Source organism: Oncorhynchus masou, unplaced genomic scaffold (genome assembly GCF_036934945.1).
Source record: "Oncorhynchus masou masou isolate Uvic2021 unplaced genomic scaffold, UVic_Omas_1.1 unplaced_scaffold_823, whole genome shotgun sequence".
In the NCBI taxonomy this organism is placed as follows: domain Eukaryota; kingdom Metazoa; phylum Chordata; class Actinopteri; order Salmoniformes; family Salmonidae; genus Oncorhynchus; species Oncorhynchus masou.
The window spans coordinates 208,625-277,850 of record NW_027014708.1 but is presented as its reverse complement, the minus strand read 5'-3'; the positions used below and the strand labels follow the sequence as shown (position 1 = coordinate 277,850).

Below are 69,226 nucleotides of genomic sequence, written 5' to 3'. Positions count from 1 at the left end.
AAAGAGAAAGTAAGGAGTGGAGAAAGAGAGTAAGGAGTGGAGAAAGAGTGGAGAGAAAGACAGAGAGAGTAAGGAGTGGAGAAAGACAGAGTAAGGAGTGGAGAAAGAGAGAGTAATGAGTGGAGAAAGAGAGAGTAAGGGGTGGAGAAAGAGGGTGCAGCTGTCTGCTGGCTCTTTACCTCTCTGTACTTAATGCCCTTCTCTAGTTAATGTGTCACCAAGTGAGCATGGGGAAAGGTGTGTGTGTGTGTGTGTGTGTGTGTGTGTGTGTGTGTGTGTGTGTGTGTGTGTGTGTGTGTGTGTGTGTGTGTGTGTGTGTGTGTGTGTGTGTGTGTGTGTGTGTAAATAATGAATGAATCAAATGATTGATGGACCCGTCTATCTGTTTCTTCACCATTCTGTCTCTCTGTCTCTTAGTCCATGAAGTCCCTGTCCTCCTCCCTTCCTTGTATAATAAAAAACGAATGAAAACTCCTACAATGAAAAAAAAAAAAAACCTCCTTCATTAAAATGTCACTCCACAATGACCCAACAATCGACAACTCATACTACTAATTTAAAATGCACATTGTGAGACACTGTAGACATACACAGTAGGGTAAAAACAAAATCATCTGGACAGTACGGGTATCGAACCCACGACCTTCGCGTTATTAGCACGACGCTCTAACCAACTGAGCTAACCGGCCTTAGAAAATGCTCATTCTACAGATAAAGGTGGAAATAACTACACCGTACTAAATAAGAGGTCAAGACATTCCATAACAAATCCATCACCTATTGAGAAATAAACATGGAGAAGAGCCCCCTCAGCAAGCTGCTCCCGGAGCTCTGTTCACAAACACACCCCACAGGGCTCCAGGACAGAAACACAATTATGTGTGTGGATGAAGCACTTCATTTGGCATTGGGAAAAACACGAGATGAACTGCTTCAAACAAAGACCCGCGAAAGCTAAAGAACACTCCGTAATGTTCACAACCACATAAACTTTGAACTCGTGAAAAGTGAGAGATGCGGTCAAGAAACACTGGCACATGTTGTTATCATCGGAAAGACAGAAAGAGAGAGTAAGGAATGGAGAAAGAGAGAGTAAGGAGTGGAGAAAGAGAGAGTAAGGAGTGGAGAAAGACAGAGAGAGAGTAAGGAGTGGAGAAAGGCAGAAAGAGAGAGTAAGGAGTGGAGAAAGAGAGAGTAAGGAGTGGAGAAAGAGAAAGTAAGGAGTGGAGAAAGAGAAGAGAGAGAGAGAGTGGAGAAAGACAAGGAGTGGAGAAAGACAGAGAGAGAGAGTAAGGAGTGGAGAAAGACAGAGTAAGGAGTGGAGAAAGAGAGAGTAATGTGGAGAAAGAGAGTAAGGGGGGAGAAAGAGGGTGCAGCTGTCTGCTGGCTCTTTACCTCTCTGTACTTAATGCCCTTCTCTAGTTAATGTGTCACCAAGTGAGCATGGGGAAAGGTGTGTGTGTGTGTGTGTGTGTGTGTGTGTGTGTGTGTGTGTGTGTGTGTGTGTGTGTGTGTGTGTGTGTGTGTGTGTGTGTGTGTGTGTGTGTGTGTGTGTGTGTGTGTGTAAATAATGAATGAATCAAATGATTGATGGACCCGTCTATCTGTTTCTTCACCATTCTGTCTCTCTGTCTCTTAGTCCATGAAGTCCCTGTCCTCCTCCCTTCCTTGTATAATAAAAAACGAATGAAAACTCCTACAATGAAAAAAAAACCCTCCTACATTAAAATGTCACTCCACAATGACCCAACAATCGACAACTCATACTACTAATTTAAAATGCACATTGTAAACCCCAATCAATAGAGTTGTGAGACACTGTAGACATACACAGTAGGGTAAAAACAAAATCATCTGGCCAGTACGGGTATCGAACCCACGACCTTCGCGTTATTAGCACGACGCTCTAACCAACTGAGCTAACCGGCCTTAGAAAATGCTCATTCTACAGATAAAGGTGGAAATAACTACACCGTACTAAATAAGAGGTCAAGACATTCCATAACAAATCCATCACCTATTGAGAAATAAACATGGAGAAGAGCCCCCTCAGCAAGCTGCTCCCGGAGCTCTGTTCACAAACACACCCCACAGGGCTCCAGGACAGAAACACAATTATGTGTGTGGATGAAGCACTTCATTTGGCATTGGGAAAAACACGAGATGAACTGCTTCAAACAAAGACCCGCGAAAGCTAAAGAACACTCCGTAATGTTCACAACCACATAAACTTTGAACTCGTGAAAAGTGAGAGATGCGGTCAAGAAACACTGGCACATGTTATCATCGGAAAGACAGAAAGAGAGAGTAAGGAATGGAGAAAGAGAGAGTAAGGAGTGGAGAAAGAGAGAGTAAGGAGTGGAGAAAGACAGAGAGAGAGTAAGGAGTGGAGAAAGGCAGAAAGAGAGAGTAAGGAGTGGAGAAAGAGAGAGTAAGGAGTGGAGAAAGAGAAAGTAAGGAGTGGAGAAAGAAGAGAGAAGAGTGGAGAGGAGTGGAGAAAGAGAGAGAGAAGAGAGTGGAGAGAAGACAGAGTAAGGAGTGGAGAAAGGAGAGAGAAAGAGAGAGTAATGTGGAGAAAGAGAGAGTAAGGGGTGGAGAAAGAGGGTGCAGCTGTCTGCTGGCTCTTTACCTCTCTGTACTTAATGCCCTTCTCTAGTTAATGTGTCACCAAGTGAGCATGGGGAAAGGTGTGTGTGTGTGTGTGTGTGTGTGTGTGTGTGTGTGTGTGTGTGTGTGTGTGTGTGTGTGTGTGTGTGTGTGTGTGTGTGTGTGTGTGTGTGTGTGTGTGTGTGTGTGTGTGTGTGTAAATAATGAATGAATCAAATGATTGATGGACCCGTCTATCTGTTTCTTCACCATTCTGTCTCTCTGTCTCTTAGTCCATGAAGTCCCTGTCCTCCTCCCTTCCTTGTATAATAAAAAACGAATGAAAATTCCTACAATGAAAAAAAAACCCTCCTACATTAAAATGTCACTCCACAATGACCCAACAATCGACAACTCATACTACTAATTTAAAATGCACATTGTAAACCCCAATCAATAGAGTTGTGAGACACTGTAGACATACACAGTAGGGTAAAAACAAAATCATCTGGCCAGTACGGGTATCGAACCCACGACCTTCGCGTTATTAGCACGACGCTCTAACCAACTGAGCTAACCGGCCTTAGAAAATGCTCATTCTACAGATAAAGGTGGAAATAACTACACCGTACTAAATAAGAGGTCAAGACATTCCATAACAAATCCATCACCTATTGAGAAATAAACATGGAGAAGAGCCCCTCAGCAAGCTGCTCCCGGAGCTCTGTTCACAAACACACCCCACAGGGCTCCAGGACAGAAACACAATTATGTGTGTGGATGAAGCACTTCATTTGGCATTGGGAAAAACACGAGATGAACTGCTTCAAACAAAGACCCGCGAAAGCTAAAGAACACTCCGTAATGTTCACAACCACATAAACTTTGAACTCGTGAAAAGTGAGAGATGCGGTCAAGAAACACTGGCACATGTTATCATCGGAAAGACAGAAAGAGAGAGTAAGGAGTGGAGAAAGAGAGAGTAAGGAGTGGAGAAAGAGAGAGTAAGGGGTGGAGAAAGACAGAGAGAGAGTAAGGAGTGGACAAAGGCAGAAAGAGAGAGTAAGGAGTGGAGAAAGGCAGAAAGAGAGAGTAAGGAGTGGAGAAAGAGAAAGTAAGGAGTGGAGAAAGACAGAGAGAGAGAGTAAGGAGTGGAGAAAGACAGAGAGAGAGAGTAAGGAGTGGAGAAAGACAGAGTAAGGAGTGGAGAAAGAGAGTAATGAGTGGGAGAAAGAGAGAGTAAGGGGTGGAGAAAGAGGGTGCAGCTGTCTGCTGGCTCTTTACCTCTCTGTACTTAATGCCCTTCTCTAGTTAATGTGTCACCAAGTGAGCATGGGGAAAGGTGTGTGTGTGTGTGTGTGTGTGTGTGTGTGTGTGTGTGTGTGTGTGTGTGTGTGTGTGTGTGTGTGTGTGTGTGTGTGTGTGTGTGTGTGTGTGTGTAATAATGAATGAATCAAATGATTGATGGACCCGTCTATCTGTTTCTTCACCATTCTGTCTCTCTGTCTCTTAGTCCATGAAGTCCCTGTCCTCCTCCCTTCCTTGTATAATAAAAAACGAATGAAAATTCCTACAATGAAAAAAAAACCCTCCTACATTAAAATGTCACTCCACAATGACCCAACAATCGACAACTCATACTACTAATTTAAAATGCACATTGTAAACCCCAATCAATAGAGTTGTGAGACACTGTAGACATACACAGTAGGGTAAAAACAAAATCATCTGGCCAGTACGGGTATCGAACCCACGACCTTCGCGTTATTAGCACGACGCTCTAACCAACTGAGCTAACCGGCCTTAGAAAATGCTCATTCTACAGATAAAGGTGGAAATAACTACACCGTACTAAATAAGAGGTCAAGACATTCCATAACAAATCCATCACCTATTGAGAAATAAACATGGAGAAGAGCCCCCTCAGCAAGCTGCTCCCGGAGCTCTGTTCACAAACACACCCCACAGGGCTCCAGGACAGAAACACAATTATGTGTGTGGATGAAGCACTTCATTTGGCATTGGGAAAAACACGAGATGAACTGCTTCAAACAAAGACCCGCGAAAGCTAAAGAACACTCCGTAATGTTCACAACCACATAAACTTTGAACTCGTGAAAAGTGAGAGATGCGGTCAAGAAACACTGGCACATGTTATCATCGGAAAGACAGAAAGAGAGAGTAAGGAATGGAGAAAGAGAGAGTAAGGAGTGGAGAAAGAGAGAGTAAGGAGTGGAGAAAGACAGAGAGAGAGTAAGGAGTGGAGAAAGGCAGAAAGAGAGAGTAAGGAGTGGAGAAAGAGAGAGTAAGGAGTGGAGAAAGAGAAAGTAAGGAGAGAGTGGAGAAAGACAGAGAGAAGGAGTGGAGAAAGACAGAAGAGAGTGGAGAAAGACAGAGTAGAGAGAGTAAGGAGTGGAGAAAGACAGAGTAAGGAGTGGAGAAAGAGAGAGTAATGGAGTGGAGAAAGAGAGAGTAAGGGGTGGAGAAAGAGGGTGCAGCTGTCTGCTGGCTCTTTACCTCTCTGTACTTAATGCCCTTCTCTAGTTAATGTGTCACCAAGTGAGCATGGGGAAAGGTGTGTGTGTGTGTGTGTGTGTGTGTGTGTGTGTGTGTGTGTGTGTGTGTGTGTGTGTGTGTGTGTGTGTGTGTGTGTGTGTGTGTGTGTGTGTGTGTGTGTGTGTGTGTGTGTGTGTGTAAATAATGAATGAATCAAATGATTGATGGACCCGTCTATCTGTTTCTTCACCATTCTGTCTCTCTGTCTCTTAGTCCATGAAGTCCCTGTCCTCCTCCCTTCCTTGTATAATAAAAAACGAATGAAAATTCCTACAATGAAAAAAAAACCCTCCTACATTAAAATGTCACTCCACAATGACCCAACAATCGACAACTCATACTACTAATTTAAAATGCACATTGTAAACCCCAATCAATAGAGTTGTGAGACACTGTAGACATACACAGTAGGGTAAAAACAAAATCATCTGGCCAGTACGGGTATCGAACCCACGACCTTCGCGTTATTAGCACGACGCTCTAACCAACTGAGCTAACCGGCCTTAGAAAATGCTCATTCTACAGATAAAGGTGGAAATAACTACACCGTACTAAATAAGAGGTCAAGACATTCCATAACAAATCCATCACCTATTGAGAAATAAACATGGAGAAGAGCCCCCTCAGCAAGCTGCTCCCGGAGCTCTGTTCACAAACACACCCCACAGGGCTCCAGGACAGAAACACAATTATGTGTGTGGATGAAGCACTTCATTTGGCATTGGGAAAAACACGAGATGAACTGCTTCAAACAAAGACCCGCGAAAGCTAAAGAACACTCCGTAATGTTCACAACCACATAAACTTTGAACTCGTGAAAAGTGAGAGATGCGGTCAAGAAACACTGGCACATGTTATCATCGGAAAGACAGAAAGAGAGAGTAAGGAATGGAGAAAGAGAGAGTAAGGAGTGGAGAAAGAGAGAGTAAGGAGTGGAGAAAGACAGAGAGAGAGTAAGGAGTGGAGAAAGGCAGAAAGAGAGAGTAAGGAGTGGAGAAAGAGAGAGTAAGGAGTGGAGAAAGAGAAAGTAAGGAGTGGAGAAAGACAGAGAGAGAGAGTAAGGAGTGGAGAAAGACAGAGAGAGAGTAAGGAGTGGAGAAAGACAGAGTAAGGAGTGGAGAAAGAGAGAGAGTTGTGGAGAAAGAGAGAGTAAGGGGTGGAGAAAGAGGGTGCAGCTGTCTGCTGGCTCTTTACCTCTCTGTACTTAATGCCCTTCTCTAGTTAATGTGTCACCAAGTGAGCATGGGGAAAGGTGTGTGTGTGTGTGTGTGTGTGTGTGTGTGTGTGTGTGTGTGTGTGTGTGTGTGTGTGTGTGTGTGTGTGTGTGTGTGTGTGTGTGTGTGTGTGTGTGTGTGTGTGTGTGTGTGTGTAAATAATGAATGAATCAAATGATTGATGGACCCGTCTATCTGTTTCTTCACCATTCTGTCTCTCTGTCTCTTAGTCCATGAAGTCCCTGTCCTCCTCCCTTCCTTGTATAATAAAAAACGAATGAAAACTCCTACAATGAAAAAAAAAACCCTCCTACATTAAAATGTCACTCCACAATGACCCAACAATCGACAACTCATACTACTAATTTAAAATGCACATTGTAAACCCCAATCAATAGAGTTGTGAGACACTGTAGACATACACAGTAGGGTAAAAACAAAATCATCTGGCCAGTACGGGTATCGAACCCACGACCTTCGCGTTATTAGCACGACGCTCTAACCAACTGAGCTAACCGGCCTTAGAAAATGCTCATTCTACAGATAAAGGTGGAAATAACTACACCGTACTAAATAAGAGGTCAAGACATTCCATAACAAATCCATCACCTATTGAGAAATAAACATGGAGAAGAGCCCCCTCAGCAAGCTGCTCCCGGAGCTCTGTTCACAAACACACCCCACAGGGCTCCAGGACAGAAACACAATTATGTGTGTGGATGAAGCACTTCATTTGGCATTGGGAAAAACACGAGATGAACTGCTTCAAACAAAGACCCGCGAAAGCTAAAGAACACTCCGTAATGTTCACAACCACATAAACTTTGAACTCGTGAAAAGTGAGAGATGCGGTCAAGAAACACTGGCACATGTTATCATCGGAAAGACAGAAAGAGAGAGTAAGGAATGGAGAAAGAGAGAGTAAGGAGTGGAGAAAGAGAGAGTAAGGAGTGGAGAAAGACAGAGAGAGAGTAAGGAGTGGAGAAAGAGAGAGAGTAAGGAGTGGAGAAAGAGAGAGTAAGGAGTGGAGAAAGAGAGAGTAAGGAGTGGAGAAAGACAGAGAGAGAGAGAGAGTAAGGAGTGGAGAAAGACAGAGTAAGGAGTGGAGAAAGAGAGAGTAGAAAGACAGAGTGGAGAAAGAGAGAAGTAGAGGGGTGGAGAAAGAGGGTGCAGCTGTCTGCTGGCTCTTTACCTCTCTGTACTTAATGCCCTTCTCTAGTTAATGTGTCACCAAGTGAGCATGGGGAAAGGTGTGTGTGTGTGTGTGTGTGTGTGTGTGTGTGTGTGTGTGTGTGTGTGTGTGTGTGTGTGTGTGTGTGTGTGTGTGTGTGTGTGTGTGTGTGTGTGTGTGTGTGTGTGTGTGTGTGTGTGTGTGTGTAAATAATGAATGAATCAAATGATTGATGGACCCGTCTATCTGTTTCTTCACCATTCTGTCTCTCTGTCTCTTAGTCCATGAAGTCCCTGTCCTCCTCCCTTCCTTGTATAATAAAAAACGAATGAAAATTCCTACAATGAAAAAAAAACCCTCCTACATTAAAATGTCACTCCACAATGACCCAACAATCGACAACTCATACTACTAATTTAAAATGCACATTGTAAACCCCAATCAATAGAGTTGTGAGACACTGTAGACATACACAGTAGGGTAAAAACAAAATCATCTGGCCAGTACGGGTATCGAACCCACGACCTTCGCGTTATTAGCACGACGCTCTAACCAACTGAGCTAACCGGCCTTAGAAAATGCTCATTCTACAGATAAAGGTGGAAATAACTACACCGTACTAAATAAGAGGTCAAGACATTCCATAACAAATCCATCACCTATTGAGAAATAAACATGGAGAAGAGCCCCCTCAGCAAGCTGCTCCCGGAGCTCTGTTCACAAACACACCCCACAGGGCTCCAGGACAGAAACACAATTATGTGTGTGGATGAAGCACTTCATTTGGCATTGGGAAAAACACGAGATGAACTGCTTCAAACAAAGACCCGCGAAAGCTAAAGAACACTCCGTAATGTTCACAACCACATAAACTTTGAACTCGTGAAAAGTGAGAGATGCGGTCAAGAAACACTGGCACATGTTATCATCGGAAAGACAGAAAGAGAGAGTAAGGAATGGAGAAAGAGAGAGTAAGGAGTGGAGAAAGAGAGAGTAAGGAGTGGAGAAAGACAGAGAGAGAGTAAGGAGTGGAGAAAGGCAGAAAGAGAGAGTAAGGAGTGGAGAAAGAGAGAGTAAGGAGTGGAGAAAGAGAAAGTAAGGAGTGGAGAAAGACAGAGAGAGAGAGAGAGGAGTGGAGAAAGACAGAGAGAGAGAGAGTAAGGAGTGGAGAAAAGAGAAAGAGAGAGTAAGGAGTGGAGAAAGAGAGAGTAAGGAGTGGAAAAAGAGAGAGTAAAGGGGTGGAGAAAGAGGGTGCAGCTGTCTGCTGGCTCTTTACCTCTCTGTACTTAATGCCCTTCTCTAGTTAATGTGTCACCAAGTGAGCATGGGGAAAGGTGTGTGTGTGTGTGTGTGTGTGTGTGTGTGTGTGTGTGTGTGTGTGTGTGTGTGTGTGTGTGTGTGTGTGTGTGTGTGTGTGTGTGTGTGTGTGTGTGTGTGTGTGTGTGTGTGTGTGTGTGTGTGTGTGTGTGTGTGTGTGTAAATAATGAATGAATCAAATGATTGATGGACCCGTCTATCTGTTTCTTCACCATTCTGTCTCTCTGTCTCTTAGTCCATGAAGTCCCTGTCCTCCTCCCTTCCTTGTATAATAAAAAACGAATGAAAATTCCTACAATGAAAAAAAAACCTCCTACATTAAAATGTCACTCCACAATGACCCAACAATCGACAACTCATACTACTAATTTAAAATGCACATTGTAAACCCCAATCAATAGAGTTGTGAGACACTGTAGACATACACAGTAGGGTAAAAACAAAATCATCTGGCCAGTACGGGTATCGAACCCACGACCTTCGCGTTATTAGCACGACGCTCTAACCAACTGAGCTAACCGGCCTTAGAAAATGCTCATTCTACAGATAAAGGTGGAAATAACTACACCGTACTAAATAAGAGGTCAAGACATTCCATAACAAATCCATCACCTATTGAGAAATAAACATGGAGAAGAGCCCCCTCAGCAAGCTGCTCCCGGAGCTCTGTTCACAAACACACCCCACAGGGCTCCAGGACAGAAACACAATTATGTGTGTGGATGAAGCACTTCATTTGGCATTGGGAAAAACACGAGATGAACTGCTTCAAACAAAGACCCGCGAAAGCTAAAGAACACTCCGTAATGTTCACAACCACATAAACTTTGAACTCGTGAAAAGTGAGAGATGCGGTCAAGAAACACTGGCACATGTTATCATCGGAAAGACAGAAAGAGAGAGTAAGGAATGGAGAAAGAGAGAGTAAGGAGTGGAGAAAGAGAGAGTAAGGAGTGGAGAAAGACAGAGAGAGAGTAAGGAGTGGAGAAAGGCAGAAAGAGAGAGTAAGGAGTGGAGAAAGAGAGAGTAAGGAGTGGAGAAAGAGAAAGTAAGGAGTGGAGAAAGACAGAGAGAGAGAGTAAGGAGTGGAGAAAGACAGAGAGAGAGAGTAAGGAGTGGAGAAAGACAGAGTAAGGAGTGGAGAAAGAGAGAGTAATTGTGGAGAAAGAGAGAGTAAGGGGTGGAGAAAGAGGGTGCAGCTGTCTGCTGGCTCTTTACCTCTCTGTACTTAATGCCCTTCTCTAGTTAATGTGTCACCAAGTGAGCATGGGGAAAGGTGTGTGTGTGTGTGTGTGTGTGTGTGTGTGTGTGTGTGTGTGTGTGTGTGTGTGTGTGTGTGTGTGTGTGTGTGTGTGTGTGTGTGTGTGTGTGTGTGTGTGTGTGTGTGTGTGTGTGTGTGTGTGTGTGTAAATAATGAATGAATCAAATGATTGATGGACCCGTCTATCTGTTTCTTCACCATTCTGTCTCTCTGTCTCTTAGTCCATGAAGTCCCTGTCCTCCTCCCTTCCTTGTATAATAAAAAACGAATGAAAACTCCTACAATGAAAAAAAAACCCTCCTACATTAAAATGTCACTCCACAATGACCCAACAATCGACAACTCATACTACTAATTTAAAATGCACATTGTAAACCCCAATCAATAGAGTTGTGAGACACTGTAGACATACACAGTAGGGTAAAAACAAAATCATCTGGCCAGTACGGGTATCGAACCCACGACCTTCGCGTTATTAGCACGACGCTCTAACCAACTGAGCTAACCGGCCTTAGAAAATGCTCATTCTACAGATAAAGGTGGAAATAACTACACCGTACTAAATAAGAGGTCAAGACATTCCATAACAAATCCATCACCTATTGAGAAATAAACATGGAGAAGAGCCCCCTCAGCAAGCTGCTCCCGGAGCTCTGTTCACAAACACACCCCACAGGGCTCCAGGACAGAAACACAATTATGTGTGTGGATGAAGCACTTCATTTGGCATTGGGAAAAACACGAGATGAACTGCTTCAAACAAAGACCCGCGAAAGCTAAAGAACACTCCGTAATGTTCACAACGACATAAACTTTGAACTCGTGAAAAGTGAGAGATGCGGTCAAGAAACACTGGCACATGTTATCATCGGAAAGACAGAAAGAGAGAGTAAGGAATGGAGAAAGAGAGAGTAAGGAGTGGAGAAAGAGAGAGTAAGGAGTGGAGAAAGACAGAAAGAGAGAGTAAGGAGTGGAGAAAGGCAGAAAGAGAGAGTAAGGAGTGGAGAAAGAGAGAGTAAGGAGTGGAGAAAGAGAAAGTAAGGAGTGGAGAAAGACAGAGAGAGAGAGAGTAAGGAGTGGAGAAAGACAGAGTAAGGAGTGGAGAAAGACAGAGTAAGGAGTGGAGAAAGAGAGAGTAATGAGTGGAGAAAGAGAGAGAGTAAGGGGTGGAGAAAGAGGGTGCAGCTGTCTGCTGGCTCTTTACCTCTCTGTACTTAATGCCCTTCTCTAGTTAATGTGTCACCGAGTGAGCATGGGGAAAGGTGGTGTGTGTGTGTGTGTGTGTGTGTGTGTGTGTGTGTGTGTGTGTGTGTGTGTGTGTGTGTGTGTGTGTGTGTGTGTGTGTGTGTGTGTGTGTGTGTGTGTGTGTGTAAATAATGAATGAATCAAATGATTGATGGACCCGTCTATCTGTTTCTTCACCATTCTGTCTCTCTGTCTCTTAGTCCATGAAGTCCCTGTCCTCCTCCCTTCCTTGTATAATAAAAAACGAATGAAAACTCCTACAATGAAAAAAAAAAAAAAACCTCCTACATTAAAATGTCACTCCACAATGACCCAACAATCGACAACTCATACTACTAATTTAAAATGCACATTGTAAACCCCAATCAATAGAGTTGTGAGACACTGTAGACATACACAGTAGGGTAAAAACAAAATCATCTGGCCAGTACGGGTATCGAACCCACGACCTTCGCGTTATTAGCACGACGCTCTAACCAACTGAGCTAACCGGCCTTAGAAAATGCTCATTCTACAGATAAAGGTGGAAATAACTACACCGTACTAAATAAGAGGTCAAGACATTCCATAACAAATCCATCACCTATTGAGAAATAAACATGGAGAAGAGCCCCCTCAGCAAGCTGCTCCCGGAGCTCTGTTCACAAACACACCCCACAGGGCTCCAGGACAGAAACACAATTATGTGTGTGGATGAAGCACTTCATTTGGCATTGGGAAAAACACGAGATGAACTGCTTCAAACAAAGACCCGCGAAAGCTAAAGAACACTCCGTAATGTTCACAACGACATAAACTTTGAACTCGTGAAAAGTGAGAGATGCGGTCAAGAAACACTGGCACATGTTATCATCGGAAAGACAGAAAGAGAGAGTAAGGAATGGAGAAAGAGAGAGTAAGGAGTGGAGAAAGAGAGAGTAAGGAGTGGAGAAAGACAGAGAGAGAGTAAGGAGTGGAGAAAGGCAGAAAGAGAGAGTAAGGAGTGGAGAAAGAGAGAGTAAGGAGTGGAGAAAGAGAAAGTAAGGAGTGGAGAAAGACAGAGAGAGAGAGTAAGGAGTGGAGAAAGACAGAGTAAGGAGTGGAGAAAGAGAGAGTAAGGAGTGGAGAAAGAGAGAGTAAGGGGTGGAGAAAGAGGGTGCAGCTGTCTGCTGGCTCTTTACCTCTCTGTACTTAATGCCCTTCTCTAGTTAATGTGTCACCAAGTGAGCATGGGGAAAGGTGTGTGTGTGTGTGTGTGTGTGTGTGTGTGTGTGTGTGTGTGTGTGTGTGTGTGTGTGTGTGTGTGTGTGTGTGTGTGTGTGTGTGTGTGTGTGTGTGTGTGTGTGTGTGTGTGTGTGTGTGTGTGTGTAAATAATGAATGAATCAAATGATTGATGGACCCGTCTATCTGTTTCTTCACCATTCTGTCTCTCTGTCTCTTAGTCCATGAAGTCCCTGTCCTCCTCCCTTCCTTGTATAATAAAAAACGAATGAAAACTCCTACAATGAAAAAAAAAAAACCCTCCTACATTAAAATGTCACTCCACAATGACCCAACAATCGACAACTCATACTACTAATTTAAAATGCACATTGTAAACCCCAATCAATAGAGTTGTGAGACACTGTAGACATACACAGTAGGGTAAAAACAAAATCATCTGGCCAGTACGGGTATCGAACCCACGACCTTCGCGTTATTAGCACGACGCTCTAACCAACTGAGCTAACCGGCCTTAGAAAATGCTCATTCTACAGATAAAGGTGGAAATAACTACACCGTACTAAATAAGAGGTCAAGACATTCCATAACAAATCCATCACCTATTGAGAAATAAACATGGAGAAGAGCCCCCTCAGCAAGCTGCTCCCGGAGCTCTGTTCACAAACACACCCCACAGGGCTCCAGGACAGAAACACAATTATGTGTGTGGATGAAGCACTTCATTTGGCATTGGGAAAAACACGAGATGAACTGCTTCAAACAAAGACCCGCGAAAGCTAAAGAACACTCCGTAATGTTCACAACGACATAAACTTTGAACTCGTGAAAAGTGAGAGATGCGGTCAAGAAACACTGGCACATGTTATCATCGGAAAGACAGAAAGAGAGAGTAAGGAATGGAGAAAGAGAGAGTAAGGAGTGGAGAAAGACAGAGAGAGAGTAAGGAGTGGAGAAAGGCAGAAAGAGAGAGTAAGGAGTGGAGAAAGGCAGAAAGAGAGGAGTAAGGAGTGGAGAAAGAGAGAGTAAGGAGTGGAGAAAGAGAAAGTAAGGAGTGGAGAAAGACAGAGAGAAAGAGAGAGTAAGGAGTGGAGAAAGACAGAGTAAGGAGAGAAAGAGAGAGTAAGGAGTGGAGAAAGAGAGAAAGAGTGGGAGAAAGAGAGAGTAGGGGGTGGAGAAAGAGGGTGCAGCTGTCTGCTGGCTCTTTACCTCTCTGTACTTAATGCCCTTCTCTAGTTAATGTGTCACCAAGTGAGCATGGGGAAAGGTGTGTGTGTGTGTGTGTGTGTGTGTGTGTGTGTGTGTGTGTGTGTGTGTGTGTGTGTGTGTGTGTGTGTGTGTGTGTGTGTGTGTGTGTGTGTGTGTGTGTGTGTGTGTGTGTGTGTGTGTGTGTAAATAATGAATGAATCAAATGATTGATGGACCCGTCTATCTGTTTCTTCACCATTCTGTCTCTCTGTCTCTTAGTCCATGAAGTCCCTGTCCTCCTCCCTTCCTTGTATAATAAAAAACGAATGAAAACTCCTACAATGAAAAAAAAACCCTCCTACATTAAAATGTCACTCCACAATGACCCAACAATCGACAACTCATACTACTAATTTAAAATGCACATTGTAAACCCCAATCAATAGAGTTGTGAGACACTGTAGACATACACAGTAGGGTAAAAACAAAATCATCTGGCCAGTACGGGTATCGAACCCACGACCTTCGCGTTATTAGCACGACGCTCTAACCAACTGAGCTAACCGGCCTTAGAAAATGCTCATTCTACAGATAAAGGTGGAAATAACTACACCGTACTAAATAAGAGGTCAAGACATTCCATAACAAATCCATCACCTATTGAGAAATAAACATGGAGAAGAGCCCCTCAGCAAGCTGCTCCCGGAGCTCTGTTCACAAACACACCCCACAGGGCTCCAGGACAGAAACACAATTATGTGTGTGGATGAAGCACTTCATTTGGCATTGGGAAAAACACGAGATGAACTGCTTCAAACAAAGACCCGCGAAAGCTAAAGAACACTCCGTAATGTTCACAACCACATAAACTTTGAACTCGTGAAAAGTGAGAGATGCGGTCAAGAAACACTGGCACATGTTATCATCGGAAAGACAGAAAGAGAGAAGTGGAGAAAGAGAGAGTAAGAAAGAGAATGGAGAAAGAGAGAGTAAAAGGAGTGGAGAAAGAGAGAGTAAGGAGTGGAGAAAGAGAGAAGAGAAAGAGAAAGGAGTGGAGAAAGGAGAAAGAGAGAGTAAGGAGTGGAGAAAGAGAGAGTAAGGAGTGGAGAAAGAGAGAGAGTAAGGAGTGGAGAAAGACAGAGAGAGAGAGAGTAAGGAGTGGAGAAAGACAGAGTAAGTAAGTGGAGAAAGAGAGAGAATGAGTGGAGAAAGAGAGAGTAAGGGGTGGAGAAAGAGGGTGCAGCTGTCTGCTGGCTCTTTACCTCTCTGTACTTAATGCCCTTCTCTAGTTAATGTGTCACCAAGTGAGCATGGGGAAAGGTGTGTGTGTGTGTGTGTGTGTGTGTGTGTGTGTGTGTGTGTGTGTGTGTGTGTGTGTGTGTGTGTGTGTGTGTGTGTGTGTGTGTGTGTGTGTGTGTGTGTGTGTAAATAATGAATGAATCAAATGATTGATGGACCCGTCTATCTGTTTCTTCACCATTCTGTCTCTCTGTCTCTTAGTCCATGAAGTCCCTGTCCTCCTCCCTTCCTTGTATAATAAAAAACGAATGAAAACTCCTACAATGAAAAAAACCCCTCCTACATTAAAATGTCACTCCACAATGACCCAACAATCGACAACTCATACTACTAATTTAAAATGCACATTGTAAACCCCAATCAATAGAGTTGTGAGACACTGTAGACATACACAGTAGGGTAAAAACAAAATCATCTGGCCAGTACGGGTATCGAACCCACGACCTTCGCGTTATTAGCACGACGCTCTAACCAACTGAGCTAACCGGCCTTAGAAAATGCTCATTCTACAGATAAAGGTGGAAATAACTACACCGTACTAAATAAGAGGTCAAGACATTCCATAACAAATCCATCACCTATTGAGAAATAAACATGGAGAAGAGCCCCTCAGCAAGCTGCTCCCGGAGCTCTGTTCACAAACACACCCCACAGGGCTCCAGGACAGAAACACAATTATGTGTGTGGATGAAGCACTTCATTTGGCATTGGGAAAAACACGAGATGAACTGCTTCAAACAAAGACCCGCGAAAGCTAAAGAACACTCCGTAATGTTCACAACCACATAAACTTTGAACTCGTGAAAAGTGAGAGATGCGGTCAAGAAACACTGGCACATGTTATCATCGGAAAGACAGAAAGAGAGAGTAAGGAATGGAGAAAGAGAGAGTAAGGAGTGGAGAAAGAGAGAGTAAGGAGTGGAGAAAGACAGAGAGAGAGTAAGGAGTGGAGAAAGGCAGAAAGAGAGAGTAAGGAGTGGAGAAAGAGAGAGTAAGGAGTGGAGAAAGACAGAGAGTAAGGAGTGGAGAAAGACAGAGAGTGGAGAAAGAGAGAGAGAGTAAGGAGTGGAGAAAGACAGAGAGTAAGGAGTAAGGAGTGGAGAAAGACAGAGTAAGGAGTGGAGAAAGAGAGAGTAATGAGTGGAGAAAGAGAGAGTAAGGGGTGGAGAAAGAGGGTGCAGCTGTCTGCTGGCTCTTTACCTCTCTGTACTTAATGCCCTTCTCTAGTTAATGTGTCACCAAGTGAGCATGGGGAAAGGTGTGTGTGTGTGTGTGTGTGTGTGTGTGTGTGTGTGTGTGTGTGTGTGTGTGTGTGTGTGTGTGTGTGTGTGTGTGTGTGTGTGTGTGTGTAAAATAATGAATGAATCAAATGATTGATGGACCCGTCTATCTGTTTCTTCACCATTCTGTCTCTCTGTCTCTTAGTCCATGAAGTCCCTGTCCTCCTCCCTTCCTTGTATAATAAAAAACGAATGAAAACTCCTACAATGAAAAAAAAAAAAACCCTCCTACATTAAAATGTCACTCCACAATGACCCAACAATCGACAACTCATACTACTAATTTAAAATGCACATTGTAAACCCCAATCAATAGAGTTGTGAGACACTGTAGACATACACAGTAGGGTAAAAACAAAATCATCTGGCCAGTACGGGTATCGAACCCACGACCTTCGCGTTATTAGCACGACGCTCTAACCAACTGAGCTAACCGGCCTTAGAAAATGCTCATTCTACAGATAAAGGTGGAAATAACTACACCGTACTAAATAAGAGGTCAAGACATTCCATAACAAATCCATCACCTATTGAGAAATAAACATGGAGAAGAGCCCCCTCAGCAAGCTGCTCCCGGAGCTCTGTTCACAAACACACCCCACAGGGCTCCAGGACAGAAACACAATTATGTGTGTGGATGAAGCACTTCATTTGGCATTGGGAAAAACACGAGATGAACTGCTTCAAACAAAGACCCGCGAAAGCTAAAGAACACTCCGTAATGTTCACAACCACATAAACTTTGAACTCGTGAAAAGTGAGAGATGCGGTCAAGAAACACTGGCACATGTTATCATCGGAAAGACAGAAAGAGAGAGTAAGGAGTGGAGAAAGAGAGAGTAAGGAGTGGAGAAAGAGAAAGAGAGAGTAAGGAGTGGAGAAAGACAGAGAGAGAGAGTAAGGAGTGGAGAAAGACAGAAGAGAGAGAGTAAGGAGTGGAGAAAGAGTAAGGAGTGGAGAACGAGAGAGTAAGGAGTGGAGAAAGACAGAAAGAGAGAGTAAGGAGTGGAGAAAGACAGAGAGAGAGAGTAAGGAGTGGAGAAAGACAGAGTAAGGAGTGGAGAAAGATAAAGAGAGAGTAAGGAGTGGAGAAAGACAGACAGAAAGAGAGAGTAAGGAGTGGAGAAAGACAGAGAGAGTAAGGAGTGGAGAAAGACAGAAAGAGAGAGTAAGGAGTGGAGAAAGAGAGAGTAATGAGTGGAGAAAGAGAGAGTAAGGGGTGGAGAAAGAGGGTGCAGCTGTCTGCTGGCTCTTTACCTCTCTGTACTTAATGCCCTTCTCTAGTTAATGTGTCACCAAGTGAGCATGGGGAAAGGTGTGTGTGTGTGTGTGTGTGTGTGTGTGTGTGTGTGTGTGTGTGTGTGTGTGTGTGTGTGTGTGTGTGTGTGTGTGTGTGTGTGTGTGTGTGTGTGTGTGTGTGTGTGTAAATAATGAATGAATCAAATGATTGATGGACCCGTCTATCTGTTTCTTCACCATTCTGTCTCTCTGTCTCTTAGTCCATGAAGTCCCTGTCCTCCTCCCTTCCTTGTATAATAAAAAACGAATGAAAACTCCTACAATGAAAAAAAACCCTTCTACATTAAAATGTCACTCCACAATGATCCAACAATCGACAACTCATACTACTAATTTAAAATGCACATTGTAAACCCCAATCAATAGAGTTATGAGACACTGTAGACATACACAGTAAAGTAAAAACAAAATCTCCTGGCCAGTACGGGTATCGAACCCGCGACCTTCCCGTTATTAGCACGACGCTCTAACCAACTGAGCTAACCAGCCTTAGATAATGCTAAATCTACGGATAAAGGTGGAAATAACTACACCGTACTAAATAAGAGCTCAAGACGTTCCATAACAAATCCATCACCTATTGAGAAATAAACATGGAGAAGAGCCCCCTCAGCAAGCTGCTCCCGGAGCTCTGTTCACAAACACACCCCACAGGGCTCCAGGACAGAAACACAATTATGTGTGTGGATGAAGCACTTCATTTGGCATTGGGAAAAACACGAGATGAACTGCTGCAAACCAAGACCCGCTAAAGCTAAAGAACACTCCGTAATGTTCACAACGACATAAACTTTGAACTCGCGAAAAATGGGAGTTGCGGTCAAAGTGGCACATTATAACATCGGACCCATTTTTGCCGGCGGAATTTACAAGTCCACCACTTATTGTGTGTAGAAGAGGTCGCAATTTACGCGATAAATTAGTCCATGCCAACTGCCAACCACAAAAGAAAACCAGCCAGGCTCTTTTACGCCCTCTTCCAAATGGTAGCTATAAATGCAGAGGATGCACACAGTGCAACAACATGATGAAGTGTGAATATCTCTGCCACCCACACACAGGAAAACGATCCCAAATAAATGACATGATTACGTGTTCCACCACCCATGTTATCTACATTATCAAATGTCCATGATTACTCAAATGTCCATGATTACTCTCGTACGATGTACCCAATGATTAGGTAGGTGGGTCTATGTGTCCTCATCGTGGTTTTACAGATGTGTTTAATGCGTCTTATTTACACATTTTATTTCAATATTGATGAAATGTATGTTGTATTTGGTTGCAGGTATTAGTATTTCCTTCACCTCCGACCCCTGTCGATGCGTGGAACGGATGTGGGCGGGGCAAGGTCTACAGAACGGTGCTAATTAAAATAAATAAATACGATACGTAAAAGCTTATTCAAGATCAGTGATACAGAAGTTCCAGGGAAAAGGAAGGATAGTATGTGTAATATTTACTGTAAAGTTTAATTGTTTATTTCCCTTTTGTATATTATCTACTTAATTTGCTTTGGCAATGTTAACATATGTTTCCCATGCCAATAAAGCCCCTTGAATTGAATTGAAATTGAATTGAGAGAGAGACAGAAAGAAAGAGAGAGAAAGAAACAGTGAAAGACAGAAAGAGAGAGTAAGGAGTGGAGAAAGAGAGAGTAAGGAGTGGAGAAAGAGAGAGTAAGGAGTGGAGAAAGAGAGAGTAAGGAGTGGAGAAAGAGAGAGTAAAGAGTGGAGAAAGAGAGAGTAAAGAGTGGAGAAAGAGAGAGTAAGGAGTGGAGAAAGACAGAAAGAGAGAGTAAGGAGTGGAGAAAGAGAGAGTAATGAGTCGAGAAAGAGAGAGTAAGGATTGGAGAAAGAGAGAGTAAGGAGTGGAGAAAGAGAGAGTAAGGAGTGGAGAAAGAGAGAGTAAGGAGTGGAGAAAGACAGAGAGAGAGTAAGGAGTGGAGAAAGACAGAAAGAGAGAGTAAGGAGTGGAGAAAGACAGAAAGAGAGTAAGGAGTGGAGAAAGACAGCGAGAGAGTAAGGAGTGGAGAAAGAGGGTGCAGCTGTCTGCTGGCTCTTTACCTCTCTGTACTTAGTGCCCTTCTCCAGTTAATGTGTGACCAAGTGAGCATTAGGAAAGGTAGGTGTGTGTGTGTGTATGGACATGTTTAACTATAATTGTGGAGACCAGAAGTCCCCACAAAAATAGTAAACATGCATTTGGCCAACTGGGGACATTTTGTTAGTCCCCACGAGGTCAAATGCTATTTAGGGAAAATAGGATTTTGAATGGAGTCCCCACAAGTTTAGCTGATTTAGACTGTGTGTGTGTGTGTGTGTTTATGTCACTTGAGTGTATTGTGTTTCTTTTCAACCAACAAATAACCCTCCCTGAACTTTGAAACATTTATGAGCCAATCAGCAACTGCTTCCCAGGACAAAACTAGTGTCACCTGGCACCTGTCCAGTAACCAAGGTTATCTGGGCAGGTAACCGTGACAACATAAATAATTCAGAAGGAGAGGGAGCCAGCCGAGAGGGCGGGGCGCTGAGAGAGAGAGAGAGGCGGGGGTGACGGAACAGGTGTCCGAGAGGGCGGGGCGCTGAGAGAGAGAGGGGCGGGGGTGAAGGAGAGGCAACAGAGTGACACAGACGAAGGAAGCAGGTTGAGAAAACATATGTCTAAAAAGAGGGACTGTGAGAAAAGAGTCAAAACGATAAGGAGAGAAAGAAAGCAGGAGTGAAAAGCAGCCCGACGGGGAGAATGGAACGGTGAGGCCAGAGACCAGCGAGAAAAAGAAACTACAAGGGTGAATCAGGGAAAACTCCGGTCCGGTCATGGAAGCAGAGCTGGAAGAAGAGGACGGGAGTTTCACTAACATCTCCCTCGCCGATGACAGACCTTCAGGTAAGACAAACTCACCTTTAATTACAAAGCTAGTAGCTCTGTCCATTCACCGACACACCAGTAGGGGAGAGGGGGGTAAGTTGAGCCACCCTTGTTTCTAGGAAACCACACACACACAGAGACAGACACACACACACAGAGACAGACAGACAGACAGACAGACAGACAGACAGACAGACAGACAGACAGACAGACAGACAGACAGACAGACAGACAGACAGACAGACAGACAGACAGACAGACAGACAGAGATGTTCAGTACTTTATAAGCAGTACAGAGGTGAGGTTTTTCTTGTGAAGCAGGATTCAGGTTCTGGGTGGCCTTTTATCTGTATACAGGTCAGCTATAAACACAGACAGAGACACAAACACAAAGCTACAGAACACTGAGGTACTACAAGCTACAAAACACAGAGGTACTATAAGGTACAGAACATAGAGGTACTATAAGGTACAGAACATAGAGGTACTATAAGTTACAGAACACAGAGGTACTATAAGGTACAGAACATAGAGGTACTATAAGGTACAGAACAGAGGTACTATAAGGTACAGAACATAGAGGTACTATAAGGTACAGAACACAAGGTACTATAAGTTACAGAACACTGAGGTACTATAAGCTACAGAACATAGAGGTACTATAAGGTACAGAACACAGAGGTAATATAAGCTACAGAACACAAGGTACTATAAGGTACAGAACATAGAGGTACTATAAGGTACAGAACACAGAGGTACTATAAGCTACAGAACATCGAGGTACTATAAGGTACAGAACATAGAGGTACTATAAGGTACAGAACATCGAGGTACTATAAGGTACAGAACACAGAGGTACTATAAGGTACAGAACACTGAGGTACTATAAGGTACAGAACATCGAGGTACTATAAGGTACAGAACACAGAGGTACTATAAGCTACAGAACATAGAGGTACTATAAGGTACAGAACATCGAGGTACTATAAGGTACAGAACATAGAGGTACTATAAGGTACAGAACACAGAGGTACTATAAGCTACAGAACATAGAGGTACTATAAGGTACAGAACATCGAGGTACTATAAGGTACAGAACATAGAGGTACTATAAGGTACAGAACACAGAGGTACTATAAGGTACAGAACACTGAGGTACTATAAGGTACAGAACATAGAGGTACTATAAGGTACAGAACACAGAGGTACTATAAGGTACAGAACACAGAGGTACTATAAGGTACAGAACACTGAGGTACTATAACCTACAGAACACAAGGTACTATAAGGTACAGAACACAAGGTACTATAAGCTACAGAACACAGAGGTACTATAAGGTACAGAACACAGAGGTACTATAAGGTACAGAACACTGAGGTACTATAAGGTACAGAACACAGAGGTACTATAAGGTACAGAACACAGAGGTACTATAAGGTACAGAACCTCAGGACTAGAGGTACAGAACCTCAGGACTGGAGGTACAGACTGGGTAGTGTTGGCCAAGCAACAGTCTCACCTGGGTTGGTCTTAGCTGCAGACAGAAGGAGACACATATAAACCCTTCAAACTGGAGCACAGAGCAGAGAGTAACCAAGCACACTGATCCTGGTGGCTGTGATATGTTGTGTGTGTTACGGCTGGTCGAGCCTTGCCTACCGCTGCTGCTCCGCTAGCCTGTGTAGTTCACTACTCAGGGAGTGACCGAGAGACTGTCAGAGCTGCAGTGTGTGTGTGTTTACGGTGTCTGAGGCTGTACATTAGGCACAAACAGATACAACCTGCACAATCAATGTACGCATACAGTCGCACACAGTGCTGCCACACCTATCGGATATCACATGTCCTTCACGTTTTCCCTTCATCAGACTACTAGTCTACATCTAGTGGAAGGAGCAAGTAGACAAGAGGAGGGAATGAGGTCATACAAGCGTATTGTTTCGGGGCCCAATTAATGTGATGTTATATTTTGCTTCCGGCTGTGTCTGATTGCATTGCGCTGCTCCCCCTGTCGGCCGCGTCGGTTCCTACACCCAGATAATGTGAGGACGTCCCATCGCCGACTGTCATACATGGAAATCCGCAGTGTCGTCGAGCACATAACAACGTTATCCACACAAAACCCGGCTAACGTTTTGACACAATATTGCTATTATATCGAAGGGTAAGTGACTGACATTTCAGAAATGTAACGAGACTTACGAGGCTTGTCGTTGTTGAGATTCGCACGTCAATTCTACGGATTTGACAGATTTTCTGAGATTTTAGCTGTCTAACTTGCTACTGTAACGACCATTGTGACTAACTACGAGTTAGTTAGGTACACAAACTAACATCGTAATATCGCAGGTATTAATGTGACAGCCGGTAGTTAGCTACAGGAGTCGTTTTCTTCCTTCTCTGTAAAAGGTGAGCATATCGTATGAACCAGCTAGATGGCTAACATTAGCCTGCCGCTATGCTAACTTACCAGCTGCCTGGTCTTGGGTGTGTTTAGTTACTGTAACAGCTGGAGAGACAGCTAGCTGGCTGGTCTTGGGTGTGTTTAGTTACTGTAACAGATAGAGAGACAGCTAGCTGGCTGGTCTTGGGTGTGTTTAGTTACTGTAACAGCTGGAGAGACAGCTGGCTGGCTGGTCTTGGGTGTGTTGTTGTTTAGTTACTGTAACAGATAGAGAGACAGCTAGCTGGCTGGTCTTGGGTGTGTTTAGTTACTGTAACAGCTGGAGAGACAGCTAGCTGGCTGGTCTTGGGTGTGTTTAGTTACTGTAACAGCTGGAGAGACAGCTAGCTGGCTGGTCTTGGGTGTGTTTAGTTACTGTAACAGCTAGAGAGACAGCTAGCTGGCTGGTCTTGGGTGTGTTTAGTTACTGTAACAGCTGGAGAGACAGCTAGCTGGCTGGTCTTGGGTGTGTTTAGTTTCTGTAACAGCTAGAGAGACAGCTGGCTGGCTGGTCTTGGGTGTGTTGTTGTTTAGTTACTGTAACAGCTAGAGAGACAGCTAGCTGGATGGTCTTGGGTGTGTTTAGTTACTGTAACAGCTAGAGAGACAGCTAGCTGGCTGGTCTTGGGTGTGTTGTTGTTTAGTTACTGTAACAGCTAGAGAGACAGCTAGCTGGATGGTCTTGGGTGTGTTTAGTTACTGTAACAGCTAGAGAGACAGCTAGCTGGCTGGTCTTGGGTGTGTTTAGTTACTGTAACAGCTAGAGAGACAGCTGGCTGGCTGGTCTTGGGTGTGTTGTTGTTTAGTTACTGTAACAGCTAGAGAGACAGCTAGCTGGCTGGTCTTGGGTGTGTTTAGTTACTGTAACAGCTAGAGAGACAGCTGGCTGGCTGGTCTTGGGTGTGTTTAGTTACTGTAACAGCTAGAGAGACAGCTGGCTGGCTGGTCTTGGGTGTGTTGTTGTTTAGTTACTGTAACAGCTAGAGAGACAGCTAGCTGGATGGTCTTGGGTGTGTTTAGTTACTGTAACAGCTAGAGAGACAGCTAGCTGGCTGGTCTTGGGTGTGTTTAGTTACTGTAACAGCTAGAGAGACAGCTAGCTGGCTGGTCTTGGGTGTGTTGTTGTTTAGTTACTGTAACAGCTAGAGAGACAGCTAGCTGGATGGTCTTGGGTGTGTTTATGTTTAGTTACTGTAACAGCTAGAGAGACAGCTAGCTGGCTGGTCTTGGGTGTGTTTATGTTTAGTTACTGTAACAGCTAGAGAGACAGCTAGCTGGCTGGTCTTGGGTGTGTTTAGTTACTGTAACAGCTAGAGAGACAGCTGGCTGGCTGGTCTTGGGTGTGTTTAGTTACTGTAACAGCTAGAGAGACAGCTGGCTGGCTGGTCTTGGGTGTGTTGTTGTTTAGTTACTGTAACAGCTAGAGAGACAGCTAGCTGGATGGTCTTGGGTGTGTTTAGTTACTGTAACAGCTAGAGAGACAGCTAGCTGGCTGGTCTTGGGTGTGTTTAGTTACTGTAACAGCTAGAGAGACAGCTAGCTGGCTGGTCTTGGGTGTGTTGTTGTTTAGTTACTGTAACAGCTAGAGAGACAGCGAGCTGCCTGGTCTTGGGTGTGTTTAGTTACTGTAACAGCTAGAGAGACAGCTAGCTGGCTGGTCTTGGGTGTGTTTAGTTACTGTAACAGCTAGAGAGACAGCTAGCTGGCTGGTCTTGGGTGTGTTTAGTTACTGTAACAGCTGGAGAGAGAGCTAGCTGGCTGGTTTTGGGTGTGTTTAGTTTCTGTAACCGCTGGAGAGACAGCTAGCTGGCTGGTCTTGGGTGTGTTTAGTTACTGTAACAGCTAGAGAGACAGCTAGCTGGCTGGTCTTGGGTGTGTTTAGTTACTGTAACAGCTAGAGAGACAGCTAGCTGGCTGGTCTTGGGTGTGTTTAGTTACTGTAACAGCTAGAGAGACAGCTGGCTGGCTGGTCTTGAGTGTGTTGTTGTTTAGTTACTGTAACAGCTAGAGAGACAGCTAGCTGGCTGGTCTTGGGTGTGTTTAGTTACTGTAACAGCTAGAGAGACAGCTAGCTGGATGGTCTTGGGTGTGTTGTTGTTTAGTTACTGTAACAGCTAGAGAGACAGCTAGCTGGATGGTCTTGGGTGTGTTTAGTTACTGTAACAGCTAGAGAGACAGCTAGCTGGATGGTCTTGGGTGTGTTTAGTTACTGTAACAGCTAGAGAGACAGCTAGCTGGATGGTCTTGGGTGTGTTTAGTTACTGTAACAGCTAGAGAGACAGCTAGCTGGCTGGTCTTGGGTGTGTTTAGTTACTGTAACAGCTGGAGAGACAGCTAGCTGGCTGGTCTTGGGTGTGTTGTTGTTTAGTTACTGTAACAGCTAGAGAGACAGCTGGCTGGTTGGTCTTGGGTGTGGTGATGTTTAGTTACTGTAACAGAGAGACAGCTAGCATCATTTGTCATCTTGGCCTGTTATGTCTTCCTCTGTCTTCTTGTTTGGTTATGTAGATGATGGTAGCCAGCTAACATAGTAGTACTGGTGTTCACTTATCTAACTAGCTACCTTTATCCACGTTGTTTGAGTTACCAGTCCGTTAGGCAGGTCGAGGAGGTAACTGGGGACCGTTAGTTGGAGACCAAGGGCTTTTTGGTTTCGGGACAGATGAGGTCTCTTTGAATGAGATGGCAGTGCTCCGGCACATGTTACGTTGCTTTGGATCCTTGTGGTTCAGCGGTCTGAGGTTCTGCATCTCAGTGCTAGAGGCGTCACTACTGACCCTGGTTCAGCGGTCTAAGGTACTGTGTCTCAGTGCTAGAGGCGTCACTACAGACCCTGGTTCAGCGGTCTAAGGCACTGTGTCTCAGTGCTAGAGGTGTCACTACAGACCCTGGTTCAGCGGTCTAAGGCACTGTGTCTCAGTACTAGAGGCGTCACTACAGACCCTGGTTCAGCGGTCTAAGGCACTGTGTCTCAGTGCTAGAGGCGTCACTACAGACCCTGGTTCAGCGGTCTAAGGCACTGTGTCTCAGTGCTAGAGACGTCACTACAGACCCTGGTTCAGCGGTCTAAGGTACTGTGTCTCAGTGCTAGAGGCGTCACTACAGACCCTGGTTCAGCGGTCTAAGGCACTGTGTCTCAGTGCTAGAGACGTCACTACAGACCCTGGTTCAGCGGTCTAAGGTACTGTGTCTCAGTGCTAGAGGTGTCACTACAGACCCTGGTTCAGCGGTCTAAGGTACTGCGTCTCAGTGTTAGAGACGTCACTACAGACCCTGGTTCAGCGGTCTAAGGCACTGTGTCTCAGTGTTAGAGACGTCACTACAGACCCTGGTTCAGCGGTCTAAGGTACTGTGTCTCAGTGCTAGAGGCGTCACTACAGACCCTGGTTCAGCGGTCTAAGGCACTGTGTCTCAGTGCTAGAGGCGTCACTACAGACCCTGGTTCAGCGGTCTAAGGCACTGTGTCTCAGTGCTAGAGGCGTCACTACAGACCCTGGTTTAGCGGTCTAAGGCACTGTGTCTCAGTGCTGGAGACGTCACTACAGACCCTGGTTCGATTCCAGGCTGTGTCACCACCGTCCGTGATTGGGAGTCCCGTAGGGCGGCGCAGCGTCGTCCCAGCGTCGTCCTGCTCCGGGTTCGGCCGGGGGAAGGCCGTCATTGTAAATAATAATTTGTTCCTAACTGACTTACCCAGTTAAATAAAGATGTATAATAGAAATCGTATGATTGAAACTAACTATATGTTTTGATCACCTTGATGTGTGTCTACAGGGGACAGAGGAACTGCAGTCCTGCTCACCAAACAGGACAACGAGGACTTCACCATGAACTGTCACATGGATGGTAATGAACGTCTGTCTGTCTGTCTGTCTGTCTGTCTGTCTGTCTGTCTGTCTGTCTGTCTGTCTGTCTGTCTGTCTGTCTGTCTGTCTGTCTGTCTGTCTGTCTGTCTGTCTGTCTGTCTGTCTGTCTGTCTGTCTGTCTGTCTGTCTGTCTGATTGTTTACGTGTGTGTTCAGTAATGTTGTGTGTTTGTGTGTATGTGTTCAGTAATATAGTGTGTTTGTGTGTATGTGTTCAGTAATATAGTGTGTGTTGTATGTGTTCAGTAATATAGTGTGTGTGTTGTTTGTTCAGTAATATACATTTACATTTACATTTAAGTCATTTAGCAGACGCTCTTATCCAGAGCGACTTACAAATTGGTGAATTCACCTTCTGACATCCAGTGGAACAGCCACTTTACAATAGTAGTGTGTATGTGTGTGTGTTCGGTAATATAGTGTGTGTTGTGTTGTGTTTGTTCAGTAATATAGTGTGTGTGTGTTCAGTAATATAGTGTGTGTTGTGTTGTGTTTGTTCAGTAATATAGTGTGTGTGTGTTCAGTAATATAGTGTGTGTTGTGTTGTGTGTGTTCAGTAATATATTGTGTGTGTGTTCGGTAATATAGTGTGTGTTGTGTTTGTTCGGTAATATAGTGCGTGTTGTGTTTGTTCAGTAATATAGTGTGTGTGTTGTGTGTGTTCAGTAATATAGTGTGTGTGTGTTCAGTAATATAGTGTTTATGTGTGTTTGTTCAGTAATATAGTGTGTATGTGTGTGTGTGTTCAGTAATATAGTGTGTATGTGTGTGTGTGTGTTCAGTAATATAGTGTGTGTGTTGTGTGTGTTCAGTAATATAGTGTATGTGTGTGTGTGTTCAGTAATATAGTGTGTGTGTGTTCAGTAATATAGTGTGTATGTGTTGTGTTGGTTCAGTAATATAGTGTGTGTTGTGGTGTGTGTTCAGTAATATAGTGTGTGTGTGTGTGTGTGTGTGTGTTTGTTCAGTAATATAGTGTGTGTATGTGTGTGTGTTCAGTAATATAGTGTGTGTTGTGTTGTGTTTGTTCAGTAATATAGTGTGTGTGTGTTCAGTAATATAGTGTGTGTTGTGTTGTGTGTGTTCAGTAATATATTGTGTGTGTGTTCGGTAATATAGTGTGTGTTGTGTTTGTTCGGTAATATAGTGCGTGTTGTGTTTGTTCAGTAATATAGTGTGTGTGTTGTGTGTGTTCAGTAATATAGTGTGTGTGTGTTCAGTAATATAGTGTTTATGTGTGTTTGTTCAGTAATATAGTGTGTATGTGTGTGTGTGTTCAGTAATATAGTGTGTATGTGTGTGTGTGTGTTCAGTAATATAGTGTGTGTGTTGTGTGTGTTCAGTAATATAGTGTATGTGTGTGTGTGTTCAGTAATATAGTGTGTGTGTGTTCAGTAATATAGTGTGTATGTGTTGTGTTGGTTCAGTAATATAGTGTGTGTTGTGGTGTGTGTTCAGTAATATAGTGTGTGTGTGTGTGTGTTCAGTAATATAGTGTGTGTGTGTGTGTGTTCAGTAATATAGTGTGTGTGTGTGTGTGTGTTCAGTAATATAGTGTGTGTTGTGTGTGTTCAGTAATATAGTGTGTGTTGTGTTGTGTGTGTTCAGTAATATAGTGTGTGTTGTGGTGTGTGTTCAGTAATATAGTGTGTGTGTGTGTGTGTTCAGTAATATAGTGTGTGTGTGTGTGTGTTCAGTAATATAGTGTGTGTGTGTGTGTGTTCAGTAATATAGTGTGTGTGTGTGTGTGTGTTCAGTAATATAGTGTGTGTTGTGTGTGTTCAGTAATATAGTGTGTGTTGTGTTGTGTGTGTTCAGTAATATAGTGTGTGTTGTGTTGTGTGTGTTCAGTAATATAGTGTGTGTTGTGTTGTGTGTGTTCAGTAATATAGTGTGTGTGTTGTTTGTTCAGTAATATAGTGTGTTGTGTGTGTTCAGTAATATAGTGTGTGTTGTGTTGTGTGTGTTCAGTAATATAGTGTGTGTTGTGTTGTGTGTGTTCAGTAATATAGTGTGTGTGTGTTTGTCAGGAGACATGGAGAACCAGGTTGAGATGGAGGAGAAGACTAGGCTCATCAACCAGGTGCTGGAGCTACAACACACACTGGAAGGTAACATCTCTCTCTGTTACACATCTCTCTCTGTTACACATCTCTCTCTGTTACACATCTCTCTCTCTCTCTGTTACACATCTCTCTCTGTTACACATCTCTCTCTGTTACACACATCTCTCTCTCTGTTACACACATCTCTCTCTCTGTTACACAGTGGAAGGTGTGTTCATGTCTCTCCTCTCTCTGTTACACAGTGGAAGGTGTGTTCATGTCTCCTCTCTGTTACACAGTGGAAGGTGTGTTCATGTCTCTCTGTTACACAGTGGAAGGTGTGTTCATGTCTCCTCTCTCTGTTACACAGTGGAAGGTGTGTTCATGTCTCCTCTCTATTACACAGTGGAAGGTGTGTTCATGTCTCCTCTCTGTTACACAGTGGAAGGTGTGTTCATGTCTCCTCTCTGTTACACAGTGGAAGGTGTGTTCATGTCTCTCTGTTACACAGTGGAAGGTGTGTTCATGTCTCTCTGTTACACAGTGGAAGGTGTGTTCATGTCTCCTCTCTGTTACACAGTGGAAGGTGTGTTCATGTCTCTCCTCTCTCTGTTACACAGTGGAAGGTGTGTTCATGTCTCCTCTCTCTGTTACACAGTGGAAGGTGTGTTCATGTCTCCTCTCTCTGTTACACAGTGGAAGGTGTGTTCATGTCTCCTCTCTGTTACACAGTGGAAGGTGTGTTCATGTCTCTCTGTTACACAGTGGAAGGTGTGTTCATGTCTCCTCTCTCTGTTACACAGTGGAAGGTGTGTTCATGTCTCCTCTCTGTTACACAGTGGAAGGTGTGTTCATGTCTCCTCTCTGTTACACAGTGGAAGGTGTGTTCATGTCTCCTCTCTGTTACACAGTGGAAGGTGTGTTCATGTCTCCTCTGTTACACAGTGGAAGGTGTGTTCATGTCTCCTCTCTGTTACACAGTGGAAGGTGTGTTCATGTCTCTCCTCTCTCTGTTACACAGTGGAAGGTGTGTTCATGTCTCCTCTCTCTGTTACACAGTGGAAGGTGTGTTCATGTCTCCTCTCTGTTACACAGTGGAAGGTGTGTTCATGTCTCCTCTCTGTTACACAGTGGAAGGTGTGTTCATGTCTCTCTGTTACACAGTGGAAGGTGTGTTCATGTCTCCTCTCTCTGTTACACAGTGGAAGGTGTGTTCATGTCTCCTCCCTGTTACACAGTGGAAGGTGTGTTCATGTCTCCTCTCTGTTACACAGTGGAAGGTGTGTTCATGTCTCCTCCCTGTTACACAGTGGAAGGTGTGTTCATGTCTCCTCTCTGTTACACAGTGGAAGGTGTGTTCATGTCTCCTCTCTGTTACACAGTGGAAGGTGTGTTCATGTCTCCTCTCTGTTACACAGTGGAATGTGTGTTCATGTCTCCTCTCTGTTACACAGTGGAAGGTGTGTTCATGTCTCTCCTCTCTGTTACACAGTGGAAGGTGTGTTCATGTCTCCTCTCTGTTACACAGTGGAAGGTGTGTTCATGTCTCCTCTCTGTTACACAGTGGAAGGTGTGTTCATGTCTCTCCTCTCTCTGTTACACAGTGGAAGGTTTGTTCATGTCTCCTCTCTGTTACACAGTGGAAGGTGTGTTCATGTCTCCTCTCTGTTACACAGTGGAAGGTTTGTTCATGTCTCCTCTGTTACACAGTGGAAGGTGTGTTCATGTCTCCTCTCTGTTACACAGTGGAAGGTGTGTTCATGTCTCCTCTCTCTGTTACACAGTGGAAGGTGTGTTCATGTCTCCTCTCTGTTACACAGTGGAATGTGTGTTCATGTCTCCTCTCTGTTACACAGTGGAAGGTGTGTTCATGTCTCCTCTCTGTTACACAGTGGAAGGTGTGTTCATGTCTCCTCTCTGTTACACAGTGGAAGGTGTGTTCATGTCTCCTCTCTGTTACACAGTGGAAGGTGTGTTCATGTCTCCTCTCTGTTACACAGTGGAATGTGTGTTCATGTCTCCTCTCTGTTACACAGTGGAAGGTGTGTTCATGTCTCTCCTCTCTGTTACACAGTGGAAGGTGTGTTCATGTCTCCTCTGTTACACAGTGGAAGGTGTGTTCATGTCTCCTCTCTGTTACACAGTGGAAGGTGTGTTCATGTCTCTCCTCTCTCTCTGTTACACAGTGGAAGGTGTGTTCATGTCTCCTCTCTGTTACACAGTGGAAGGTGTGTTCATGTCTCCTCTCTGTTACACAGTGGAAGGTGTGTTCATGTCTCCTCTGTTACACAGTGGAAGGTGTGTTCATGTCTCCTCTGTTACACAGTGGAAGGTGTGTTCATGTCTCCTCTCTGTTACACAGTGGAAGGTGTGTTCATGTCTCCTCTCTCTGTTACACAGTGGAAGGTGTGTTCATGTCTCCTCTCTCTGTTACACAGTGGAAGGTGTGTTCATGTCTCCTCTCTCTGTTACACAGTGGAAGGTGTGTTCATGTCTCCTCTCTGTTACACAGTGGAAGGTGTGTTCATGTCTCCTCTCTGTTACACAGTGGAAGGTGTGTTCATGTCTCCTCTCTCTGTTACACAGTGGAAGGTGTGTTCATGTCTCCTCTCTCTGTTACACAGTGGAAGGTGTGTTCATGTCTCCTCTCTCTCTGTTACACAGTGGAAGGTGTGTTCATGTCTCCTCTCTGTTACACAGTGGAAGGTGTGTTCATGTCTCCTCTCTGTTACACAGTGGAAGGTGTGTTCATGTCTCCTCTCTGTTACACAGTGGAAGGTGTGTTCATGTCTCTCCTCTCTCTGTTACACAGTGGAAGGTGTGTTCATGTCTCTTCTCTCTGTTACACAGTGGAAGGTGTGTTCATGTCTCTCCTCTCTGTTACACAGTGGAAGGTGTGTTCATGTCTCTAAAACAATCAGTCTAGTCTGGCAGGGAGGAGTATTTGTCATTGATGTGGAATAAGCTAAAACATTCAGTCTAGTCTGGCATTGATGTGGAATAAGCTAAAACATTCAGTCTAGTCTGGCATTGATGTGGAATAAGCTAAAACATTCAGTTTAGTCTGGCATTGATGTGGAATAAGCTAAAACATTCAGTCTCATCTGGCATTGATGTGGGGCGGCAGGGTAGCCTAGTGGTTAGAGCATTGGACTAGCAACCGAAAGGTTGCGAGTTCGTATCCCCGAGCTGACAAGGTACAAACCTGTCGTTCTGCCCCTGAACAGGCAGTTAACCCACTGTTCCCAGGCCGTCATTGAAAATAAGAATTTGTTCTTAACTGACTTGCCTAGTAAAATAAAAGGTAAAAAATTTTTTTGATGTGGAATAAACGAAATCATTCAGTCTAGTCTGGCATTGATGTGGAATAAGCTAAAACATTCAGTCTAGTCTGGCATTGATGTGGAATAAGCTAAAACATTCAGTCTAGTCTGGCATTGATGTGGAATAAGCTAAAACATTCAGTCTCGTCTGGCATTGATGTGGAATAAGCTAAAACATTCAGTCTAGTCTGGCATTGATGTGGAATAAGCTAAAACATTCAGTCTCGTCTGGCATTGATGTGGAATAAGCTAAAACATTCAGTCTAGTCTGGCATTGATGTGGAATAAGCTAAAACATTGTCTAGTCTGGCATTGATGTGGAATAAGCTAAAACATTCAGTCTAGTCTGGCATTGATGTGGAATAAGCTAAAACATTCAGTCTAGTCTGGCATTGATGTGGAATAAGCTAAAACATTCAGTCTCGTCTGGCATTGATGTGGAATAAGCTAAAACATTCAGTCTAGTCTGGCATTGATGTGGAATAAGCTAAAACATTCAGTCTAGTCTGGCATTGATGTGGAATAAGCTAAAACATTCAGTCTCGTCTGGCATTGATGTGGAATAAGCTAAAACATTCAGTCTAGTCTGGCATTGATGTGGAATAAGCTAAAACATTCAGTCTAGTCTGGCATTGATGTGGAATAAGCTAAAACATTCAGTCTAGTCTGGCATTGATGTGGAATAATCTATCAGGAGAGTTCTGGTTCTGTATCGGCAGGTCATCTATCATTACTTAGGGGGGGGGTGGCCTCCCTGTCAACCTCTGTTGCACCCAGCCTTAAAAATGATTATCTCGGGGAAACACTGGTCTGTCTAGTTCTAAGTTCTGCACCTCTGTTGTTCCAGACCTGTCAGCACGTGTGGATGCGGTCAAAGAGGAGAACCTGAAGTTGAAGTCGGAGAACCAGGTTCTAGGCCAGTACATCGAGAACCTCATGTCGGCCTCCAGCGTGTTCCAAACCACCGACAACAAGAGCAAACGGAAGTAACCCACGGCGACCGAGGGGAGTTGAGACCACCTACAATAGCCCGGTAGCAGGTCTGTTTGTGCCGACACAAACCGTAGGCATGATGGCACAGACAGACTGGCACTCAGGCTACCTGCAACATCTCCTCTCCCAAATGACAGCCGAGGAGGTAGAAGATGTTTGTGACCACAGTTCTAGGGACGGATATGGGCGTGTTCCTAATGACAGATTATTTCCTCAGTAGTGTACTATGTAGTGTATAGAATGCCATAAGCTCTGGTTAAAAGTAGTGTACTATGTAGTGAATAGGATGCCATGAGCTCTGGTTAAAAGTAGTGTACTATGTAGGGAATAGGATGCCATGAGCTCTGGTGAGAAGTAGTGTACTATGTAGGGAATAGAATGCCATAAGCTCTGATTAAAAGTAGTGTACTATGTAGGGAATAGAATGCCATGAGCTCTGGTTAAAAGTAGTGTACTATGTAGGGAATAGAATGCCATGAGCTTTGGTGAGAAGTAGTGTACTATGTAGGGAATAGGATGCCATGAGCTCTGGTGAGAAGTAGTGTACTATGTAGGGAATAGGATGCCATACGCTCTGGTGAGAAGTAGTGTACTATGTAGGGAATAGGATGCCATGAGCTCTGGTGAGAAGTAGTGTACTATGTAGGGAATAGGATGCCATACGCTCTGGTGAGAAGTAGTGTACTATGTAGGGAATAGAATGCCATAAGCTCTGGTGAGAAGTAGTGTACTATGTAGGGAATAGAATGCCATACGCTCTGGTGAGAAGTAGTGTACTATGTAGGGAATAGGATGCCATGAGCTCTGGTGAGAAGTAGTGTACTATGTAGGGAATAGGATGCCATACGCTCTGGTGAGAAGTAGTGTACTATGTAGGGAATAGAATGCCATAAGCTCTGGTGAGAAGTAGTGTACTATGTAGGGAATAGAATGCCATACGCTCTGGTGAGAAGTAGTGTACTATGTAGGGAATAGAATGCCATACGCTCTGGTGAGAAGTAGTGTACTATGTAGGGAATAGGATGCCATGAGCTCTGGTGAGAAGTAGTGTACTATGTAGGGAATAGGATGCCATGAGCTCTGGTGAGAAGTAGTGTACTATGTAGGGAATAGGATGCCATAAGCTCTGGTGAGAAGTAGTGTACTATGTAGGGAATAGGATGCCATAAGCTCTGGTGAGAAGTAGTGTACTATGTAGGGAATAGGATGCCATAAGCTCTGGTGAGAAGTAGTGTACTATGTAGGGAATAGGATGCCATAAGCTCTGGTGAGAAGTAGTGTACTATGTAGGGAATAGGATGCCATAAGCTCTGGTGAGAAGTAGTGTACTATGTAGGGAATAGGATGCCATAAGCTCTGGTGAGAAGTAGTGTACTATGTAGGGAATAGGATGCCATGAGCTCTGGTGAGAAGTAGTGTACTATGTAGGGAATAGAATGCCATAAGCTCTGGTGAGAAGTAGTGTACTATGTAGGGAATAGAATGCCATACGCTCTGGTGAGAAGTAGTGTACTATGTAGGGAATAGGATGCCATGAGCTCTGGTGAGAAGTAGTGTACTATGTAGGGAATAGGATGCCATAAGCTCTGGTGAGAAGTAGTGTACTATGTAGGGAATAGAATGCCATACGCTCTGGTGAGAAGTAGTGTACTATGTAGGGAATAGGATGCCATGAGCTCTGGTGAGAAGTAGTGTACTATGTAGGGAATAGGATGCCATAAGCTCTGGTGAGAAGTAGTGTACTATGTAGGGAATAGAATGCCATAAGCTCTGGTGAGAAGTAGTGTACTATGTAGGGAATAGGATGCCATGAGCTCTGGTGAGAAGTAGTGTACTATGTAGGGAATAGGATGCCATAAGCTCTGGTGAGAAGTAGTGTACTATGTAGGGAATAGGATGCCATAAGCTCTGGTGAGAAGTAGTGTACTATGTAGGGAATAGGATGCCATAAGCTCTGGTGAGAAGTAGTGTACTATGTAGGGAATAGGATGCCATAAGCTCTGGTGAGAAGTAGTGTACTATGTAGGGAATAGGATGCCATACGCTCTGGTGAGAAGTAGTGTACTATGTAGGGAATAGGATGCCATACGCTCTGGTGAGAAGTAGTGTACTATGTAGGGAATAGGATGCCATACGCTCTGGTGAGAAGTAGTGTACTATGTAGAGTAGTCTGATCCTAGATCTGTGGTTAGGGGGCAACTTCTAATTCCAGACCCCCCAAATCCTCCCTCCTCTCCAACTACACCCCTAAGAGTCCAGTTTACATTCTTGTTTGACCTCTTTTTACCCCCCCCCACCCACCCACACATGATTTAACTGGTTTTATAATTCATCTTAGAATACTGTTTTGTGTTGTCATGGCAACGGCATCTCTAATGAGTTATGACATCAGACCTTTTTATTTCGATGACTCGTTGGATGTGAATATGGTCAAACTCCTGGCCCCAAAATATGAATCTAACATATTGAATGTGAATATGGTCAAACTCCTGGCCCCAAAATATGAATCTAACATATTGAATGACTTGTTGGATGTGAATATGGTCAAACTCCTGGCCCCAAAATATGAATCTAACATATTGAATGACATGTCAATGTAATACAATAATATAATAACGCATCCCATCGACTGTTCTCTCATCTGATTGGTCAAAAGGTTACTAGGTGTCTGTTTTTTTAAATGTATTGTTAATTTCCGCCACTTATTGATCAACACAAACGTTATGAAATCTGATTCTGTATGACGTTTTTTTTTTTTTAAGCAGTACTACTAAGATACTCCGATGTGTGTTGTCGTCCCTGGTATGCTACCCATTCCACCAGGAAGGGGATTCATATCGTCACCATGGAGTGCTGTGTGGAGTCGGTAGGGGAAGGAAAAAGCACAGTGAACCTGTATTCTGTTGTACATAACAAACGATGCCATCTTGAACACAACCCTGGACTGGGGTCAAGTTACACGACGGGGTGAGACGGCCTCCTCTACCTATGATGGAGAGGGAGGACAGAAGAGACCTCTGCTTTTTACTGTTCAGAGCCTTGAGTGGTATTGATTAGAACACTCAGGCTGTGGAACACTCCGGAAGGTTCCGTCAGTGCATTAACACAGAGCTGCTGATAAGGAGTGGTATTGATTAGAACACTCAGGCTGTGGAACACTCCGGAAGGTTCCGTCAGTGCATTAACACAGAGCTGCTGATAAGGAGTGGTATTGATTAGAACACTCAGGCTGTGGAACACTCCGGAAGGTTCCGTCAGTGCATTAACACAGAGCTGCTGATAAGGAGTGGTATTGATTAGAACACTCAGGCTGTGGAACACTCCGGAAGGTTCCGTCAGTGCATTAACACAGAGCTGCTGATAAGGAGTGGTATTGATTAGAACACTCAGGCTGTGGAACACTCCGGAAGGTTCCGTCAGTGCATTAACACAGAGCTGCTGATAAGGAGTGGTATTGATTAGAACACTCAGGCTGTGGAACACTCCGGAAGGTTCCGTCAGTGCATTAACACAGAGCTGCTGATAAGGAGTGGTATTGATTAGAACACTCAGGCTGTGGAACACTCCGGAAGGTTCCGTCAGTGCATTAACACAGAGCTGCTGATAAGGAGTGGTATTGATTAGAACACTCAGGCTGTGGAACACTCCGGAAGGTTCCGTCAGTGCATTAACACAGAGCTGCTGATAAGGAGTGGTATTGATTAGAACACTCAGGCTGTGGAACACTCCGGAAGGTTCCGTCAGTGCATTAACACAGAGCTGCTGATAAGGAGTGGTATTGATTAGAACACTCAGGCTGTGGAACACTCCGGAAGGTTCCGTCAGTGCATTAACACAGAGCTGCTGATAAGAAACGTTGTTAATCCTGCTTATGGTAATGGGCTGTGGAAGCATGACTGTGCTGTCCTCGGCTGGTTATAGTAGAGAGAAATAAGGAACGGGTACCAGCAGGAGATTCTATGAGAGCCTTTTATCAGGGATGTGATTAGGACAACATGAACAGTTGGGATTTTGGCTCGGAGATAGCGAGGTCAGTTTCAATTCTATTTGAATAGAGGACAAAATGGTCAGAAATGCCTAATTAAAATCGGGAAGGATCGCAACACTCAATTGTACGGAGATCGGCGTTTTGAGCAAGAGGTTCTACCAGACAACCATTCTATGGTTCTATTGGTTCCAGGTGCTAAAGGAAAAGATTGGGGAACATTGGGATTCCACTGCACTTCAATGCATCACGTTATTTATTTTTAATTTTGTATTATGTTGAAAATGTTATTATATTGTATGATCCACTGACTCTTGTTAGTCCCAAATGGCACCATATTCCCTATATAGTGCACTACTTTGGGCCTATAGGGCCCTGGTCAAAAGTAGTCTACCATCTAGGGAACAGAGTGCCATTTTGGGACATTAAACTTAGTTTTTCCTTCAGGCATGTTGATAACGCACACACACAATGAAACTAACTGCTGTTTAGAGATTCTGTGACTGTTTCCTTTTAACAATTTTGTTTTAATAAAATAAAAAATACTTCTGATGGAGTCGGGATTGGAACTCTGTATCAATATGGAAATAAGCAAAGGAGTGGAGGAGGCAGGAAAGGAGACAAGGATAGAATGAAAGGAGACAAGGGAAGGATAAAAGGCCTCTTAACATGCATCCTTAGTGAGAGATCTTGATTAGTTTATATAGGTTCTCTAGACGGCAGAGAAGTCTAGTGATTAGAGCGTTGGACTTGCAACCGAATCGAATCCCCGAGCTGACAAGGTACAAATCTGTCGTTCTGCCCCTGAACAAGGCAGTTAACCCACTGTTCCTGGGCCGTCATTGAAAATAAGAATGTATTCTTAACTGATATGTCTATTTAAATAAAGGTTAAAAAAATAAATGAAAGAGTAGACCTTGTTCCAGTGCAACCCAGGCAAGTCAAGAACGCTCTGTTCCGACCCAGAGGGTGATGTTCTCTTTCAAGGCCCCACTTCAGACAACTCCTTGGGTGGAGCAGCGCAGTACAACACTAGTCATAGTTAATCAGACAAGGACTCTGCACTTCTCATGGACCCCAAACCAAACAGTACAATGACAAGTTAGCCTGACAGCCAGTCTGTTTGACAGTGTTAAACCAACACCGTGATAATGACAGATATGGGTTTGGCAACACCACAAACAGATCTGGGACCAGGCTTACAACAAGTACGACTAACCAGTAAGACTTTTATTGTATTAAATATTTAATTTTCCAAGAGCAATGTACAATTTGCAACTTATTGAAAACAGGGAAATATGCCTGGTTGTCGTACAAGAACAGAAAACATTTTTACTAGAAAACGCTGGAGACAACAGAACAAACAAAAAGCAGAAATCTGCACATCCCTTTCCATACAAGACGGAATTGTTTATAATTCATTCCGGAACCGGAGTTTGGATATTCCGGAATACCCAGCTCCCTCGGGTGGAGAACAGAGGGTTTGAACGCAGACTTTGGGAATACCCAGCTCCCTCGGGTGGAGAACAGAGGGTTTGAACACAGACTTTGGGAATACCCAGCTCCCTCGGGTGGAGAACAGAGGGTTTGAACGCAGACTTTGGGAATACCCAGCTCCCTCGGGTGGAGAACAGAGGGTTTGAACACAGACTTTGGGAATACCCAGCTCCCTCGGGTGGAGAACAGAGGGTTTGAACACAGACTTTGGGAATACCCAGCTCCCTCGGATGGAGAACAGAGGGTTTGAACACAGACTTTGGGAATACCCAGCTCCCTCGGATGGAGAACAGAGGGTTTGAACACAGACTTTGGGAATACCCAGCTCCCTCGGATGGAGAACAGAGGGTTTGAACGCAGACTTTGGGAATACCCAGCTCCCTCGGGTGGAGAACAGAGGGTTTGAACACAGACTTTGGGAATACCCAGCTCCCTCGGGTGGAGAACAGAGGGTTTGAACACAGACTTTGGGAATACCCAGCTCCCTCAGGTGGAGAACAGAGGGTTTGAACGCAGACTTTGGGAATACCCAGCTCCCTCGGGTGGAGAACAGAGGGTTTGAACACAGACTTTGGGAATACCCAGCTCCCTCGGGTGGAGAACAGAGGGTTTGAACACAGACTTTGGGAATACCCAGCTCCCTCGGGTGGAGAACAGAGGGTTTGAACGCAGACTTTGGGGGAAAACAAGTTGTTTGTTCTGACGTAGGCTCGCAATAAGCAAAACAGTGGTAAAACTAACTACAAATTATTAATATATATATATATTTTTTAAACATCCAAAAAATGTCCATTCACTCAAGAGAAAAAACTGCATTGTAACATTTTCTTCTGTTTTAAATTTAGCCGTAAAATGAACAAGAGGGAGAAGTTTCAAATAAATAGATATTTTATCAGTTTTAAATCCATATAATTTAGTTAAAAAACAAAATAACACAAAAAACTGACATATATTATGAACTTCCTTTTATAAGTTAATGAATGAAAAACAACCACTTATCAATCTAAAGTAGACGTCTAAACTTAAACCTGACGCAAGGCACCTTCTTCTCTGAAAATATCCTTCTGTCTCTGTAGTCAAACTTTAAGACTGGTCCCAGATCTGTATATCTACGTCCCAAATGGCACCCTATTCCCTATATAGTATACTACTTTAGACCAGAGCCCTATTCCCTATATAGTGCACTACTTTAGACCAGAGCCCTATTCCCTACATAGTATACTACTTTAGACCAGAGCCCTATTCCCTATATAGTATACTACTTTAGACCAGAGCCCTATTCCCTATATAGTATAATACTTTAGACCAGGGCCCATTAGGGTGGTTCTATATAAACGGGAACGGGGTGCCATTTGGGATTCACAGTTTGTATTTTAGAGCCAAATCTTGTCCCAATAATAGTCAGAGGAATTGACTCCAACGACAAGCAGATCTGAGACCAGGGGAAACATGGCACCTTCAGTCACACAGCAGCAATACAGTAGCATGGCTATAGAGGTCTTCTCTCTCTCTGACCAGCCTATTCCCCATGTCGTACACTACTTTTTAACTCCTTATCCCCCCCCAAGTAGTACACTACTTTGACCAAAGCTCTTCTTCAGGGACGAGGGTGTGATTTGAGACAAGCCAGAGAGAGCTGCCTTTTAACTTTAGTTTGAATAAAGAAAAGTACTTCTGAAGCTCAACAAAATGTCAACAATAAACCAGAACTAGGAACTATAGTCAGGAAGACTGGAAGCTGAAGAGGGGGGGGAGGGGGCATATTATTCATTTTGGAAGAAAGGAGTGTTGGGGGGGTCAGGGTAGCCTTGATGGCCTTAGAGAGGCGTAACGGACAGAGAGAACAAAGGAAGATAAGAAGGAACGGGGGGTTGTCATTTGACTGATGGAGGAGGGGGGGTAGCATCTTGGTCACTAGGACCACCAGAGGGCATGCAGAGAGGAGAGAAAGGAGAGAGAGAGGAGAGAGAGAGAGGAGAGAGGAGGAGAGAGAGGAGAGAAAGGAGGAGAAAGAAGGCTTCATTTGTTGTCGTTGGTCTTCATCAGTCTTTCCGTACCCTCCTCTTCCTCACGGCCTGTTTGTGTCCGTCGCCAACGCTGTGGCCCCCCTCGTCTGCCTCCACCTTCTGCTTGGAAACGGGGGATGAAAAAGAAGGGATGAATGAAAGACAAGGTGTCCCAATGTCTACTTTCTCCTGAAGTGTGCACTTGTTCACTTCTTCCCACAAATCTGGAAGCATTGGATTGGAGGAGGCATGGACTAGTGGGAGTTTCCACCCTACTCCTCACACCAGCCATTTCAGTGAAGGGAAGTGAACACGTGCACACTTTGGGAGGAAGGAGAGATTATTTGGCCGATGAGTTTCAGAGGGTGAAATGTGTGAAACGAGTGACGTTTCCATCTTTCAGAAAAGTAAGAGAGAACCTCAGCACTGACATCATCCGATGCTGCCTCACTGGACTTGGTCTCTTCTTCCTCCTCTCCTTCATCCTCCTCCTCCTCATCGTCCTCTTCATCTTCTACGCTGTCCCCTCCAGCTGCCCCACTCTCCTCCTCCGCCTTCTCTTTCTTCTCTTCTGAAAGAGGAAAGGAGAGGAAATATTAACTAAGGAAAGGAGAGGAAATATTAACTAAGGAAAGGAGAGGAAATATTAACTAAGGAAAGGAGAAGGAGAGGAAATATTAACTAAGGAAAGGAAAGGAAATATTAACTAAGGAAAGGAGAGGGAGAGGAAATATTAACTAAGGAAAGGAAAGGAAATATTAACTAAGGAAAGGAGAGGGAGAGGAAATATTAACTAAGGAAAGGAAAGGAAATATTAACTAAGGAAAGGAGAGGGAGAGGAAATATTAACTAAGGAAAGGAGAAGGAGAGGAAATATTAACTAAGGAAAGGAGAGGAGAGGAAATATTAACTAAGGAAAGGAGACGTAAAGGGAATAGGGGAGAGGGAGAAAGAGGGGGAGATGGAGACAAAGAGGGAGGGAGAGGGGGAGGAAGAGGGATAGAGGAAAAAGGCAGAAAGAGGGAGAGAGAGGGGGAGAGGGAGAAAGAGGGGGAGATGGAGACAAAGAGGGAAAGGGGGAGAGGAAGAGGGAAAGAGGGAGAGAGAGGGGAGGAAGCGGGAGAGAGGGGGAGGAAGCGGGAGAGAGGGGGAGGAAGCGGGAGAGGAAGAGGAAGGAGACAAGAGGGAGGGAGACGGGGGAGGAAGAGGGATAGAGGAAAAAGAGAGAAAGAGGGAGAGAGAGGGGGAGGAAGAGGGATAGAGGAAAAAGGGAGAAAGAGGGAGAGAGAGGGGGAGGAAGAGGGATAGAGGAAAAGGGAGAAAGAGGGAGAGAGAGGGGGGAGAGGGAGAAAGAGGGGGAGATGGAGACAAAGAGGGAAAGAGGGAGAGAGAGGAAGAGGGAAAGAGAGGGGGGAGGAAGCGGGAGAGAGATCTCATGTCTTCTCTCTGACCTGCAGGTTTTGGACTCTCAGTAGCTTTGGCCTTAGCTGCTTGGTCTCCCTTCTCCTCTTCTTCTTCCTCCTCCTCCTCCTCTTCATCATCCTCTTCCTCCTCCTCTTCTACATCGGGTTTAGGTGGGTCCACCTTCCTGTACACATAGTCATCATCTGATTTCTGTCAGAGAGAGAGTCAGAGAGAAAGAGAGAGAGTCAGAGAGAGAGGAGTCAGAGAGTGTCAGAGAGAGTCAGAGAGAGAGAATCAGAGGGAGAGTCAGAGAGAGAGTCAGAGAGAGTCAGAGAGAGGAATCAGAGGGAGAGTCAGAGAGAGAGAGAGAGAGAGAGTCAGAGAGAGAGGAATCAGAGGGAGAGTCAGAGAGAGAGAGAGAGAGAGAGAGAGACAGTCAGAGAGAGAGGAATCAGAGGGAGAGTCAGAGAGAGAGTCAGAGAGAGAGTCAGAGAGAGAGTCAGAGAGAGAGAGAGAGAGAGAGAGAGAGAGGAATCAGAGGGAGAGAGAGAGAGAATCAGACAATGAGCTACGTTAGTGGAGGACAGAGGAGCCTCTTAAAGAAGAAGTTACAGGTCTGTGCGAGCCAGAAATCTTGCCTGTTTGTAGGTGACCAAATACTTATTTTCCACCATAATTTGCAAATATATTAATAAAAAAATTCTACAATGTGATTTTCTGGACTTATTTTTCTCATTTTGTCTGTCATAGGCCTCTCATCTTTTTAAGTGGGAGAACTTGCACAATTGGTGGCTGACTAAATACTTTTTTGCCCCACTGTAGGAGGGTTGTTTGGCTGTATAGTGAATACGACAACAAGATGAATTGAATATGAAACAGACAAGAGCAGGAAACACCAGTCTGTGTGAGTAACAAGTCCGTAGTGTTGGTGTGTTACCTTGGGCCAGCAGAATAACACAGTCAGTCCTATGGGCAGACCAACAGTCAGTATGTAGACCACCCAGAGCCACGGTCTCTCCTCTGCTGCCATGGTCAACTGGGAAAACACACCCGGCTGGGGGGGGGGGGATAATAACCAAATATAACTGTGTGTGTTTGTGTGTTTATGTGAATGAACATTCAGTGAGGAAATATATAAAACGTGTATGTCTGTGTTCTGCATGTTTGTAAACTCAGCAAAAAAACAAACGTCCTCTCACTGTCAACTGTGTTTACTTTCAGTCCTCACCCTCCTATCCAACAGGTCCCAGACGTGCCCAAGCCCTCACCCTCCTATCCAACAGGTCCCAGACGTGCCCTAGTCCTCACCCTCCTATCCAACAGGTCCCAGATGTGCCCTAGCCCTCACCCTCCTATCCAACAGGTCCCAGACGTGCCCTAGCCCTCACCCTCCTATCCAACAGGTCCCAGACGTGCCCTAGCCCTCACCCTCCTATCCAACAGGTCCCAGACGTGCCCAAGCCCTCACCCTCCTATCCAACAGGTCCCAGACGTGCCCTAGCCCTCACCCTCCGATCCAACAGGTCCCAGATGTGCCCTAGTCCTCACCCTCCTATCCAACAGGTCCCAGACGTGCCTAGCCCTCACCCTCCTATCCAACAGATCCCAGACGTGCCCTAGCCCTCACCCTCCGATCCAACAGGTCCCAGACGTGCCCTAGCCCTCACCCTCCGATCCAACAGGTCCCAGATGTGCCCTAGTCCTCACCCTCCTATCCAACAGATCCCAGACGTGCCCTAGCCCTCACCCTCCGATCCAACAGGTCCCAGACGTGCCCTAGTCCTCACCCTCCTATCCAACAGGTCCCAGACGTGCCCTAGTCCTCACCCTCCTATCCAACAGGTCCCAGACGTGCCCTAGCCCTCACCCTCCTATCCAACAGGTCCCAGACGTGCCCTAGCCCTCACCCTCCTATCCAACAGGTCCCAGACGTGCCCTAGCCCTCACCCTCCTATCCAACAGGTCCCAGACGTGCCCTAGTCCTCACCCTCCTATCCAACAGGTCCCAGACGTGCCCTAGCCCTCACCCTCCTATCCAACAGGTCCCAGACGTGCCCTAGCCCTCACCCTCCTATCCAACAGGTCCCAGACGTGCCCAAGCCCTCACCCTCCTATCCAACAGGTCCCAGACGTGCCCTAGTCCTCACCCTCCTATCCAACAGGTCCCAGACGTGCCCTAGTCCTCACCCTCCTATCCAACAGGTCCCAGACGTGCCCTAGCCCTCACCCTCCTATCCAACAGGTCCCAGACGTGCCCTAGTCCTCACCCTCCTATCCAACAGGTCCCAGACGTGCCCCAGTCCTCACCCTCCTATCCAACAGGTCCCAGACGTGCCCTAGTCCTCACCCTCCTATCCAACAGGTCCCAGACGTGCCCTAGCCCTCACCCTCCTATCCAACAGGTCCCAGACGTGCCCTAGTCCTCACCCTCCGATCCAACAGGTCCCAGACGTGCTCAATGGGACTGAGATCCGGGCTCTTTGTTGGCCATGGCAGAACACTGATATTCCTGACTTGCAGGAAATCACGCACAGAACGAGCAGTATGGCTGGTGGCATTGTCATGCCAGAGGGTCATGTCAGGACGAGCCTGCAGGAAGGGTACCACATGAGGGAGGAGGATGTCTTCCCTGTAACGCACAGCGTTGAGACAGCCTGCAATGACAACAAGCTCAGTCCGATGATGCTGTGACACACCACCAAAGAACATGTCGGACCCTCCACCTGCAAATCGATCCCCTCCAGAGTACAGGCCTCGGTGTAAACGCTCATTCCTTCCTCACCCCTGGTGAGACAAAACCGCGACTCATCAGTGAAGAGCACTTTTGCCAGTCCTGTCTGGTCCAGCGACGGTGGGTTTGTGCCCATAGGCGACGTTGTTGCCAGTGATGTCTGGTGAGGACCTGCGTTACAAACAGGCCTACAAGCCCTCAGTCCAGCCTCTCTCAGCCTATTGTGGACAGTCTGAGCACTGATGGAGGGATTGCGCTTTCCTGGTGTAACTCGGGCAGTTGTTGTTGCCATCCTGTACCTGTCCCACAGGTGTGACATTCGGATGTACCGATCCTGTGCAGGTGTTGTTACACGTGGTCTGCCACTGCGAGGACCATCAGCTGTCCGTCCTGTCTCCCTGTAGAGTCTTAGGCGTCTCACATTACTGACATTGTAATATTTTGCCCTGGCCACATCTGCAGTCCTCATGCCTCCATGCAGTATGTCTACGGCATGTTCAGGAAGATGAGCAGGGACGCTGGGCATCTTTCTTTTGGTGTGTTTCAGAGTCAGTAGAAAGGCCTCTTTTATGTCCTTAACTGTGGTCATAACTGTGACCTTAATTGCCTACCGTCTGTAAGCTGTTAGTGTCTTAATGACCTTAACGACTGTTCCTCAGGTGCACTTTCATTAATTGTTTATGGGTCACTGAACAAGCACTTGAAACAGTGTTTAAACCCTTTACAATGAAGATCTGTGAAGTTATTCGGATTTTTACGAATTATCTTTGAAAGACAGGGTCCTGAAAAAGGGACATTTCTTTTTTTTCTGGAGTCTATCTACGTGTGTGTGTGTGTGTGTGTGTGTGTACCTCTTTGGCACTAGCCAGTAGTTTAAGTACCCAGCTGTCTTCAGCCCAGCGATCAGCCAACTTTTTATACAACATGTGTTTGTATGTGTTATATATATATATCTCCATCTGTGTGTGTATGTATAAATGTACGCTGTGTGTGTGTGTCATACACACCTCGTTGGCACTAGCCACCAGTTTCTTGAGTCCCCAGCTGTCTCCAGCCCAGCGATCGGCCACCTCTTTATATGAAGTGATGATGAAGTTGTCGAAGTAGATCTCGGAGGTCATGGACCAGAGCTCCAGTCCCACGGCTCTGAACGGCGTCATCTGGAACGGAGACAGGTCCTCGAAGTAGTCCGGGTTCTGGATCTGACGCGGGCTCCACACACCCTGGGAGGGGAGAGGTTGCATGTTACAGGACGAGAGGAGGGGAGGGGCTCCACACCCCTGGGAGGGGGAGAGGTCATGTTACAGGACGAGGGAGGGGCTCCACACACCCTGGGAGGGGAGAGGTCATGTTACAGGACGAGAGGAGAGGGGCTCCACACACCCTGGGAGGGGAGAGGTCACATGTTACAGGACGAGGAGGAGAGGGGCTCCACACACCCTGGGAGGGAGAGGTCATGTTACAGGACGAGAGGAGAGGGGCTCCACACACCCTGGGAGGGGAGAGGTCATGTTACAGGACGAGAGGAGAGGGGCTCCACACACCCTGGGAGGGGAGAGGTCACATGTTACAGGACGAGAGGAGAGGGGCTCCACACACCCTGGGGGGGAGAGGTCATGTTACAGGACGAGAGGAGAGGGCTCCACACACCCTGGGAGGGGAGAGGTCACATGTTACAGGACGAGAGGAGAGGGGCTCCACACACCCTGGGAGGGGAGAGGTCATGTTACAGGACGAGAGGAGAGGGGCTCCACACACCCTGGGAGGGGAGAGGTCATGTTACAGGACGAGAGGAGGAGGGGCTCCACACACCCTGGGGGAGAGGCCTGGGAGGGAGAGGTCACATGGGAGGGGGGCTCCAGAGGGAGAGGTCACATGTTACAGGACGAGAGGAGAGGGGCTCCACACACCCTGGGAGGGAGAGGTCACATGTTACAGGACGAGAGGAGAGGGGCTCCACACACCCTGGGAGGGGGAGAGGTCATGTTACAGGACGAGAGGAGAGGGGAGGGCTCCACACACCCTGGGAGGGGAGAGGTCATGTTACAGGACGAGAGGAGAGGGGAGGGGCTCCACACACCCTGGGAGGAGAGGTCATGTTACAGGACGAGAGGAGAGGGGCTCCACACACCCTGGGAGGGGGGAGAGGTCACATGTTACAGGACGAGAGGAGAGGGCTCCACACACCCTGGGAGGGTCATGTTACAGGAGAGGTCACATGGGAGGGGAGAGGTTACAGGACGAGAGGAGAGGGGAGGGGCTCCACACACCCTGGGAGGGGAGAGGTCACATGTTACAGGACGAGAGGAGAGGGGCTCCACACACCCTGGGAGGGGAGAGGTCACATGTTACAGGACGAGAGGAGAGGGGAGGGGCTCCACACACCCTGGGAGGGGAGAGGTCACATGTTACAGGACGAGAGGAGAGGGGGCTCCACACACCCTGGGAGGGGAGAGGTCACATGTTACAGGACGAGAGGAGAGGGGAGGGGCTCCACACACCCCTGGGAGGGGAGAGGTCACATGTTACAGGACGAGAGGAGAGGGGGAGGGGCTCCACACACCCTGGGAGGGGAGGTCACATGTTACAGGACGAGAGGAGAGGGGCTCCACACACCCTGGGAGGGGAGAGGTCACATGTTACAGGACGAGAGGAGAGGGCTCCAGGGAGGGGCTCCACACACCCTGGGAGGGGAGAGGTCATGTTACAGGACGAGAGGAGAGAGAGGGGCTCCACACACCCTGGGAGGGGAGAGGTCACATGTTACAGGACGAGAGGAGAGGGGCTCCACACACCCTGGGAGGAGGTCACATGTTACAGGACAAGAGGAGAGGGGCTCCACACACCCTGGGAGGGGAGAGGTCACATGTTACAGGACGAGAGGAGAGGGGCTCCACACACCCTGGGAGGGGAGAGGTCATGTTACAGGACGAGAGGAGAGGGGAGGCTCCACACACCCTGGGAGGGGAGAGGTCACATGTTACAGGACAAGAGGAGAGGGCACCACACACCCTGGGAGGGAGAGGTCATGTTACAGGACGAGAGGAGAGGGGCTCCACACACCCTGGGAGGAGAGGTCTCCCACACACCCTGGGAGGGGAGAGGTCACATGTTACAGGACGAGAGGAGAGGGCTCCACACACCTGGGAGGGAGAGGTCGCATGTTACAGGACGAGGGGCTCCACACACCCTGGGAGGGGAGAGGTCACATGTTACAGGACGAGAGGAGAGGGGCTCCACAGAGGGGGGAGAGAGGTCTGTTACAGGACACACACCCTGGGAGGGGAGAGGTCACATGTTACAGGACGGGAGAGGAGAGGGGAGGGGCTCCACACACCCTGGGAGGGGAGAGGTCACATGTTACAGGACGAGAGGAGAGGGGGCTCCACACACCCTGGGAGGGGAGGTCATGTTACAGGACGAGAGTTACAGGACGGTCAGAGGAGAGGGGAGGGGCTCCACACACCCTGGGAGGGGAGAGGTCACATGTTACAGGATGAGAGGAGAGGGGGGGCTCCACACACCCTGGGGGGGGAGAGGTCACATGTTACAGGACGAGAGGAGAGGGGCTCCACACACCCTGGGAGGAGAGGTCGCATGTTACAAGAGGAGCTCCACACACCCTGGGAGGGGAGAGGTCGCATGTTACAGGACGAGAGGAGAGGGGAGGGGCTCCACACACCCTGGGAGGAGAGGTCACATGTTACAGGACGAGAGGGGCTCCACACACCCTGGGAGGGGAGAGGTCGCATGTTACAGGACAAGAGGAGGGGGAGGGGCTCCACATGGGAGGGGAGAGGTTGTTACAGGACGAGAGGAGAGGGGCTCCACACACCCTGGGAGGGGAGAGGTCGCATGTTACAGGACGAGAGGAGAGGGGCTCCACACACCCTGGGAGGGGAGAGGTCGCATGTTACAGGACAAGAGGAGAGGGGAGGGGCTCCACACACCCTGGGAGGGGAGAGGTTGCATGTTACAGGACGAGAGGAGAGGGGCTCCACACACCCTGGGAGGGGAGAGGTCATGTTACAGGACGAGAGGAGAGGAGAGGGGCTCCACACACCCTGGGAGGGGAGAGGTCACATGTTACAGGACGAGAGGAGAGGGAGGGGCTCCACACACCCTGGGAGGAGAGGTCACATGTTACAGGACAAGAGGAGAGGGGGCTCCACACACCCTGGGAGGGGAGAGGTCACATGTTACAGGGAGAGGAGAGGGGCTCCACACACCCTGGGAGGGGAGAGGTCAGGTTACACACCTGGAGAGAGAGGTCAGTTACAGGAGAGGGGGGCTCCACACACCCTGGGAGGACATGTTACAAGGGAGGGGCTCCACACACCCTGGGAGGGAGAGGTCACATGTTACAGGACAAGAGGAGAGGGCTCCACACACCCTGGGAGGGGAGAGGTCACATGTTACAAGAGGAGAGGAGAGGGCTCCACACACCCTGGGAGGAGAGGTCACATGTTACAGGAGGAGAGGAGAGGGGCTCCACACACCCTGGGAGGGGAGAGGTCACATGTTACAGGAGGAGAGGAGAGGGGCTCCACACACCCTGGGAGGGGAGAGGTCACATGTTACAGGACGAGAGGAGAGGGGCTCCACACACCCTGGGAGGGAGAGGTCACATGTTACAGGACGAGAGAGGAGAGGGGCTCCACACACCCTGGGAGGGGAGAGGTCACATGTTACAGGACGAGAGGAGAGGGGCTCCACACACCCTGGGAGGGGAGAGGTCACATGTTACAGGACGAGAGGGGCTCCACACACCCTGGGAGGGGGTCACGTTACAGGACGAGGAGAGGGGGCTCCACACACCCTGGGAGGGAGAGGTCACATGTTACAGGACGAGAGGAGAGGGGCTCCACACACCCTGGGAGGGAGAGGTCACACACCCTGGGAGGGGAGGAGAGGTTACAGGACGAGAGGAGAGGAGAGGGGCTCCACACACCCTGGGAGGGGAGAGGTCACGTTACAGGACGAGAGGAGAGGGGAGGGGCTCAACACACCCTGGGAGGGGAGAGGTCACATGTTACAGGACGAGAGGAGAGGGGCTCAACACACCCTGGGAGGGGAGAGGTCACGTTACAGGATGATGAGAGGAGAGGGGCTCCACACACCCTGGGAGGGGAGAGGTCACATATTACAGGACGAGAGGAGAGGGGCTCCACACACCCTGGGAGGGGAGAGGTCGCATGTTACAGGACGAGAGGAGAGGGGAGGGGCTCCACACACCCTGGGAGGGGAGAGGTCACATGTTACAGGACGAGAGGAGGAGAGGGGAGGGGCACACCCTGGGAGGGGAGAGGTCACATGTTACAGGACGAGAGGGGAGAGGGGCTCCACACACCCTGTGAGGGGAGAGGTCACATGTTACAGGACGAGAGGAGAGGAGACAATAAGACAGGGGATCTCAGGCCCACACACCCAATGGGAGGGATCTCAGTTACAGGACAATAAGACAGGGATCTCAGCCTTACAGACCAACAATAAGACAGGGATCTCAGGCCTATAGACCGACAATAAGACAGGGATCTCAGCCTTACAGACCGACAATAAGACAGGGATCTCAGCCTTACAGACCAACAATAAGACAGGGATCTCAGCCTTATAGACCAACAATAAGACAGGGATCTCAGGCCTATAGACCGACAATAAGACAGGGATCTCAGCCTTACAGACCGACAATAAGACAGGGATCTCAGCCTTATAGACCGACAATAAGACAGGGATCTCAGCCTTACAGACCGACAATAAGACAGGGATCTCAGGCTTACAGACCGACAATAAGACAGGGATCTCAGCCTTACAGACCAACAATAAGACAATAAGACACAATAAGGGGATCTCAGCTCAGACCGACAATGACATCTCATCAGCCTTAGAGACCGACAATAAGACAGGGATCTCAGGCTTATAGACTGACAATAAGACAGGGATCTCAGGCTTATAGACCGACAATAAGACAGGGATCTCAGCCTTACAGACCGACAATAAGACAGGGATCTCAGCCTTACAGACCAACAATAAGACAGGGATCTCAGCCTTACAGACCAACAATAAGACAGGGATCTCAGCCTTACAGACCAACAATAAGACAGGGATCTCAGCCTTACAGACCGACAATAAGACAGGGATCTCAGCCTTACAGACCGATAATAAGACAGGGATCTCAGCCTTATAGACTGACAATAAGACAGGGATCTCAGCCTTACAGACCGACAATAAGACAGGGATCTCAGCCTTACAGACCAACAATAAGACAGGGATCTCAGCTCTGAATATCAGCCTTATAGACCAACAATAAGACAGGGATCTCAGCCTTATAGACTGACAATAAGACAGGGATCTCAGCCTTATAGACTGACAATAAGACAGGGATCTCAGCCTTATAGACCGACAATAAGACAGGGATCTCAGGCTTACAGACCGACAATAAGACAGGGATCTCAGCTCTGAATATCAGCCTTATAGACCAACAATAAGACAGGGATCTCAGCCTTATAGACTGACAATAAGACAGGGATCTCAGCCTTATAGACCGACAATAAGACAGGGATCTCAGCATTATAGACCGACAATAAGACAGGGATCTCAGCCTTACAGACCGACAATAAGACAGGGATCTCAGCCTTACAGACCGACAATAAGACAGGGATCTCAGCCTTACAGACCGACAATAAGACAGGGATCTCAGCCTTACAGACCGACAATAAGACAGGGATCTCAGCCTTACAGACCGACAATAAGACAGGGATCTCAGCCTTACAGACCGACAATAAGACAGGGATCTCAGCCTTACAGACCGACAATAAGACAGGGATCTCAGCCTTACAGACCGACAATAAGACAGGGATCTCAGCCTTACAGACCGACAATAAGACAGGGATCTCAGCCTTACAGACTGACAATAAGACAGGGATCTCAGCCTTACAGACCGACAATAAGACAGGGATCTCAGCCTTACAGACCGACAATAAGACAGGGATCTCAGCCTTACAGACCGACAATAAGACAGGGATCTCAGCCTTACAGACCGACAATAAGACAGGGATCTCAGCCTTACAGACCGACAATAAGACAGGGATCTCAGCCTTACAGACCGACAATAAGACAGGGATCTCAGCCTTACAGACCGACAATAAGACAGGGATCTCAGCAGGGATCTCAGCCTACAGACCGACAATAAGACAGGGATCTCAGCCTTACAGACCGACAATAAGACAGGGATAAGACAGGGATCAGCCTTACAGACCGACAATAAGACAGGGATCTCAGCCTTACAGACCGACAATAAGACAGGGATCTCAGCCTTATAGACCGACAATAAGACAGGGATCTCAGCCTTATAGACCGACAATAAGACAGGGATCTCAGGGACCGACAATAAGACAGGGATCTCAGGCTTACAGACCGACAATAAGACAGGGATCTCAGCCTTACAGACCGACAATAAGACAGGGATCTCAGCCTTACAGACCGACAATAAGACAGGGATCTCAGCCTTACAGACCGACAATAAGACAGGGATCTCAGCCTTACAGACCGACAATAAGACAGGGATCTCAGCCTTACAGACAGACAATAAGACAGGGATCTCAGCCTTACAGACCGACAATAAGACAGGGATCTCAGCCTTACAGACCGACAATAAGACAGGGATCTCAGCCTTACAGACCGACAATAAGACAGGGATCTCAGCCTTACAGACCGACAATAAGACAGGGATCTCAGGCTTATAGACCAACAATAAGACAGGGATCTCAGCCTTATAGACCGACAATAAGACAGGGATCTCAGCTCTGAATATCAGCCTTATAGACCGACAATAAGACAGGGATCTCAGCCTTACAGACTGACAATAAGACAGGGATCTCAGCCTTACAGACCGACAATAAGACAGGGATCTCAGCCTTACAGACAGACAATAAGACAGGGATCTCAGCCTTACAGACCGACAATAAGACAGGGATCTCAGCCTTATAGACCGACAATAAGACAGGGATCTCAGCCTTACAGACTGACAATAAGACAGGGATCTCAGCTCTGAATATCAGCCTTATAGACCGACAATAAGACAGGGATCTCAGCCTTACAGACTGACAATAAGACAGGGATCTCAGCCTTACAGACTCGACAATAAGACAGGGATCTCAGCCTTACAGACAATAAGACAGGGATCTCAGCCTTACAGACAATCTCAGGCTTATAGACCAACAATAAGACAGGGATCTCAGCCTTATAGACCGACAATAAGACAGGGATCTCAGCCTTATAGACCGACAATAAGACAGGGATCTCAGCCTTACAGACCGACAATAAGACAGGGATCTCAGCCTTATAGACCAACAATAAGACAGGGATCTCAGCCTTATAGACCGACAATAAGACAGGGATCTCAGCCTTACAGACCGACAATAAGACAGGGATCTCAGCATTATAGACCGACAATAAGACAGGGATCTCAGCCTTAGACAGGGATCTCAGCCTTACAGACCGACAATAAGACAGGGATCTCAGCCTTATAGACCGACAATAAGACAGGGATCTCAGCCTTACAGACCGACAATAAGACAGGGATCTCAGCCTTATAGACCGACAATAAGACAGGGATCTCAGCCTTACAGACACAATAAGACAGGGATCTCAGCCTTACAGACCGACAATAAGACAGGGATCTCAGCCTTATAGACCGACAATAAGACAGGGATCTCAGCCTTATAGACCGACAATAAGACAGGGATCTCAGCCTTATAGACCGACAATAAGACAGGGATCTCAGCCTTACAGACCGACAATAAGACAGGGATCTCAGCCTTATAGACCGACAATAAGACAGGGATCTCAGCCTTACAGACCGACAATAAGACAGGGATCTCAGGCTTATAGACCGACAATAAGACAGGGATCTCAGCCTTACAGACTGACAATAAGACAGGGGATCTCAGCCTTACAGACCGACAATAAGACAGGGATCTCAGCCTTACAGACCAACAATAAGACAGGGATCTCAGCCTTACAGACAGACAATAAGACAGGGATCTCAGCCTTACAGACGGACAATAAGACAGGGATCTCAGGCTTATAGACTGACAATAACCTAATGAAACATGTGCCTCCAGGAAGGGATGATGTTACCTGGTAGTGGGGGTTGTCCACCAGAGGGGCCTTCCACTTGCCCTTGTACTGAGGGTTGTTGATGGTAGGGGGTTTCCACTGCCCACATCCAGGGGCTGTCTCACACACTGGGTTAGGAACCTGAGGGGCCTCCCACTCTCCATCCATCTCCTCATCCCTACAGAGAGATAAAGGAGACAGAGAGAGATGGTGAGAGAGGAGAGAGAAAGATGGTGAGAGGAGAGAGAGAAAGAAGGTGAGAGGAGAGAGAGAAAAGATGGTGAGAGGAGAGAGAGAAAGAAGGTGAGAGGAGAGAGAGAGAAAGATGGTGAGAGGAGAGAAAGGAGAGAGATAGAGACAGAGAGATGGTGAAAGGAGAGATAAAGGAGAGAGACAGAGATAGAGAGATGGTGAGAGGAGAGATAAAGGAGAGAGACAGAGAGATGGTGAGAGGAGAGATGGTGAGAGGAGAGATGGAGAGATGGTGAGAGGAGAGATAAAGGAGAGAGACAGAGAGATGGTGAGAGGAGAGATGGTGAGAGGAGAGATAAAGGAGAGCGATAGAGAGAGACAGAGATGGTGAAAGGAGAGATAAAGGAGAGCGATAGAGAGACAGAGATGGTGAAAGGAGAGATAAAGGAGAGCGATAGACAGAGACAGAGATGGTGAAAGGAGAGATAAAGGAGAGCGATAGAGAGAGACAGAGATGGTGAAAGGAGAGATAAAGGAGAGCGATAGAGAGAGACAGAGATGGTGAAAGGAGAGATAAAGGAGAGCGATAGACAGAGACAGAGATGGTGAAAGGAGAGATAAAGGAGAGCGAGAGAGAGACAGAGATGGTGAAAGGAGAGATAAAGGAGAGCGATAGAGAGAGACAGAGATGGTGAAAGGAGAGATAAAGGAGAGCGATAGACAGAGACAGAGATGGTGAAAGGAGAGATAAAGGAGAGCGATAGAGAGACAGAGATGGTGAAAGGAGAGATAAAGGAGAGAGACAGAGAGATGGTGAGAGAGGAGAAATAAAAGAGAACGAGAGATGGATGTAAAGAAATGAGAGAAAGACAGAAAAAGTGAAGTTACTCGACACATCTCTCTTCCCAAAACAAGTGTTTTAATTGATGTGTTCCGTGTGTTTACCAGTCGCCTGGCTTGTCGGCGGTGGGGTCGGCTACAAACTCAGGCTCGTCGTCCAGCCATCCCTCTGGCTTCACAGCATCAGGGTCCTGGATGGTAGCCGGAGCCTCCTCATCCCTGGAACACAACACGAGACCAAATGGTTTGGCCTTCAAAACCAAGCACGTTGCTCAACATTACCCCGAGAGGCGCAATATGTAGAAATCACAAACACCATCACATGGCTGCAAAAAAATTCACAATAGTTTTGCATCATTTTCAGTTTGTGACAAAACTAAAAAATGTAGAGAATCATTGTACCATCGAAACCTCTGTGACAGCTGGTGGGACAAAAAAATGAGAAGTAAAAAAAAAAAAAAAAATTTAAGGGCGGGAAGCATAGAAACAGCACATATAGAACATATCTACCACTCATCAGACTCGCTTCCAATGATAGATTTACACTCAGTGGACAGTTTATTAGGTACACCCATCTAATACAGTTTATTAGGTACACCCATCTAATACTGGGTCGGGACCCCCTTTGCCTCCAGAACAGCCTGAATTCTTTGGGGCGTTGAAAACATTGCTCAATTGTTATCAGGGGGACCGAACGTGTGCCAGGAAAACCAGCCACACCATGTGACTCGTTGTCTTGAATGGGGTGGTGTACCTAATAAACTGACCACGGAGTGTAAACTCACATTTCTACGTGATACAGCTTTTTAGGATGCGTTATATCTACAGTCCTTAAAGAAGTTCCGTTTTAGAATACAAATCCTTCAGAACGAGACGCTCTTCCTCAGTCACGCCTGCCAACACCTGGTTTTCTTTTAGTCACGACTCCCCCCCCAAAAAAATAATTCACAAAAAGTGTTGTTGAAGTTGAACCCACCAGTTGTCAGGTTTGACAGCCTCTGGGTCTGGTATCTTGGCCCTCTCATCCCAGTCTTCAGGTTTAGAGTCAGTGGGATCGTCTATCTCCTTGGTGGGGTTAACAGGAGGAACCACATCATGAAGCAGAGAGCCACGACTGACACTGCTCTGGTCTACCAGGATCTCATAGCTGTTGTCTGGGTTCAGGACTGGGAGGGAGAGAGAGGGAGGGAGGGAGAGGGGAGGGAGGGAGAGGGAGAGAGAGGAGAAAGGAGGGAGAGAGAGAGAAGGAGGGAGAGAGAGGGGGAGAGGGGAGAGGGAGAGAGAGCGAGGGAGAGGGGAGAGAGAGGGGAGAGAGGGGGGAGAGAGAGAGGGAGAGGGGGAGAGAGGGGGAGAGAGAGAGAGGGAGAGGGAGAGAGAGAGGGGGGAGAGAGGGGAGAGAGGGAGGGAGAGGGGGAGAGAGAGGGAGAGGGGAGAGAGGGAGGGAGGGGAGAGGGAGGGAGAGGGGAGAGAGGGGGAGAGAGAGAGGGAGAGGGGGGGAGAGAGAGAGGGGGAAGAGAGAGAGGGGGAGAGAGAGAGGGGGGGAGAGAGAGGGGGAAGAGAGAGGGGAAGGGGGAGAGAGAGGGGAAGGGGGAGGTAGAGAGGGAGGGAGGGGAGGCAAACAGACAGTTACATGAGTTCAGAAAAGAGAGTAACTTGTCCTGGACATCGTTTTTTATCTTAATGTGTCTGTTACAAATTCCCTTCCGGTGAGTGTTATCAGCACAACCCCGATGTCCACCCCCCACCGGAGCCCGATGTCCACCCCCACCGGAGCCTGAAGTCCACCCCCCCACCGGAGCCTGAAGTTCCCCCCCACCGGAGCCTGAAGTCCACCCCCATGTGCACGTGGGTCTTCCTCGTCAGTTACTACTATTGTCCTCTGAGTTCACTGTGTGTTGTGATTGGACACCGCCCCTTAGCCGTGGTGTATTGGCCATATACCACGGTGGAGGGCCTGGACACCGCCGTGAGCCGTAGTATATTGGCCATATACCACGGTGGAGGGCCTGGACACCGCCCTTAGCCGTGGTATTTTGGCCATATACCACGGTGGAGGGCCTGGACACCGCCCTTAGCCGTGGTATTTTGGCCATATACCACGGTGGAGGGCCTGGACACCGCCCTTAGCCGTGGTATATTGGCCATATACCACACCCCCCCTCTGGCCTTATTGCTGTTATAAACTGGTTACCAACGGAATTAGAGCAGTACAAATAAACTGTTTTGTCATACCTGTTGTAAAAGGTCTGATATACCACGGCTGTCAGCCAATCAGCATTCAGGGCTCCAACCACCCAGTTTGTATCCAGTCCCCAGCCATGTATTTCTGCTCTGTGACTTGGTGTATGTACTCATTACCTCTGTTTCTGTCCCTTACAGAGCCACCACCATCCCCGTGTTCATCTCCAGTGTGTATCAATTAAAATTGCTGTGTGTGTCAACTGTTGAGTTGCAGGGTTCCCCTCTAACCGGGGGCGGAGTCAGTGGGTCACAAACCAGTAAACACGTAGAGCCGGGTTGCTCGCCATCACTGTCTTTCAACCATTCCTCGCATCTCATCTCCTTCTCCACCCCTCCTTCTCTCTCTCCCCCCACCCCCTCCTCCCCCCTTCCTCCACCCCTCCTCCCTCCTCCCCCCCTTCCTCTCTCCCCTTCCTCCACCCCCTCCTCCCCCTCCCCCCCTCCCTCTCCTCCCCTTCCCCTTCTCACCCCCTCCTCCTCCCTCTCTCCCCCCTCCTTCCCCCCTTCCCTCCACCCCCTCTCCCCTCCTTCCTCCACCCCTCCTCCCCCTCCCCTCTCCCCTCCCCCTCTCCTCTCTCTCCCCTTCTCTCCACCCCCTCCTCCCTCTCTCCCCCTCCTCTCCCCTTCCCTCCACCCCCTCTCCCCTCCCTCTCTCTCCCCCCCCCCACTCCCTCCTCTCTCTCTCCCCTCCACCCCTCCCTCTCTCTCCCCTCCACCCCCTCCCTCCTCTCCCCCTCCTACCCAGTGTGTAGAGATGAGTCTTCTTGTCGGTGTAGAACTTCTTCAGGTCGACGTCGGGCCTCTTGGCGTGTTTCTCCTCCAGGTCTTTGTTCAGAGGGCTCCTGTGGCGGAAGATGAAGTGCAGCTTGTAGTCCTCTCCGCACTTATCAGGACCAAACATGATGGTGTAGGAGGTACGGTCATTAAACTGATCCTAGAACAGCACAACAGTAAGGGTTACACACTTATCAGGCCCAAACATGATGGTGTAGGAGGTACGGTCATTCAACTGATCCTAGAACAGCACAACAGTAAGGGTTACACACTTATCAGGCCCAAACATGATGGTGTAGGAGGTACGGTCATTCAACTGATCCTAGAACAGCACAACAGTAAGGGTTACACACTTATCAGGCCCAAACATGATGGTGTAGGAGGTACGGTCATTCAACTGATCCTAGAACAGCACAACGTACAGGGTTACACACTTATCAGGCCCAAACATGATGGTGTAGGAGGTACGGTCATTCAACTGATCCTAGAACAGCACAACAGTAAGGGTTACACACTTATCAGGCCCAAACATGATGGTGTAGGAGGTACGGTCATTAAACTGATCCTAGAACAGCACAACAGTAAGGTACAGGGTTTTACAGTCAGCGATACAGAGACGATACGAGGACATGTTACAGCTGGAAGTCATGGTGAAACCAGGGGACTTTTCATTAAACTGATCATTGAAATCACTTGGGTGGGTCGACCAGCCAAGTACAGCATTATGGTGTAGAGGCATATAAATAGAGAGTTAACTTTAGAAGTGGGAGCCAGGTCAAAGGTCAACACCAACAGATCTGGGACTAGACCTAACCAACATCATAGATCAGATTATAGTAACAACACCAACAGATCTGGGACTAGACTAACCAACATCATAGATCAGATTATAGTAACAACACCAACAGATCTGGGATCTGGGACTAGACTAACCAACATCATAGATCAGATTATAGTAACAACACCAACAGATCTGGGACTAACCAACATCATAGATCAGATTATAGTAACAACACCAACAGATCTGGGACTAACCAACATCACAGATCAGATTATAGTAACAACACCAACAGATCTGGGACTAGACTAACCAACATCACAGATCAGATTATAGTAACAACAACAACAGATCTGGGACTAGACTAACCAACATCACAGATCAGATTATAGTAACAACACCAACAGGTCTGGGACTAGACTAACCAACATCATAGATCAGATTATAGTAACAACACCAACAGATCTGGGACTAGACTAACCAACATCACAGATCAGATTATAGTAACAACACCAACAGATCTGGGACTAGACTAACCAACATCATAGATCAGATTATAGTAACAACACCAACAGATCTGGGACTAGACTAACCAACATCACAGATCAGATTATAGTAACAACACCAACAGATCTGGGACTAGACTAACCAACACCATAGATCAGATTATAGTAACAACACCAACAGATCTGGGACTAGACTAACCAACATCATAGATCAGATTATAGTAACAACACCAACAGATCTGGGACTAACCAACATCATAGATCAGATTATAGTAACAACACCAACAGATCTGGGACTAGACTAACCAACATCATAGATCAGATTATAGTAACAACACCAACAGATCTGGGACTAGACTAACCAACATCATAGATCAGATTATAGTAACAACACCAACAGATCTGGGACTAGACTAACCAACATCACAGATCAGATTATAGTAACAACAACAACAGATCTGGGACTAGACTAACCAACATCATAGATCAGATTATAGTAACAACACCAACAGATCTGGGACTAACCAACATCATAGATCAGATTATAGTAACAACACCAACAGATCTGAGACTAACCAACACCATAGATCAGATTATAGTAACAACACCAACAGATCTGGGACTAGACTAACCAACATCACAGATCAGATTATAGTAACAACACCAACAGATCTGGGACTAGACTAACCAACATCATAGATCAGATTATAGTAACAACACCAACAGATCTGGGACTAGACTAACCAACATCACAGATCAGATTATAGTAACAACACCAACAGATCTGGGACTAGACTCAATCCAACATCACAGATCAGATTATAGTAACAACACCAACAGATCTGGGACTAACCAACATCACAGATCAGATTATAGTAACAACACCAACAGATCTGGGACTAGACTAACCAACATCACAGATCAGATTATAGTAACAACACCAACAGATCTGGGACTAACCAACATCACAGATCAGATTATAGTAACAACACCAACAGATCTGGGACTAGACTAACCAACATCACAGATCAGATTATAGTAACAACACCAACAGATCTGGGACTAACCAACATCATAGATCAGATTATAGTAACAACACCAACAGATCTGAGACTAGACTAACCAACATCATAGATCAGATTATAGTAACAACACCAACAGATCTGGGACTAGACTAACCAACATCATAGATCAGATTATAGTAACAACACCAACAGATCTGGGACTAACCAACAGCATAGATCAGATTATAGTAACAACACCAACAGATCTGGGACTAGACTAACCAACATCATAGATCAGATTATAGTAACAACACCAACAGATCTGGGACTAGACTAACCAACATCATAGATCAGATTATAGTAACAACACCAACAGATCTGGGACTAGACAAACCAACATCATAGATCAGATTATAGTAACAACACCAACAGATCTGGGACTATCCAACATCATAGATCAGATTATAGTAACAACACCAACAGATCTGGGACTAGACTAACCAACATCATAGATCAGATTATAGTAACAACACCAACAGATCTGGGACTAGACTAACCAACATCATAGATCAGATTATAGTAACAACACCAACAGATCTGGGACTAGACTAACCAACATCACAGATCAGATTATAGTAACAACACCAACAGATCTGGGACTAGACTAACCAACATCATAGATTAGATTATAGTAACAACACCAACAGATCTGGGACTAGACTAACCAACATCACAGATCAGATTATAGTAACAACACCAACAGATCTGGGACTAGACTAACCAACATCACAGATCAGATTATAGTAACAACACCAACAGATCTGGGACTAGACTAACCAACATCACAGATCAGATTATAGTAACAACACCAACAGATCTGGGACTAGACTAACCAACATCACAGATCAGATTATAGTAACAACACCAACAGATCTGGGACTAGACTAACCAACATCACAGATCAGATTATAGTAACAACACCAACGTACCAGATCCAGGCCATCGTCGTCTGACAGCAGTTTGATGTAGGCTCCACCACAGTCAATACCATCCTGGAAGTTCACCTCATACCTAAAGGTAAACGCACACAGGTTCCTCTAAACGTTCAGCGGTTAACGTGAATTAGCCTCAAGTTTACTCAAAAGGCTCATTTTAAAAATGCACTTTTAGACACAAAACAAAAAAAGGGTAAGAGGTCAAACGTGAGAGGTTAAAGGTCAAACTCACTGTACGACTAGGGCGTCGTCCCGGAAGAGGAAGGGTCTGTCCAACAGGGAGGCGATGGCGTGATGTTTGGCCCGGGACTTCAGAACCAGACCCATGTCTCCTGGTACTTTATTCTCCTTCAGCTGCTCCACAGACCACTTACCTGGAGAGGAGAGAGGGGTCAGGAGAGGAGAGAGGGGTCAGGAGGGGGAGAGAGGTCAGGAGGGGGAGAGGGGTCAGGAGGGGGAGAGAGGGGTCAGGAGAGGGGAGAGGGGTCAGGAGGGGAGAGAGGGGTCAGGGAGGGGAGAGAGGGGTCAGGAGGGGGAGAGGGGTCAGGAGGGGAGAGAGGGGTCAGGGAGGGGAGAGAGGGGTCAGGAGGGGGAGAGGGGTCAGGAGGGGAGAGGGGTCAGGAGGGGGAGAGGGGTCAGGAGGGAGAGAGGGGTCAGGAGGGGAGAGAGGGGTCAGGAGGGGAGAGAGGGGTCAGGAGGGGAGAGAGGGGGTCAGGAGAGGGGAGAGAGGGGTCAGGAGGGGAGAGAGGGGGTCAGGAGGGGGAGAGGGGTCAGGAGGGGAGAGGGGGTCAGGAGAGGAGAGAGGAGTCAGGAGGGGAGAGAGGGGTCAGGAGGGGGGAGAGGGGTCAGGGAGGGGAGAGGGGTCAGGAGGGGAGAGAGGGTCAGGAGGGGAGAGAGGGGTCAGGAGGGGGAGAGGGGTCAGGAGGGGGAGAGGGGTCAGGGAGGGGGAGAGGGGTCAGGAGGGGGAGAGGGGTCAGGAGGGGGAGAGGGGTCAGGAGAGGGGAGAGGGGTCAGGGAGGGGGAGAGGGGTCAGGGAGGGGGAGAGGGGTCAGGGAGGGGAGAGAGGGGGAGAGGGGTCAGGAGGGGGAGAGGGGTCAGGGAGGGGGAGAGGGGTCAGGAGGGGGAGAGGGGTCAGGAGGGGAGAGGGGGTCAGGGAGGGGGAGAGGGGTCAGGGAGGGAGAGAGGGGTCAGGAGGGGAGAGAGGGGGTCAGGAGGGGAGAGAGGGGTCAGGAGGGGGAGAGGGGGGGTCAGGGAGGGGAGAGAGGGTCAGGAGGGGGAGAGGGGTCAGGAGGGGGAGAGGGGTCAGGAGGGGGAGAGGGGTCAGGGGTCAGGAGAGGGGAGAGAGGGGTCAGGGAGAGGAGAGAGGAGTCAGGAGGGGAGAGAGGGGGGTCAGGAGGGGGAGAGGGGTCAGGAGGGGAGAGAGGGGTCAGGAGAGGAGAGAGGGGTCAGGAGGGGAGAGGGGGTCAGGAGGGGGAGAGGGGTCAGGGAGGGGGAGAGGGGTCAGGAGAGGGAGAGAGGAGTCAGGGAGGGGAGAGAGGGGTCAGGAGGGGGAGAGGGGTCAGGAGGGGAGAGAGGGGTCAGGAGGGGAGAGAGGGGTCAGGGAGGGGGAGAGAGGGGTCAGGAGGGGGAGAGGGGCCAGGAGGGGAGAGAGGGGTCAGGAGGGGAGAGAGGGGGTCAGGAGGGGGGAGAGAGGGTCAGGAGGGGAGAGAGGGGTCAGGAGGGGGAGAGGGGTCAGGAGGGGAGAGAGGGGTCAGGGGAGGGGGAGAGGGGTCAGGAGGGGGAGAGGGGTCAGGAGGGGGGGAGAGGGGTCAGGAGGGGAGAGGGGGTCAGGAGGGGGAGGGGGTCAGGGAGGGGGAGAGGGGGTCAGGAGGGGGAGAGAGGGGTCAGGGAGGGGGAGAGGGGTCAGGAGGGGGAGAGGGGTCAGGAGGGGGAGAGGGGTCAGGAGGGGGAGAGGGGTCAGGAGGGGGAGAGGGGTCAGGGAGGGGAGAGAGGGGTCAGGAGAGGGGAGAGAGGGGTCAGGAGAGGAGAGAGGGGGTCAGGAGAGGAGAGAGGGGTCAGGAGGGGGAGAGGGGTCAGGAGGGGGAGAGGGGTCAGGGAGGGGGAGAGGGGTCAGGAGGGGGAGAGGGGTCAGGGAGGGGGGAGGAGGGGGGAGAGGGGTCAGGGGGGAGAGGGGTCAGGAGAGGAGAGAGGGGTCAGGAGGGGAGAGAGGGGTCAGGAGAGGAGAGAGGGGTCAGGAGGGGAGAGAGGGGTCAGGAGAGGAGAGAGGGGTCAGGAGAGGAGAGAGGGGTCAGGAGAGGAGAGAGGGGTCAGGAGAGGAGAGAGAGGGGTCAGGAGGGGGAGAGGGGTCAGGAGGGGGAGAGAGGAGTCAGGAGGGGGAGAGGGGTCAGGAGGGGAGAGAGGGGTCAGGAGGGGAGAGGGGTCAGGAAGGGGGAGAGGGGGTCAGGAGGGGAGAGAGGGGTCAGGAGAGGGAGAGAGGGGCCAGGAGAGGGAGAGGGGCCAGGAGAGGGAGGGGGTCAGGAGGGGGAGGGGGGAGAGAGGGGTCAGGGAGGGGAGAGAGGGGTCAGGAGAGGAGAGAGGGGTCAGGAGGGGAGAGAGGGAGTCAGGAGAGGAGAGAGGGGGTCAGGAGGGGAGAGAGGGGTCAGGAGAGGAGAGGGAGGGGGTCAGGAGAGGAGAGAGGGGTCAGGAGAGGAGAGAGAGGGGTCAGGAGGGGGAGAGGGGGAGGGGGAGAGGGGTCAGGGAGGGGGAGAGGGGTCAGGAGGGGGAGAGGGGTCAGGAGGGGGAGAGGGGTCAGGAGGGGGGAGAGGGGGTCAGGAGGGGGGAGGGGGTCAGGAGGGGGAGAGGGGTCAGGAGGGGAGAGAGGGGTCAGGAGGGGGAGAGAGGGGTCAGGAGGGGGAGAGGGGTCAGGAAGGGGGAGAGGGGTCAGGAAGGGGGAGAGGGGTCAGGAGGGGAGAGAGGGGTCAGGAGGGGGAGAGGGGTCAGGAGGGGAGAGAGGGGCCAGGAGAGGAGAGAGGGGTCAGGAGGGGGAGGAGGGGAGGGAGAGGGGGTCAGGAGGGGAGAGGGGGGGTCAGGAGAGGAGAGAGGGGTCAGGAGGGGGAGAGGGTCAGGAGAGGGGAGAGGGGTCAGGAGGGGAGAGAGGGGTCAGGAGAGGAGAGAGGGGTCAGGAGAGGAGAGAGGGGGTCAGGGAGGAGAGAGGGGGTCAGGAGGGGGAGAGGGGTCAGGAGGGGGAGAGGGGTCAGGAGGGGGAGAGGGGTCAGGAGGGGAGAGAGGGGTCAGGAGTGGAGAGAGGGGCAGGAGAGGAGAGAGGGGCCAGGAGAGGAGAGAGGGGTCAGGAGAGGAGAGAGGGGTCAGGAGAGGAGAGAGGGGCCAGGAGAGGAGAGAGGGGTCAAATTGTAGAAGTAACAGGGTCGTCTCTCACTGACACACTGGCAAAGACACGTGTGTGTGTCCATAAAACACACACAAGTGGAGAGTGTAGAGTGGGGGGGTGGTCTGTTTCTCACCATCGTATTTAGCAATTTCATCGTCTGCGCGTCTTCCTTCATCGTCTTTGACACCTGCCACCTGTCCAGTGAGCCGTCATCAAAGGTCTCTGAGAAGTACACCTCTCCGATGGGAACAGGAGTCTTGTAGGTGACCTGTGTGTTTCAGCCAATGGGGCGGAGGGATTACTTTGTGTGTGAAATGGATCACAAACTGAGAGATATATAATGTAGGGCTCCAGATTCTTCACCCTTTTTCCAGAAGTGTACACTTGCACACTACCCGTCATGGATTTAAATAAGATGTCTGGGGGGATTTTCCATCATCGTTATAAAACCCAGAACCGTGGAGAATCGGGACTCGGCCTAGTACACATGTACTGACATGATTTCCTGAAGGCCCCGGCTAAAATTGGGGTTATGACAGTGAGGTTGTAGTTAGATTTTAGCTTGCTAAGGGAACACAAAAAGAATAGGCAATGATGAGGGTTTCAAACTCAAAAGGGTAGAGAGACACTTGGAGGGCGTAAAAACACACACCAGGCATGCATCCAAAATGGCTCCTTATTTCCAAGAGATTGCACGACGTCTGACCAGGCCCCACACACCTGGTACACTACATAGGGAGAAGGGTGCCATATCAAATGTCCCCACCCAGTTCATCCTACTTCCTATTGGGTGACCTTTGACCCTTTACTGACCTGGAAGGAGACGTTGGCATCGGTTCCCTTCTCCTCTTCCGCCTCCCCTTCCATCTCCGCCTCTCCCTCTATCTCTGCTGAGTCTTCCCTATCTTCTACCATGTCTTCCACCATAGCTTCCTCCATCTCCAGGTCTAGGTCTCCTGAGCTTCAGCCTGGGACTCAGAGAGAGCCAGGAGGGAGAGGAGCAGCACACACGTCCAGCCCCACCACAGCTTCATCTGGAGAGAGACGTGGAGATGGACGGTAGGGGGAAAGGAGGAGAGTGGGAAAGGGAATGAAGAGGGTGGAAAGGAGATGGGAGAGGTTGGGAAGACAATGTGAGAGGAGGGGGAATGGAGTGGGTGGGGGGTTGAAGAGAGGAGAAGGGAGTGACAGTGGAGATGGACGTAGGGGGAAGGGAGGAGAGAGTGGGAAAGGGAATGAAGAGGGTGGAAAGGAGATGGGAGAGGTGAGGGGTTGGGAAGACAATGTGAGAGGAGGGGGAATGGAGTAGGTGGGGGTTGAAGAGAGGGAGAAGGAGGGAGTGACGTGACAGTGGAGATGGACGGTAGGGGAGGGAGGAGAGAGTGGGAAAGGGAATGAAGAGGGTGGAAAGGAGATGGGAGAGGTGAGGGGTTGGGAGGACAATGTGAGAGGAGGGGGGAATGGAGTGGGTGGGGGGGTTGAAGAGAGGGAGAAGGAGGGAGTGACATGACAGTGGGGATGGAGAGCGTGTGAAGTAAGGGTGGAAATGGAGGATTTGAGGAAGAAGGACCAAGAGAGAGAGAAAAGCAAAGAAAGAGGTCAGGAACAAGGTTAATACACTTCTGATTTCAAAAGCACTTTTCCAGAAACTCTCTTTCCATCTACAAATATTTTCTAAAAACAAATTAAGGTTTTGTCACTGTACTGTAATTTGGCTGTATGCAAGGAAATTGATGGCTTTCGCCAGAGAAAGATTATACATGGCTCTGCTTTTTCCAATGAAAACATATTTCTGCATTTTAAAAAACAGACACCCTAAATCAGATTTCAAAGACGTGTACCATGAAATACAATTACTCATGAATCCATGCAAAAATGGTTTTCCGTATTTCAATGACTTGCAAAAAAAAGTGTCCTGTCACCGACCAGGACACTTTTCAGATTATACCTCGACAAGCATTTCATCATATTGACTCAATAAGATTGCCAGATACAATTGAGTAAATGTTGAATATGGCTTGATACAGTATTTTCGAAATCAATGTCCCTCGGGGTCGGAGTAAACATAACGTCGAGCTGATTGACGGAGCGTCTGGGGGGTCGCAAGGAGCCACTGTCCCTCAGGCCAAACTACAGTTCCCTAAGGGATGCCCATATGCCCCGAGAGAGAGAGCACCAAAATTAACCTACAGCTGCCGACCAGAAGCGTCCACAAAACTCCACAGAGCCAGGATTGTTAGCTAGGACTACTGTAGCTACTACTACTACTAGAACAATCTATCAGGCTACGCGCATTATCAAGACATCCGCAAGATGTCTTTCATCATATTTCTATCACGTCTTTTTTTATAGGAATCAAGTTATTTCAGATATATATATAAGTTATGTCGGCAATATTTGGCATTAGCTAACGTTACTGCACAAGCCAAGCTAAATAAACTAGGTAACGTCAGTTAACCAACGTTTTTCGCGACAGTTCACCGGACGTCCCTCGTTATCTCCTGCAACCCCGGTCCGCGTGTGGCGCGAATTAGCGGGCTAGCAGAGCGTTATCAATAGCTAGCTATGTGGTTACTAAATGCAGCGACATTTCAGTCGTATTCATAAAGCCTAACGTGTCAAACGTAAACATATTCACATTTTGAGAAAGCAGGCTGTCTGAGAAAAATGCACTACGTTAGAAAGCTAAGTAGCCAGCTAATGGCTATGCTAAACTAACAACATGTTGCAGTTGTCAGGGAAGAATGAATGAGTGTAGCTAACTAGATAAATATTAAGCAAACAAACCTTGTGCAGTTGGCGGGGAGAAAAAAATAATATTCCAAGTTTTGTGATGTTTTCTACGCCAATATCCTCAAACAACTTTATTTTCACTGCGTTCGACCCAGTTGGAGTAAAACCGCGGGTACCGAGGCCTGGAGGAGCGGGATGGACGGATCACCGTGGAGACCCTCGAACAGCGATGACGGGAAGAGACTTCTGCTCACTGCGCATGCCTGAACCAGAGAACGCCATTGGGGTCACCATTTCAAAATAAAAGTGCTCTGTCTTGTAATAACAAACTCATTTTCGATCTATCTTTCTATGTACACCCCCCCTCTCCCTCAATGCATAACAGTTTAGATATTTGTAATTTAAATGTTATGAAATAATTAGCTTGTGCCCGTTATCTTGTGAGATAAATCCATGCAGAAAGAGATTTGTCCAAAAGTAGACAATTAATGCAAGTTATTGGATAAACATCCAACATTTATTATTATTTTAATTATTATTTTATTTAAATAATGATGACTTTAGAAATACATTGTGGATGGTTGCTACAATTTGAAGAATAGTGTAATACATTTGAGCAAATATACCTAATTTTGATTACTTTTATTGTGATAACTTCTATGTTGCTCTTCCGGAGCAGAGTTCATGAATGTTGACGATTGTTGAAACGTGAACACATGTTAACAAAAAAACACACCGGCATAGCAATATACAATTCATAGACAGCCAACATGAGAGATACACCGTTATCAAACTGCGAGCGGGACTTTATACTCAAAGCTATTCAAGAAAAAAAGGTAGCTGATGCAATTTGTGTATTCTTGCATGTGAATGAAACGTGCTCGCTGAGATAGCCAGATATGCTAGTTAGCTGACATAAATGGCCAATTAAGATGTGGGAACCCAAACTAAAATATTGTACAGTGTCTATCTCTATCTACCAACGTTACATAGTTTGTTAGAGTTCTGGGTCATTGTACATAATATGTTGTAAACTTGAACTACCTAGCTAGCTAATTATCTTTCAATGCATCGTTGCTATACTAGCTATAAATATTTACGATACATAATCTCGCTCAATAATGTGTACCTGCAGCGCTTGGATGGGAGACAGACCTATGACTACAGGAGCATCAAGATCTCGTTCGGGACAGATTATGGATGCTGCTTTGTTGACCTGGGGAAGACGAGGCGAGTGTTCCTGCCTTTGAAGGCAAAGAAATGACAGTTGACCAGTGGCTCTCAACCAAAGCTACTGGCCTATCTAAAGCGGATCGTTGAGAAGCCCCAAGGCTTTACTGCCAAAAATGTAGATGACGGGTCCACTAGGCAAAGTCAAATGCACTTGGTACAGTAACCGAAAATGGTTGACAGCCATTCTTAGTGGAGTTGGCTTTCTTGCTACTAACATGGCAGGCTTTTCCACTACGTTTGCATACATCTGAATGGACTGGATACGAGTATGGCATTAGTTGTACCTTGCTATCTGATTGGATTGGCGGAATTGTTTTGCCATATACCCATCCATCCTTTCAGATCTATAAAGCAGCATAGGTGACAGTGGTAGGGGCTAAGTGGTAGGGGCTAGGGCGGCAGCATAGGTGGTAGGGGCTAGGGCGGCAGCATAGGTGGTAGGGGCTAGGGCGGCAGCATAGGTGGTAGGGGCTAGGTGACAGTGGTAGGGGCTAGGGCGGCAGCATAGGTGGTAGGGGCTAGGGCGGCAGCATAGGTGACGGTGGTAGGGGCTAGGGCGGCAGCATAGGTGGTAGGGGCTAGGTGGTAAGGGCTAGGGCGGCAGCATAGGTGGCAGGGGCTAGGTGGTAAAGGCTAGGGCGGCAGCATAGGTGACGGTG

General features: G+C 47.4%; 1 protein-coding gene, 15 non-coding genes and 1 pseudogene across 18 annotated transcripts; 1 reads left to right on the top strand and 16 right to left on the bottom strand.

Moving 5' to 3' along the window:
• Positions 1-615: 615 nt before the first annotated feature.
• On the bottom strand, positions 616-689 carry trnai-aau (transfer RNA isoleucine (anticodon AAU)). Its single transcript has one exon. It is a non-coding gene; the product is annotated as a tRNA-Ile (tRNA).
• A 1,166-nt stretch (positions 690-1,855) lies between these two features.
• On the bottom strand, positions 1,856-1,929 carry trnai-aau (transfer RNA isoleucine (anticodon AAU)). The gene has a single exon. It is a non-coding gene; the product is annotated as a tRNA-Ile (tRNA).
• A 1,166-nt stretch (positions 1,930-3,095) lies between these two features.
• Positions 3,096-3,169, bottom strand: trnai-aau (transfer RNA isoleucine (anticodon AAU)). Its single transcript has one exon. It is a non-coding gene; the product is annotated as a tRNA-Ile (tRNA).
• A 1,146-nt stretch (positions 3,170-4,315) lies between these two features.
• On the bottom strand, positions 4,316-4,389 carry trnai-aau (transfer RNA isoleucine (anticodon AAU)). The gene has a single exon. It is a non-coding gene; the product is annotated as a tRNA-Ile (tRNA).
• A 1,182-nt stretch (positions 4,390-5,571) lies between these two features.
• trnai-aau (transfer RNA isoleucine (anticodon AAU)) lies at positions 5,572-5,645 on the bottom strand. The gene has a single exon. It is a non-coding gene; the product is annotated as a tRNA-Ile (tRNA).
• A 1,158-nt stretch (positions 5,646-6,803) lies between these two features.
• On the bottom strand, positions 6,804-6,877 carry trnai-aau (transfer RNA isoleucine (anticodon AAU)). Its single transcript has one exon. It is a non-coding gene; the product is annotated as a tRNA-Ile (tRNA).
• A 1,147-nt stretch (positions 6,878-8,024) lies between these two features.
• On the bottom strand, positions 8,025-8,098 carry trnai-aau (transfer RNA isoleucine (anticodon AAU)). The gene has a single exon. It is a non-coding gene; the product is annotated as a tRNA-Ile (tRNA).
• A 1,196-nt stretch (positions 8,099-9,294) lies between these two features.
• Positions 9,295-9,368, bottom strand: trnai-aau (transfer RNA isoleucine (anticodon AAU)). The gene has a single exon. It is a non-coding gene; the product is annotated as a tRNA-Ile (tRNA).
• Positions 9,369-10,542: 1,174 nt separating this feature from the next.
• On the bottom strand, positions 10,543-10,616 carry trnai-aau (transfer RNA isoleucine (anticodon AAU)). The gene has a single exon. It is a non-coding gene; the product is annotated as a tRNA-Ile (tRNA).
• A 1,155-nt stretch (positions 10,617-11,771) lies between these two features.
• On the bottom strand, positions 11,772-11,845 carry trnai-aau (transfer RNA isoleucine (anticodon AAU)). Its single transcript has one exon. It is a non-coding gene; the product is annotated as a tRNA-Ile (tRNA).
• A 1,146-nt stretch (positions 11,846-12,991) lies between these two features.
• trnai-aau (transfer RNA isoleucine (anticodon AAU)) lies at positions 12,992-13,065 on the bottom strand. Its single transcript has one exon. It is a non-coding gene; the product is annotated as a tRNA-Ile (tRNA).
• Positions 13,066-14,234: 1,169 nt separating this feature from the next.
• On the bottom strand, positions 14,235-14,308 carry trnai-aau (transfer RNA isoleucine (anticodon AAU)). The gene has a single exon. It is a non-coding gene; the product is annotated as a tRNA-Ile (tRNA).
• Positions 14,309-15,454: 1,146 nt separating this feature from the next.
• Positions 15,455-15,528, bottom strand: trnai-aau (transfer RNA isoleucine (anticodon AAU)). Its single transcript has one exon. It is a non-coding gene; the product is annotated as a tRNA-Ile (tRNA).
• Positions 15,529-16,683: 1,155 nt separating this feature from the next.
• On the bottom strand, positions 16,684-16,757 carry trnai-aau (transfer RNA isoleucine (anticodon AAU)). The gene has a single exon. It is a non-coding gene; the product is annotated as a tRNA-Ile (tRNA).
• A 1,275-nt stretch (positions 16,758-18,032) lies between these two features.
• On the bottom strand, positions 18,033-18,106 carry trnai-aau (transfer RNA isoleucine (anticodon AAU)). The gene has a single exon. It is a non-coding gene; the product is annotated as a tRNA-Ile (tRNA).
• A 2,089-nt stretch (positions 18,107-20,195) lies between these two features.
• Positions 20,196-37,701, top strand: LOC135537593 (short coiled-coil protein B). 3 transcript variants are annotated; one of them, XM_064963725.1, is made up of 4 exons: positions 20,196-20,512; positions 26,713-26,784; positions 28,837-28,914; positions 33,019-37,701. In XM_064963725.1, the coding sequence occupies exons 1-4, from the start codon at positions 20,443-20,445 to the stop codon at positions 33,159-33,161; spliced, it is 363 nt and encodes a 120-aa protein (XP_064819797.1). In that variant the 5' UTR covers positions 20,196-20,442; the 3' UTR covers positions 33,162-37,701. The 3 variants fall into 3 exon arrangements, with proteins under 3 accessions (XP_064819797.1, XP_064819796.1, XP_064819798.1); XM_064963724.1 differs by having other exon boundaries at positions 28,834-28,914; XM_064963726.1 differs by lacking the exon at positions 20,196-20,512 and adding an exon at positions 22,546-22,659 and having other exon boundaries at positions 28,834-28,914.
• A 2,725-nt stretch (positions 37,702-40,426) lies between these two features.
• LOC135537595 (calnexin-like) lies at positions 40,427-67,564 on the bottom strand (annotated as a pseudogene).
• Positions 67,565-69,226: the final 1,662 nt, after the last annotated feature.

Coding starts and splice junctions, on each gene's coding strand:
- LOC135537593 (XM_064963724.1), top strand. CDS start 20,443: ATGGAAGCAGAGCTGGAAGAAGAGGACGGGAGTTTCACTAACATCTCC. Junction 20,513..26,712: donor CGCCGATGACAGACCTTCAG/GTAAGACAAACT, acceptor GTGTGTCTACAG/GGGACAGAGGAACTGCAGTC. Junction 26,785..28,833: donor CATGAACTGTCACATGGATG/GTAATGAACGTC, acceptor TGTGTTTGTCAG/GAGACATGGAGAACCAGGTT.